At 36.6% G+C, this 72,089-nt stretch overlaps 2 protein-coding genes across 2 annotated transcripts; both read right to left on the reverse strand.

The window, feature by feature from the left end:
• Positions 1 to 5,128: 5,128 nt before the first annotated feature.
• Positions 5,129 to 12,144, reverse strand: LOC141658652 (heat shock cognate 70 kDa protein-like). The gene is made up of 4 exons (XM_074465551.1): positions 11,837 to 12,144; positions 10,672 to 11,655; positions 10,539 to 10,562; positions 5,129 to 5,939 (listed from the first exon to the last, which is right to left on the reverse strand). Exons 1-4 carry the CDS (start codon positions 12,051 to 12,053, stop codon positions 5,254 to 5,256), a joined length of 1,911 nt encoding a protein of 636 aa, XP_074321652.1. The 5' UTR covers positions 12,054 to 12,144; the 3' UTR covers positions 5,129 to 5,253.
• A 1,149-nt stretch (positions 12,145 to 13,293) lies between these two features.
• On the reverse strand, positions 13,294 to 27,963 carry LOC141587772 (protein neprosin-like). The gene is made up of 6 exons (XM_074409240.1): positions 27,874 to 27,963; positions 27,700 to 27,795; positions 27,494 to 27,598; positions 26,958 to 27,116; positions 26,820 to 26,873; positions 13,294 to 13,647 (listed from the first exon to the last, which is right to left on the reverse strand). The coding sequence occupies exons 1-6, from the start codon at positions 27,961 to 27,963 to the stop codon at positions 13,294 to 13,296; spliced, it is 858 nt and encodes a 285-aa protein (XP_074265341.1).
• Between the last annotated feature and the right edge of the window lie 44,126 nt (positions 27,964 to 72,089).

Here is a 72,089-nt window from a genome sequence, read left to right on the forward strand (position 1 = left end):
ATATATTATAATAATTAAAAAATATCCACTTTATTTTTTATATCATATTGTGGAGATATGATACAAACTTTTAAGGTCTCTTTGAGACAATACTTAAGAGACTTAAAAGATTTGGGTTAATACCTAAGTTTCAAGGATGTCTCTTTCGATGCGGGACAATTCTATTATTTATACGTAGTATATTCTCCATACCTACATTATTTTTCAATGTGGGACATATAATGTATTAAGAACTAAGAGGTACACTATCTTTAATATGTGCAAATGATTTAAAATTTAAACTCTAATGATAACATTTTTTATCACGAATCTAATTATATTATTTTCATAATTTTTTTAACAATACTTTGTTGTCAAATGAAATGGAAAAGTTTTTATATAAAAATTCGAAATATCACTTGAATATAATTTAGGAAATATATATATTATAATAATTAAAAGATTCTGCACTTTATTTTTTACATAAAAAAATATTATTTATGATACTTTCCTAAATTGATTTTTGATGATGTGGACGCTCTAGAATCGCTCGAAAAAAGCCTCTTTTATAAATATAGATAGATTTTCATATCCTTTTACGTCATTTTACCAAAATCAGCTACCTTTACAGCTAGTTTGTCAAACACATTTTTATATAATCAGTTACCTTATCAGTTCCTAATTTTCAGCTACCTTATCAGTTACCTTTTTAGGTTTCAGTTAGCTTTTCAGTTTTCAGCTACCTTTTTAGGTTTCAGCTACATTTTCAGGTAGTTTTGCCAAACAGAGCCTAAGGTTTTAAAATCAAAGTCCGGATTTATGTTATAAAAACTTAGAATTTAAATCGAGAATAAAGATTAAAACGATTTTGAAAACCGAAGTAAATTTAAGGGTTCGGAAAACCTTAAAAGTGAATCAAGTATTAATATATAAGAAAGTTGTAGGTAAAAAGTGTAATAAAACCGAAAAAAACAAATACATTTTTTAAAAATTAAATAAAAAAACATTAAATATTTCAAAAAACGTCAAATACTAAAAAACATGTATGATTTCCCTCCATTGTGCCCTCTCAGTCACCATTCCCTCATCAAGTCCGAGAAATCTCATATCGTGCTCTATCATGTCTGTTTTGGTCTCCTCTACCCCTAGCAACCTTTTTTATTCCACAAGTCTTCAGCCTCCTAACTGGTGCGTCCATAAGTCTCCTTCTAACATGGTCAAACCATCTTAGTTAGTTTTCCATCATCTTGTCCTCTATTGGCACCACTTTTACCCTTTTCCTAATCACCTCATTCCTTAATCGATCTTTCCTTGTATGGCCGCAGATTCACCTCAACATACGCATCTCCCCACACTCATCTTTTGAGAATGTGACAATGTGTGTGGTGGAGATACTTTCCGTGTCATAGCAGATAATTTACGTTTGCTTTTAGAACGATTATTTATCCCAGCAAAGTGGAGATGATGCTACATTATCGTCCTAATGGCAGTCTTTGCCTAACATTAAGCTCTTTGAATACGCTTCAAATTCTACCTGATTACTCAAAAATTCCTAGCGACCGCAATTGACAAGTAGCAATATTATAGAACTTTTTGCCATAAATAAAACAGTCGTCATCACCCTTGTTGATAGTAGGGGTTTGTCGCCTTCCCCCAATCAAACAATTTATTCTCAACTAATGTAGTAGGGTAGTCGAGGTCGAACCACAAGTAGATCATGTTTGAGTACTAGTTTTGTCTTAAATTATAAGTTAGGTACGCGAATCAAGAAGTTGATTAATATTAAACTAATTAATTAAACTAAACATAAATTAAACTAAGACTACTAAAATAAGTAAATAAGTAACGTAAATACCCAAGATGTGTGAGTCTAGTGGAATTCCAGGGTAACCTCAAAGCCTCCTAAGGAGGAATTGCGAGGTCCTGGGTTCGATTCCCTAGATGAACACTTTACTGGGGACCTGACGCCCAGTGAGGGAATAATCCCCGCGGGAAAGAATTTACATGGTACAGGCGCCTAGCAGGGTGGGGTCCTGTATCCGGGGAGGATCCAACCTCCTCGTCATCAAAAAAAAAAAAAAAGTAACGTAAATAGCAATGGTGGTCTAAACAATAAATAAAGGTCTAGGAGCCGATTTACTTGGTGTCCTAATTTTCATCAATGGAGATTTATTCGTCTCTTTTTAACACTTCAATTACAGTAATAAGGTTTCATCAATGGAGAATTATTCACATTTCCTCATGAATTGGGAATGCGCATTCTTAAGCCTACATCAGTTCAAACTTTGGGATAACTAAAAGTATACGAAACTGTGAAGAAACCCAAAGCACATGTGAGGGGGAGTGTTTCCGTTTGGGTGCGGCTTAGGCCTGTTGTTGAATTTAACAGAAATCAAGATTAACAGACTTGGTGATAAACACTTAGCCTCTATCGATAATAAAAAATCAAAAAAAAAATATAATTCAACAATAATTCTTGCCCTCATATATAACCCATTGATAATCTGTGCATAAAAGAAATTTCAAATAACCATTTTCAAAAAAAAAAAAAAAAAATATCAGGTTAACTCTTTTTATACCAATACCTAGGCCTCAATGGAACTCTAATGACAATTATCTTTGAACTATAATATGACATTTTGTTTTGTTCAATGACATTCAATTTGTTTTCTAATACAAGGAACTAAAGATAGATAATGGAGTATGAGCTTAAGAAGCACAAAAAGTATTATACATCCAGCTGTACCATAAGCATTGTACAACTAAGATATTGAATCCGAGCTTATATATATTTTTTCTGAGCTAATTCAAAGTTCATGTTTATGGTCATTGGACAACTAGATGGATTGACAAATGGCTTGAAATAGTCATTTAGAAACCTTAGGTATATTTTTCGAATCGTGTTGGTAATAGATGAAACAAGTCGTAATCTCCAATATCAGATGTTTTAAAAAGGATCTGAACATCTGATATTCATTTAAAAGCATAAAGGCCCGATATATTTGAATTCAGCAAAAAAATATTTCTGATTCGAAAGATCGTCAAAAACCGCTATTTTGAAGGTTTATATCCACGATTTTCAGGTCGACTGGGCCCAGAAAAAAAAGTATTGAAATTCGCACTACAATCCCTTTATGACATATAAAAATGATTCAGGTTAACCGAATTGGCACTACAATCCCTTTATGAAAAGGTATTGAAATTCGCACTAGAATAGATCTAGCCTCCTTATTTAGATAATCTCTCCTAGTTTAATTCCAATTAGTTTTGCTATAGACGGGTATATCCGTCTATTGCTATAGACGGATCAAATACAATGAAAATGGTAACATTTTTTGCCCCACCACCCCACTTGTTATTTGTTCTATTAGGAAAGTGGTATTGTATTTGACCCGTCTTTTATTATAGACGGATAGTGTCCGTCTATAATGAGAATTTGTGATCTAATTCTTATATTACTCTTTAGGGATTTCTTGGATTGAAGTTATAAGGAGGGGAATGAATATGGGATTAATAGGTAAGGTGCATTTTACATGTTTGACATGAGAGTAATTATTCACCTCCTAAATCTATTAACCTCATGAAAGGGTAATACATTACCCACCCTCCCCCCGGGTAATGATTAAGGGAGTACTCTTATGCCAAACCTATTATCAATGAACTCATTACTAAAGTAATTAAATTCTCCGGTAATTATCACCCAATTAAAATTTACCCTCGAATTATTTCATTGATTCCAGGCAAGCCCTTAATCTTTCTACAAATTAGATTAATCTTTTAATAATTAGTCTTTCAATTTAATTTTCAATAGTTTACATCTTGAATTTCTTTGGACGAATGGGTTGCCGCCTCCGGCTGCTGCTGCGATGCTTGCTGATTTAAGTTTAATGAATTAATACCCTTATGGGTTTCCTCAAAAAAAAAAAAGGAGGATTCTTAAATAAAGATGAAAACTTGTCACTTAATCTACAAATACATACCCACTTGTCTCATTTGTAACCCTACTTTTTAGGAAAACTCACTTGTATCCTCCAACTTCCTAGTGGAGAATCATGTACGGTGTCAAGCAAGCATGTTATCAAGGTGTCTTGCATAAGTTAGAAGCAAGACAAGTATTCAACAATTTAACCAACAAACAAGGATTATCCTTAATCTCATTCGTATAATAGGGTCACTATTCACTATTTATTGTGCTAAACATAACAACAACAACAACAACAAACAAGTAATCTAAACAAGACATAATGAATTAAAGCAAGCAATAACAAAGGATTAAAGGGAAATGAGAATGATACCAACTAGTGAAGCAAAGATGAACATAAACAAAAGGAGGATACAAATGAGTTTTTCCTAAAAAGTAGGGTTACAAATGAGATTAACTTATATAAGAGGGGTAAAAGTGAGAATTTTCCAAAAAAAACATTATGTGATTATGCTTCAATTAAAATTTCAAATTCATATATCCTCCCTTACGGAAAACCAATTAGGCCGAAAATTAGGACTAATATTTAGGAAAATATAATTTATAAATTATTGTACATTTTTATTAATGTAGTGTTTAATACTTATAAATTAAATTTTTTTAAAAAAAGGAAAAAAAAAACACATATCAACTACAAAAAAAACGAAAAATGACCAAACTAATTAATGAGTACATACTAAAATAACTATAATAATTAACAAACTAGTTTTATAAATGAAAAAAAATACTAATTAAGGAGAAAAAAATACTTTCTTAAATATAGTTAACTCGATTATGGTATTTTTTCTTAAATATAGTTGACTCGATTATGGTAACAAATTAACTACATTATGTAAAACTAGTATGGATCCGCGCAAATGCACAGTTTTTTAGACAAATATATTTGCGAATTTAACGATTTTACCATTGTAATAACTCCGTTTGAAATTTAATTATGAAATTTACTTTTTAGATAGAGATATTTGGAGTATGTTAGATAAACTATTCTACTATCGTAATTAAATTACTTTTAGATTCATTTATGATGACTGACTTAACACTAATCTAACAAACGCAAGTTAAAATACAACGGTTGTAGAGACGGTCTTACACAAGACTTTCTAACAAAAGAAGAAGTAAGCACAATTTCAGGATTGTCATTTTGTCAAAAACTTAATAGTGAACAAATAGTGTCACAAATGAACCGATTAACATGCGGCTTGTTGCAACTAATAAAATCGGAAGATTAACAACAACTAAATTTTAATATCCATAGATAAAGTGTTGGAAGAGTTGACCTGCATTAAGGAAATTCAGCGCAACTTAGAAATAAAAGCCTTGCATAATAATTCAATCTCTTCTAGCTTCTCCACATACTTTCCTGCATCAAACACTTGGTCAGAGTTCCAATCTAACCACTCAAATATCTGTTGTATTGCATCCATTATCGTCTTCTTGTCATTAGCTCCAATCTTCTTCCCACAATTGTTAAGCTTTTCCCACATGTCATTGGCATAGTCCTCTAATGTGTTCTTGGCTTTCACCATTTCCTCATGCTTTTTGTCTTGTGATCTGTACTCCTCCGCCTCATTCGTCATTCTATCCATCTCTGTCTTTGTAAGCCTACTACGGTTGGTGATCCTAATTTCACTCCTGTTGCCAGAGATGGTGTCCTCCGCTGATACGTTCAAAATCCCATTATCGTCGATCTCGAAACAAACATTAATCAAGCTAGAAGATCCATTATTAGACGGTGCAATGCCAGAAAGCTCAAAGACTCCCAGAAAATTGTTGTCTTGGGCTTTAAGTCTCTCACCCTCATAGACAGGGATTTCCAAAACAGATGCCCGACAGTCGTTATCAGTACCTCCATACATACGCTTCTTAGTATGCAAGGCTCCATAGATACGCTCTTGTCTCGTTGGAATAGTTGTATTTCTCGGGATAACGACAGACATGTTCCCGGAACCCACCTCAACACCAAGGGATAAGGGAGTAACTGAAAGAGGATAATCGTTGAGTATTATTGATTAGGTTAAGAGTAATATATACAACAGGCTAAGCTGTCAATTAGGAGATAACAGCTAACTAATTGCTACATACTAGGAATACAATAACGCTAATATAGCAACAAATAATTACGTAAAACATTACATATTTACTATTATTCTATCATACCCCCGCAGTCGAAACGGGAGGAACACGAACATTGAGACTGTCTCGGAAATCATCAAATAATACCAAAGGCAGGCCTTTAGTAAAAATATCTGCAATCTGGTGTCGAGACGGTATATGACGAACACGAACTTCCCCACGTTCCACTTTCTCACGGACGAAATGGATGTCCATTTCTATATGTTTTGTGCGTTGATGTTGAACCGGATTACCCGACAAGTAAATGGCACTTACATTGTCACAATAAACGAGCGTGGCTTTGGGCATAGGCACATGAAGTTCGACTAACAAATTTCGAAGCCAACATGACTCAGCTACTACATTAGCAACTCCACGGTACTCGGCTTCGGCACTTGAGCGAGAGAGTGTAGGTTGCCGTTTAGAGGCCCAAGAAATGAGGTTGTCTCCGAGAAAGACGCAGTACCCCGAGGTGGACCGACGCGTATCTGGACATCCTCCCCAGTCGGCGTCCGTATACGCAATCAGACGAGATGGAGGAGACTTGTGCAGCCAAAGACCATGATCAGCAGTTCCACGGATGAAACGAATCACTCGTTTGAGTGCATTCATATGAGCTTCCATAGGGTTGTGCATGAAAAGGCAGACTTGCTGTACGGCGTAGGAGATATCGGGTCGGGTAAATGTAAGATATTGTAGCGCCCCGGCTAAGCTACGATAGAGAGTCGGATCACTAAAGGGAGTCGACGTCGTAGTAGCGCTCAACTTTGGTTTAGTATCAACAGGCGTGGCAGCGGGTTTGCAAGAGGACATACCGGCTTTGTCAATGATCTCATTAGCATATTTCTTTTGGGATAGGAACATACTATTATCGTGCCTTTGGACTGATATGCCTAAGAAATAGCTTAGGGAGCCAAGGTCTTTCATAGCAAATTCCCGATGAAGATTACTCATAATGGATGCACGAAGAGCCTCGGACGAGCAAGTCAAGATTATATCGTCGACATATAATAGTAAATAAGCAATAGATGTACCTTGCCGATAAATAAATAATGAGTGATCGACCTTGCTATGGATGAATCCGATTTTAGCAATATAATCCGCAAACCGAGTGTACCATGCACGGGGTGCTTGTTTGAGACCGTAAAGAGACTTTCGGAGCAAGCAAACATGATCGGGCCGATTGTGATCCCGATAGCCAATTGGTTGATACATATACACCGTTTCATTGAGATTTCCATGTAGAAAAGCATTTTTGACGTCTAGTTGATTAATGGACCAAGACTTGGATAGAGCAAGACATAACACGGTTCTAATTGTAGACGGTTTTACAACCGGGCTAAATGTTTCACCGCAATCAACTCCAACCTGCTGAGTTTTGCCATCACCTACAAGACGCGCTTTATACCTTTCAAATGAACCATCAGAATTAAATTTGTGACGAAAAATCCACATGGAACGTATAACATTTACGTTCGCAGGACGAGGAACCAAGTCCCACGTCTTATTAGAAATAAGAGCATTATATTCATCGTCCATTGCCGATTTCCAATTAGGGTCACGAAGGGCTGTCACCGGGTCACGTGGAACAGGGGAAATGACAGTGGTGTGACTTAAATTCTGGTCGTCTTTGGTACGAAAATATTTGGGGTTTGGTTTGTATATGCCGTGGTCAGCACGGGTAGTAGGCTTGACCGTAGGCTGGACCGTAGTGGTCTGGGAAGCGGGTTGTACCACCGCGGCTGGATCATTGGGCGCAACAGTGGTACGGGGAGCTGGTTGGACCACAGTGGCTGGGGTATTTTGCACAGTAGGTACGGTTTCTGGAGGAGTAACAGTGGGAGGGACTGACACTGTTGCAGGAGAGACCGTGGGCTGGGCAGTGGGAGACGCGGGATGGGGTGTGTCTGTGGGTGGTTGGGTTGTAGCCAATTGTCGAAGGACATACGGAGACAACTCGTCATCAAAACAACTATAGGTATTTTTGTCAGGGCAGTGGACTTTAGCGAAAGGGAAGACCGTTTCATCAAAGACAACATGTCGACTAATGATAATTCTATTGGTGGTCATATCAAAACACTTATAGCCGCGATGATTAGAGGGATAACCAAGGAAGACACAAGGAAGAGTGCGTGGTTGAAGTTTATGAATTTTTGTTGACGGAACAAGCGGAAAACATAAACAACCAAAGACTCGAAGGTGACTATATAAAGGAACACGATTATATAGTATTTGAAGGGGAATTTTGTAAGCTAGAGGTTTACTTGGGAGTATGTTCAGAAGATAAGTTGCTATATCTAGAGCATGGTGCCAAAATGTGACCGGGATAGAAGCGTGAAACAGTATGGTACGAACAATATTGTTAACGGAGCGGATTTTTCTTTCGGCCTTGCCATTTTGTGAAGAAGTGTGTGGACAAGAGAGGCGAAATACCAGCCCTTGCTCGGCACAAAATTTTCGAAAAATATTATTGACAAATTCCGTTCCGTTATCACATTGTATTGACTTAATTTTACGCTCAAATTGTGTTTGTATTTGAGAATGAAATTGTATTAATGTGGAATTAACGTCATTTTTATGAGCAATAGGAAATGTCCACAAGTAATTGCAATAATCATCTAAAATCAACAAATAATATTTGTGACCCGACGAGCTAAGAACAGGAGACGTCCAAAGATCGCAATGTAATATATCAAATGGCATAAAAGTTCTAGTTTGAGAGGCAACAAAAGGGAGACGAACATGTTTTCCCAAAGGACACGACTGACATACAGAATCTCGATTGTTTGTAGGACAATCAATTAATTTATTTTGACGAATAGACGTAAAAACAGGAGCTCCAGGGTGACCGAGACGGTTGTGCCATAGAGAGGAAGCTAATGCAGCAAAATGAGACTTGGTATCGGCTGTCAGTGGATAAAGGTTGCCCCGACTATTACACCTCATGAGTCGAATTCCCGTCCGCATATCCTTCACACAAAAGCCAAAGGGATCAAATTCAACAGTGACCGAGTTATCGGTTGTAAATTTGCGTACGGAGACTAAATTTTTGACTAGTTGGGGGGAATATAGGACGTTTTTAAGGACTAAAGGGGGATGAGGGTTGGGCAGACTGGTATGACCGAAACCTTTAATTGGAATGGAATTTCCATTACCGACAATGATACCATTATTAATGCTCGTATTAACAAAAGACGTGAGTTTACCTTGATCCGACGTCATGTGAGACGTAGCCCCGGTGTCCATGACCCATGGGTCATTAGGATTGAGTCCCAAGGTTATCATGGCAGCTTCAATATCCGTTTGTGTTGGAGCATTACCATCAGCATTGTAAGCTTGAGCAGGTCGAGGTCCAAGAATACCGGGTTGAGCAGTGCGAGAGAAATTAGGCCGAACCCATGGACTCGATGGATATGGACATGGTGGGTAGCCCCAAGGAGAGGGAGGCCACTGCCACGGTCCGTAACCACCATTCCAGCCAGTCGCAGCAGGTACCGGTGTAGCAGCCGGAACAGCAGAACTCGGCTGAGCAGCAGCCTGATTTTTGTTCCCTTTCCCATTACCACCTTTACCCTGACCCTTCTTCTTGCCACCCTTGTTCCCTTTGCCGGACTGATTTCGAGAGCCTCCGGAGTCACTGTCACCATTACCACGAGCATAGAGAGCCGTGGAAGAACTCGAAGCAGCCTGTTTAGCAAAGCAGGCTTCCTCTAATGTTAACATCGATCGGGCACTATAGAATTCAGGCAAGGGATCACGTTGGCGTATCAGAGTACCTACGTGACGATACGCATCCGTAAGACCAGAGACAAGTTGTAGAACCAATCGGCTGTTAGAGACCGGTGATCCGACATTCTTTAATTGGTCCGCCAAGGATTTCAATCGTTGACAGTACGCCGACGCCGAGGAGAAATCGGCCATGTCTATATGCGAAAACTCCTGTTCGAGTGTCACGGCTCGAGAATTTTTGTTGTCCTGAAAAATATTAGCAAGACGATTCCACGCTTGCATAGCCGTGGATTCAGCCTCGATAATAGTTTCGAGGAGTTCAGTTGTGACGGTGGAGTAAATCCACTGAAGGACCGTCGCGTCTAGGGTTTCCCATAGTTCTTTTTCGTCATCTGTCGAAGGGGCTTTGGGTAAGCCTGATTTCGGTTCGATAATATGATGAAGCACGCGATTGGATTTCGCGTGATTCGTAAACAACGCCACCCACAAAGGATACTGATCGTTATCCATTCCGAGTTTGATTGGAATGTGGTTGGTGATGTTGTTGACGGCAAGAGCAGGATGAAAAGTGCTTTTTCCATCGGGAGCCATTTGGATTGACGTGAGGTCGGAATGAACGATTTGAGAGAAGAAGAAATTTGAGCGGAAGCAAGATCTAGATGGCTGATACCATGAAAGAGGATAATCGTTGAGTATTATTGATTAGGTTAAGAGTAATATATACAACAGGCTAAGCTGTCAATTAGGAGATAACAGCTAACTAATTGCTACATACTAGGAATACAATAACGCTAATATAGCAACAAATAATTACGTAAAACATTACATATTTACTATTATTCTATCAGTAACATCCACAAGAACCATACCTTTGCTGGTTGCACCACATAATATCCCGGCGTGGACTGCAGCTCCATATGCAACAGCCTCATCGGGATTGATGCTTCTTGAGAGCTCCTTTCCATCAAAGAAGTCTTGCAACAACTGCTGGACCTTGGGTATGCGAGTCGAACCACCAACAAGGACGATATCATGAACATCATTCCTGCTGATATCAGCATCACTCAAACATTGCTGAATGGGGTCAATGCACTTCTTAAACAGATCAACATTCAACTTATCAAAACGAGCACGAGTTACAATTGAGCTAAAATCAATTCCACCAGAAAGGCAATCGAGTTCAATAGTTGTTTGTGCTGTTGTTGAGAGGGCTCTTTTGGCTCTTTCACAAGCTGTCTTCAATCGTCCAAGAGCCCTAGGATTCTTACTCAAATCTATATTGTGCTTTCTCTGGAACTCTTCTACAAAGTGAGTAACCATTCTATTATCAAAATCATTACCGCCGAGGTGGGCATCCCCACCCACTGCCTTCACTTCAAAGATATTCTTTTGAATAGAGACCAAAGAGACATCAAAAGTCCCACCGCCAAGATCAAAAACCAACACGTTCTTTTTGGAATTGTCACTCTCTAATAATCCCTTCTTGTCTAGACCATAAGCAATGGCAGCTGCGGTGGGTTCATTAATGATGCGCACCACGTTGAGGGACGCAATGGCAGCAGCATCTTTTGTTGCTTGGCGCTGAGAGTCATTGAAGTAGGCAGGAACTGTAACAATAGCATTGTTAACTGGCATGCCTAGATACGCTTCGGCGGTATCCTTCATTTTCATGAGAATCATAGCAGATATCTCCTCAGCAGTGAATTGCTTCTCTTCTCCCATGTAGGTTACCATTACAAGTGGTTTCTTATCTTGACCATAATCAGGACCAGCAATGACCTTAAATGGCCACAACTTCATGTCCTTCTGTACCATTTCATCACTAAATCTCCTACCAATCAGCCGTTTTGCATCTGTTCCAATTATTTTATACAAACAACATCAAACACACAAGAACAACTTTCATAATGAAGGGGAATAAATAAATACCAAAAAATGTAAATCCATTAAATTAAACAAGAATAAATAAATAACAAAAGAGACATACAGTACTTATTAATTAAATTAAAGGAAATATAATAAAGGAAGACAAACCAAAGATGGTGTTAGTAGGGTTGATGCGGCCTTGATTCTCAGCGGCTTCACCAATAAGCCTCTCGGTTTTGGTGAATGCAACCCAAGACGGAGTGGTTCTGTTGCCTTGATCATTAGTGATTATCTCAACACGCTCATGCTGCCATATTCCAACGCATGAATACGTCGTCCCTAGATCGATTCCTATAACTGGCCATTCTTCATTATTGTTACCCATATAGATATATTAAACAAAAAAACGTTTGATGGAAGCAGAAGCAGTGGAGACCGAGTTTTATTTGGAGAAGTTGAGAGGACTGTGACTTGTGTCTTTTCGGAAGAGGGTTTTATAGCATTATCTCCAATTATTTTCAAACCGTCATAAATCGCAACACTTTGAAAATTGATTTCACTTTAAGGGCTTTTCAAGACTCGAGGTATTTTTATTTATTTATCTTTTAAAAATAATTCTAAAAAAATACACCTAACCCTAGTATCAATATTTGTCAAAAATAAGGGGAAACACAGATTATTGACATTAGGGATAAATAGACCAATAATTCTTAAAACAGTTTTACCCAAATGAATCGTACTTTACTTAATAACCCCTACTAGTTACCATGATTGGCTAATAAGTAATAACAGCATCAATACACTTTATTAATATTTTTACAATAATTCAACCAAAAATAAAAAATCCAAATTTAAACTTTTAAAAACAATTTATAACGATAAATCGTAAATAAAAGCTCTCAACTCGAATTAAATTCAAATCGAATGAAATAAATTACCTTTATTTCAAAAATCATTAAAACATAAATAAATTAAACAAACCTTTTATTTCATAAATTTCCAAACCAAAATGTAAAGAAACAAATAAACATTTATTTCAAAACATTCAAAATATCAAATTTAAATAACCATTTAAATTAACGGAAACCGTCGACGTAACCTTGTTTAACATCCATGTGACGTATCCGTATCACGAGTACGTCATTTTGGGAATACACGTGTCCTATCGTCATCGGATAGCTGACGGATTCTCTATAAATTTCAATATCGGCATACACGGGTATCTACAACACTATATCAAAATGGTACCAGAGATTCGTTTAATATCTTTATATGTAACGTTCGAATCCCGGATTTAAAAATTTCGTAAGAAAAGAAACGAAAAATCTAACAATTATATATAAGCTTGAGCTTGGCTCGAGCTCGAATTTAAGCTCTAAAACTTGACAATGAACACAATTTTTCCAAGCTCGAGTAATTCGAGATCGACTCGAGTTCGAGTTTTGCTTCATGAGTACATGCGGAGGAAAGCCAATGCAATTGTCTTTTCGGCGCGGCTCGTTATCACCCATTCTTCCATCTATGGCTCTATGTAATCATGACTATTCAGTATACACAAATGACAAGAGCAATTTATTTGCTTTCATAATTAAACTCAAAAAATATTATCGAGAAAATTGTTTTGTTTATTTATTTATGCCACCGTAGAGGATGACATGTCCAAATAATCCTGTATCTACTAACTTATTGATACCATAATGTGGATCATTTGTATATGGCTCGATTTGTGGATGATCTATTTTCATGTGATTTTCATCTACATACACCACGTCACTAAAAAATGCACTTAACTTCATGTTATTATCAACTGGATAATAACCATTTCCCATCGGAGGAAGGGGACGGTCAGTTGGGCCATACGCTTCACCCCCTACTCCAATGTAAGTTGCTGATTCTGACATTTTTGTGAATATTTGTTTCGGCCAAAATCCAATGTTTATGCCGCAGATATTCAACCACCAATTTCCACTTTCACCATCCTTTCATTTAAAAAAAAAAAAAAAAAACAGAAAACAGGTTATCATTAATATTCAAAAGCGATGATATTTTGTGAAATTAAAAAAATGCACAAATTAATAATAGAATTAATTTTGAAATCATATGAATTAAATGTTAGAAGAAGAATATTACGGTAATATTACCGTAATCGGAATAATATCAGTATTAGAATAATTAAATTATATTGCGATATTAGTTGATACGGTTTAGATCTCGGAGTACTAAAAATGTCGAGCCAATGTAATCATTCGAAAGACACACGAACATTTATCAATATAATAAAACATCAATTCTCTTTATGAACTCTTCCCCTCTCTATTTCTATTATGGTAATATAATATAATTATTCTAATACTAGTATTATTCCGATTAAGGTAATATTACCGTAATATTCTCCTAACATTAAATAAAGTTTTTAAATAAAAAATATCCTTCACTAATATTACACAAACAACAAGGATTGATTAGTTTTATATGCAGCTATAAAGGTTATGGGGATTCTTATATATAACTCAAGTTTTGTCTCAATTTCTAGACGCAACCTAAAATCTACATCTACATAGTATAAAAGCCAGGTTTTTTAAAGGCTTGTAATTGGTCGATAAAATTCAGAAAATTGGCTTTGTATGGGTCCCTCCATGTTTTGCATCTCATTTAATTAACCTATCTCCTCTCTAATAAATTCCTACTCCTATTCAGATTATTCAATTGTCAATTCTTAATTACTCAAATTCAATAATTAGTGATAATAATTGTAAACCAGTTATCACGCTCCAACCCACTTTAAATAATCTTTTGACTTTAATTTCAACAAGTCACTGGTTACATAAAAAAAAAAACAAATTCAAAGAAAAATATTTTCATGTTCAAAGAAAATGATGTTTAAAAAAGAAGTACGGAGTATAGTAAGGACGTGTTTGGTTGACATAAGGGAACTAAAGTTCCCTGGAACTTCAAGTTCACATGAATTTCCAATTCATGTGAATTCCCAAAAAGTGTTTGGTTTGCATGTGGGAAGTTAATTCATGTGGGAAGTTCCAATGACCAAGGGGAGGCTTGGTGAGTGACTTCCCACATAATGGAGGAAGTAGATTCATGTGGGAAGTTCTACTTCCCATGATTTTGGCAACCAAACAACATCATGGTTTTACACTTCCTATGAAGTTTAAAATCCTATGATTTTAATGGGCAACCAAACAAGCCCATAAATATAAATTCCTTTAAAAATAATATCTTAATAAAAAATACCAGCTATCTAAAAATATTATGTGTATAATTGTTTTGCGGAAATAAATCTTAATCATTGGGAATACATTTATCGACCTATTTAAAAAAATTAAATCACCATAATAATTATAATTATAATTATACTAATGAATCTTTTAAAAACTGTAGATTTGAAGGTTTTCGAAAAAAAATATTGATAAATATTTTAAAATGAAAAAAAATACGAGTAACAGTTAATGTAGAAGTGAAGATTTTTGGGGAAAAAAAGAAAAAAATAATATTTACGAATAATCCTTTAAAAGAAATATAAAAAAAACACCTTAATGAATATACTAAAATATAACAAATAAGAAATAGTCAAATAAGGAGTATATTAGATCTGAAAAAATCTTTGAAAAAATATATTGACAAAATTTTAAGAATCGAAAAAAAATATGCACTTTGAAATGGACCAAGCGAATAAAAGAACCCAGATAGTATAATTTTTGGATCATACTTACATGAATTTCTTCTACTTATGCTCTTTAATAAACTCCAATATTGACATTAAATTTATTAAATTTGTAACTAAAAGGCATTAAAGATTAAAGAATATGTATATTGATGTAAATTGTCGATGAGGCGGAAATTTAGAGGAAAATTTATCTTTATTTTTTCTATTAGGATGGAGACCTGATGGAGATCGGAATAAGAGATGAAAAGTGTGAGGGTGATACCTGAGAATGGGTAGGATCAAAAAAAGGAGAAAGCTGATGATGAACAAAGATTGGTTTAAAGGAGCTTAAAATATAAGAGGTGATTGATGAGGAGTGCGGCGGAACTTTAAGATAGGGTTAAAGAGCCATATGAAATGGGACGAGGGGGTAAAAATGTAAAATGAGTGAGGAGGTGGTTGGGTAGGGTTAATTACGTAAAACATACTTTTGGCTATGTATAATTTGTTTAGCTTTTAAGTTTTGGTGCGTTTATCCGTTTATATGTCAAAATCAGAATTTATAGGTAGGTAATACGGACTTACGGAGTACATAATAGTGAATAATATGGCGTATGATAGTAGTGAATAATATGGGATATGGTAGTTTTTGTGAAGCGGTTTTACCCGATAAGACGGTTTTATTGTCTAAAAATACAAATTATTTATTAGAATTAAATAAAAAGTTTTCTAATAAAAATAGACCGTTTTACAGTATGATGTCATACTATTCTATAATTTGTGTAAGGGGCATATTTGTCATTTTGTGTAAAGTTATTTACCTGATATGGAAATAGATAACGAATGAATAATATACTTAAAATAAAAATAGATAACAAATGATCCGGCTGGAGGTAGGGATGGCAATAGTGGCTCAATCCGAACCGAAATCGAACCGAACCGAAGGAAAAAGTTCGATCCAAATCCACCTTTGGAAAACCCATAACCGATCCACTATTTAAAAATCCATATCCAAACCCACCATTGAAAAACCCGAACCAAATCCAAACCCGATCCATTCATACCCGAACCCGATCCATTCAAATATTTTTGAAAATTTTGGGTTTATTAAGCTTGAAATTTCAAATTTGTTATATTAGACGAATTTTTTATATGGCTAAAGGAAGTTTTGGATCGGGTTTTGGATTATATGGTGGATCGGGTATGGATTTGGAGCAGATATGGATTTGAAAAAGGTATATTGGATTGGATATGGATTTCAAAATTTTGGATATGGATCGGGTTTGGATATGAATCGGTGATCCATTAAGTAAGTGGATCGGGTGTGGATCTCGCAAAACCCGATCCAACCCGATCCATTGCCATCCCTAGCTGGAGGGAATAATAGTTTTGGACTCCTATTTTAGTCTTATGTGCATTTAAAGAACTGAGAATACCGGCCCAATTACAATTTAGGCACACTAGGATTGTTTCCTTGTTAGTCTAAATATTGTAGGAGTATAATTTATAGATGTGCATTTATTTTAACATGTCGATATAATATATAGTTATTTTCACTCCCGTCGGTCCTCCATATAAGATTTTTCTTTGTTCTTTATATCAGTTTAAATGTATTAAATTCATGTTATATTCACTATATATTTTTAATCAATTTAATTGATCATGAATCTAAAATTCATTTTATAAACATATACTTATATATTTCTTTTATCTTTACCGCTGGCAAAAAAAAAAAAACTTAATATATTTTTGCTTGAATATATTCTCATTGCTGTTTGTTTTGCGATGTCAATAAACAAAGTCAAGGATAATCATATTCATTTAAGTGCTCTTATATACAATGATAAATTGATAACACATGTTATTAATTACGATCCTTGCATTTTCTGCACGGATTTAAAACTAGTGTATAGTGAGTCGTACATAGCTAAACCAAATGGTACAGGAGTCCTATATAAAACTTACTTGTCAATGTTGTATAGTTAACAGAAATAAAGAAAAGAAATTGTGAATTTTTAGTATCTTATAATTTTTTTTTTTTTTAATATAAATTCATGAGATTTTCAAAATCCCATGAACTTAAAAGGTAACCAAACAAGTCCTAAAGTGTGTTAAAAAAAATCCATTTGTTCGCTTTAGATAAATTAAACTTTTTTAACAATAACTTTCTTATACGGAGTATAGTATTCCGAACCATTAAGTTTTTCTTCTATTTTAAAAAATTGTTTTGATCTTTATTCTCGATTTAAATTCTAAGTTTTTATAAAAGAAATCCGGGGTTTCAATTTTAAAATCTTTAAGTTTACCTTAACTTTTATATTATATTTCACTCCTCATTTGTCTCACTTTTCTTTTTCTATATATTCGCATTCTGAGTGTGCGACAAGTTATGGACGGTTCTAAAGGATGATTCATGTGAGTCGACCCCAAATTATTTTGGGATGAAGGCTTTGATGCTGTTGTTGTTGTTGTTGTTGTATTTTTTGTTACTCCATTTATCACAATTTTATTGTTCCTTTTTTCGATTTTGAGATGGTTTAAGAGAAAGGAATGAAATATTTACTCTATTCCTTGAATTAAAAAGAACGAGGATAATGTTACTGGCGGTAGTCTTGTAGGGATGGTGTTAGAACATTTATGCGGGTCGGGCACACCCAAATGGAGGAGTGGACGAACCATTTGATAACATAAATGAAACTCCATCCTAAAATCAATTGGCTATAGAGAAGTAGCCCCCTTAGTTATAAAGTTGTACAATCTCTCTTTCCAATAATGTGGGACACACACATGTGGGTTTATTTTTCAACAAGCCCCCTCAAATATAAGGTCCCTTCGAAACCCTGGGCGAAACCATGGGAGCTCACCAGAGTGGGAATTAACGAATTCTCAAAGAGGCTCTCCACCAGTGGCATGTTTTGGGTCGAGATTAAATTAGAAACTCATGACGAAACCTTGGGCTCTGATACCATGTTTGAATATGGAAATGGGTCGGGCCATAAATGGTCCATCTCTCCTTCATTTGGGAGTGGTTCGACCCGTTTACATGATCTAACAGATGAAGACAGTCGGCTATTTAGGTGCAATAACGAATGTACACCCTTTTTCGTACTATCTTTAGAAAGGGATGATCAAATAATTTTGAGATAATAATGGGAGAACAGTACAAATGAGCAAATAAATCATATGATTTGAGGAGATTGCTATATCAATAGCTATATCTTTTCATAGTTGATAACTCAATATTTTACGTACTCTTAAGCCACATTTTATCTCTTATTTAGTTTAATTAATAACCCGAGTTAGCTTATTTACCAACTAGTTTTACACCCGTGCAAATAATGCACAAGTTACTTTTTAAAATTATTTTTGGCATAAATAAAAGTTCGAATAATTATATTACTATACATTTTTATCTTGAGAGATAATTTTTTTACTTTGGTAAATGTGATCATTTTTGCTAAGCCAACGAAATTTTGATTTATATTTTCCGTGGTCATGACGATTTGAAAATTTCATGTTTTATAGGAATTTTGGAATTACTAATTTAATAAAATAATGAATCAATCACTTATTTAATAAAAGAATGAAAGAATAGAATTAGAATAATTAGATTAAGAATATTAGAGTATAAATAAGGAGGAGAGAGAGAAATTAATTAGAGAAATGAAGGTGGGGAGGAGAGAGAGCAATTAATTTGATAGGAACTAGTATAGATCCCGCGCGAATGCGCGGTTTTTTAGATATGAATATTAAAGAAAATACGGAGTAGCAATAATTATAAAACCTGATATTTAATTGTAAAATTTATTATTATTATTAATGTTTTATATTAATCGGTGATAAGGGAACGTTTAGTATAATCCAGTTTAGATATAATATAATGAAAGTCCAATTACAAATATGATATAGTAAAAGCCCAATTACAGATATGATATAAAAGAAAGCCTAATAATAACCAAATTCATTTAGGCGGAAAAATTTGGAGATTTGTTATTCTTTTAGTATAAGGGGGATGAACGTAAGATCAATTAGTTTTTTCACTCCCTAAGCTCATGAGCCAATCAAAACACTCTAAATGTTTTGGCTTTTATAGTAAAGAGATTTTGTGAATAAAATAGAATATTTGTTATTGTAAGTTAATTAATGTCAATCTATATTGTACGTTGGGTTTCGGTATTGCTTTTTGCTTGTTTTATTTTATAGGTACCAGTTTGGATATAATGTGATGAAAATACAAGAAAGACGAGAAGAGTAGCTGGCACTTGGCAAACGAGAAGAGTAGCTGGCACTTGGCAAGAAGAATAATCGAGCACATATAATTTTCAGTCAGGCCGTTATCTAGACTCGAACCCGCAAGAAACTTGTTCAATATCATCTCACATTGGCTAAGTTGGAATCACGTGACCCCAAGTAGCAATATGCCTTTGGGCTGCCCAGGGCCGTTCTCTCAGTGGTCCGGACCAAAGACCAGACTGAATCGGATCATTTGGTCCAGACCAAATTGGACCGAATTTTGTTTGGTCTGGTCCACGGTCCACCTATTTACTCGACTTTGGTCTTCAGTCCGATCCTAGATCAAACCGAATAGACCGCGGACCAAACCATGGACCGAAGTTATGTAAGAAAAGAAGTTTTAAAATTGTAATATTATTGATTTTAGGGATATTCTACATGGTACCCCTTAATTTTTTGACTTTCTAGTGGTACCCCTACACTTTTTAAAACATACATGATACCCATAATTGTTGTCATTATCACTAAGTGCACCCCTAAATTTTATTTTCTGTCAATTAAACTCAGTTATAGGCGGTAAGTGATGGCTTGGGCGCGTAACCAAGCTTGTCATTTATTATCCCATGACATATGGACTCTATTAGGCTCAATATCCATCTCGATTCTAATATTTATTGATATATATGGGCTAAAAAATATTTGACGGAAAATTTATTGATCCCATGCCAAATTATCACGTCCAAAGATGGATATTGAGCCTAATAGAGTCCTTATGTCATGGGATGATAAATGACAAGCTTGGTTACGCGTCCAAGTAATCACTTAACGCCTAAAACTGAGTTTAGTTGGCGGAAAATAAAGTTTAGAGGTATACTTAGTGATAATGACAACAATTAGGAGTACCATGTATGTTTTAAAAAGTGTAGGGGTACCACCTAGAAAGTCGAAAAGTTGAGGGGTACCATGTAGAATATCCCTTGATTTTATTTTCTACTTTGTTTAGACGTATTATAAGATGTGTAATTATGTAGTTAAATCTAGTAAGAAAATAATGTTGTTTATTTTGATCGTTACGAACTTCTCGAGTTCTAGTTTTATATGCTAAAACATGTCAATGACAATAATATTTGGTCCACTTTGGTCCAGTTGGTCCGGTCCGGTCCACGCGTTTTTATGGTCCAGACCGAACTGGACCAATATTAATATGGTCCGGTCCTCGGTCCACCTCTTAACCCTTCTTTGGTCTTCGGTCCAGATAGTTTGGTCCGATCCGGTCCGATCCCGGACCAATGAACACCCCTAGCTGCCATAGTGGTGGGTTATGATTGGTCCATTTGAACTTCTGTTGGCATTTTTTAGACGGAACATAAAAAAAAGGCGGCGTAGACAGAAAAGGGAAGCCCTTCGTTTTCTAGTGGTCTCGTAACTAATCCTTTTTCCCTTTTAATTTATTTTAAGTTCTTATTTTACTTTATTTATACAATTATTTAGTTAAAGTTTCAATCTTTATTACTTTATTTTGTGTAATACCATATTTAAAAAAGTTATTTATATGTCTTATGTTGGATTAAGTTTGATTAGTGAGTAGTTTTTCACTACAGTTCGATTTAACTCCTACATGGGTAAGTTAATTGATTTTCCCATTTTAATTAGTTGTTGGAGTGTCGTAAAGGTTGACTAAGGGACTTGATTTGTCTTATTGGCTTAATTGTGGTAGTTCTTGACTCTTACTCTTGTTCGTTGGCGGGAGCTGATTAGATTGGGAATCGAGTTACCATATCTAAGGTTAATTGCCAACCTAGGTTGAGACCGAGAGGGAGAATCAAGGGAGGACACCTCTAGTCTTGTGTTTGAAATCAACCTTCGGGAGAAGGAGAGGGATGACCCGGAAACCGACGTGGGCCTAATGACCTTAGTCAATACTAGGCTACCTTGAGAATAATTACATGTGTTTTCGAGTAGTTGAGTATTAAACTTGGGATACCGACTTTCGAACCCGAGAGGGGGGTTAGTCGGGATAGCTAGTGTCCTATTATGAGCCCGGGAGGGAGATAGTAGACGAATTAGAGGCGTTTACCACTTTACACATCACCCTAATGACTAATTAACGGATTATGATAGTAAATGAACATGTCGGAGGTGAGATCGGATCCTAGGCTTTTTCTTTATTGTTTAAACCACCTTTGCATTACTTGTTTACTTAGTTTATTAGTCTTATTTAATTATTAGTTTAGTTTCTTAGTTTAATATTAATCAACTTCTTGATTTGCGTAGCTAAATTACAATTTAAGACAAAACTAGTATTCAATCTTTGATCTCCATGTGGTTCAACCTCGACTACCCTACTACATTAGTTGAGAAATTTGTTTGATTGGAGGAGTGCCACAAACCCCACTATCAATAGTTAATGGAATTACTAAATTTTACCTTATATGATTAATGGCACGAGTGTTGACACCGGGATGGTTATATATTTACGTCAACATAATAGAGAAAATTCACATTAGTAATCTTAAATTAGCTTTATCTTCTTAAAGTAGACCTAAGTTTGAATTATTCCACAATAATCCTAATTTTGATAATCATTTTCCGAAAATGGTCGCATATATACATCATTGTTTCTCCTATATATTTTTATATTTTCAATTACCTTATTTTTTTATATTTTTTCTTTAGTACTCAATTATAAATTATTAAGTTATATAAGTACACATTTTTGAATATAAATAATTGGGGTTGTATAAATTTTACTTTAACCTTTAAATTATAGATTATCTAAACCAATTAGGTTACAGATTGAAATGTTAAGAGAATTGATATCATTTAATCACATCTTACGTTATAAAATTAAATATTTAATAATCATAAAATAATAATACACCCTCCACTTCTCTATAATGTTCAACATTGCTTTAGGGGATAAGAAAATTTGTTGCCCAAGGGCCAAGTTCGAGCGGAGCTTTAATGACGATTTTTGTGCCAATGTAAAATCTATAAAAAAAAGTTACGTTACTTGTCCAATAGTATTGAAGAAAAATACAAATGTAATTTTTTTAGATAATGATGTCATAATGAGCTAGTTTTAACCCGTGCAAAATTGCACGGGTATGTTTTAAGGAACATCGATATAATGTTTAATATGAAAATAAATATTGATAATACACATGAATACTTTATACTCTATTTATTTTATAATATAATGATATAGTAGTTTTAAATCCGTGCAAAAATTATTTGCCCCTATTTTTTGAATTAAATAATTAGTGATACGTCCAATTTTGATATATTTTTGTTAAACTGAATTGTTTATCTTTAATACTTTTATTTATTAGTAAATTGATAGTTGTATTTGTATTACTTATTTAATAATGTTTATTAAAAAAAATGTGATTTTTATCCATTGTTGTAATATATATACTTTGACCAATTATTGTAATTTTTTGTAATTATATTTACTTTTGTCAATTATTGTAATTAAACTTCTTACTGTATATTATTTTGTACTGCATAATTTCAGAATCGTATTATTTACGTACAATATTTTATTTATAAAAACTGAGGTAAGCAAAAAATAAACAACATAAACCACACAAAAATTAATTCAGATGTAAAATAATGGATGGGGCCCACAATTGCTATTTGGAAAATAAAAATAAAAATTGCATTTGGTGACGTGGCTTCACAGAATTGCAGGAAATATTTTTGTATTTATATAGATAAGATAATAATAAATTCTCGGATCTGAAAACCGTAAAAGAATTTTTTCTAGGCCGTCATTAGCTACTTTAAAATTTGTATTTATATACTCAAAAGTATAATAATAAACGGAAAAATAAAAGTAGTTAAAGAAAATTTGACGCCTTTTCAATATTTCAATATTTCGGACTATTTTAAAAAGATGATCTCAGAACATAGAACATGGGATTATTAGAGAATAATTCAAAGTTAAAATGATTGGACCAAGTTTTTTTTTTTCATTCGCAAGAGTCAGGAACCGAACCCCTGACCACTTGTTTAAGATATGAGAGCCCTCATCACTCACACCAACCAACTTTGATAAACGGGTTAATTTACTACGAGTAGTTTGGAATGACTAATATTGCAAAGCAAATTTCAATAATACTTTAAATCCAAAGTTTTCTAATACCTGATAGACATGTAAGTTGAAAAAGTACGGGTCTTCTCCTCTTATTGATGGAGTGTCGAAGATATAATCAATAGGTACATTGTTTCGTACAATGACGAATCCAGGGCATAATGTGTTGAAGCAATGCGATTGACCTGCCTATAAAAGAATTTGTAGAATGCGATCAACTGATATAATTATAAAACTCTTTTGCTCCTCTTTATAATATCGGAGTATAATAAAGCTTTAATTAAAAGTAAACAATAATATCTACTCCTATCCTATTTGTGTTGTCCTTATTGTGTTGGAAAAACTCATCATCATAAGAAGAGTACACACTATTTAATAGGATTAACTCATGAGAATAATACATACTATTGCTCATCTTCTTAAAAAAATTCGAACTATGTTTTAACTCACAATAAACCAAATATAAGTACCCTCTTCTCAAAATAATCTAGGTAACCGGAAACATGCTAGTCAAGTAGGAGTATAATTTTTTTGTTTTTTTGTTTTTTTTTTTTTCTAATTCTCATAATTACATTACACATTCCCAAAGACACCCTCTTTATTTAATTCACCAACACCAAATCCACTCCACCCCATCTTCAATTTACAGTAACCCCAGATCCGACCACCACACTCCAGCGAAGCAGCAGCAATCACACACCCCTCAACACCACTAACGTTACATATCACTCCACCACCAACACCAGCTCCATCCTCTTAGCCCAACTCGTTCTTTTGGGTCGCAAGGTGGTGGGTGACAGGGTGAAGCGATGGAGAAGGAGGGAGGGTTAAGTGGGTGCGGATATGTGGTGGTCGTGATGTTTGATGGCCTGATTGCAGTATTTATAATGAGGGGTGATAGTGATTATTTGGTGGGAAAAAATTTATTATTATTTAATAATAATTAGTATAGATCCCGCGCGAATGCGCGGTTTTGTAAATGGGTATATTAGAAAAAATAATAATTATATTAAGATTTTGTTTGGAAATTTGGATTTGATTTCATATTTATGATTTCAATTGTAGAAATCAAAATGTTTGAATTCTATTCCAAAAGTCTGTTTGGGAAACCTATGGAATTGGAATTGGAATTGAAATTGGGCGGGAGGGTTATGGGTCGAGCTCATAGAAATTTTTTTGTTCAAAAAAATTAAGTATTGTATCGGAAAATATTTGCGATCGGAAAAAATATCATAAATAAAATATTGTCAAATAGTTTGCATAACAAGAAAAACGTAAATAGTGATGAAATTGAAATGACTACTTTAGAGTAGGAATTTGAAAGACTCAAATTTTAACTAGGTTGGAAACTTGGAATGGATAAGGAATTGAGTCCAATTCCAAATTCTAGTGGTTCCCAAACGCTTGAAATGTGTCCATTACGGAATTCAATTCCAATTCTTGGTTCCCAAACATGGCATAGTATTTAACTCCAATTGAAATTTAGTTATAAAATTTAAATTAGTATAGTAATGTTTTGTATTAAAAGGTAGAAAATAGTAGGTTCAACACTTTTAATCCATATAAGATTGTCGGTTTTACTCGAACTATTTTGTTAACTTTGTTTAAAAAAAATATTGTTATTATATTATATCCACTAAAGCCGTAATATAATCATTAAGTAATTATTGTAATCATCAAATTTAGTTTTAAAAATAATAATAGTAAACATTGCTTTCACATCATACCTATAATCAGTATAATTTTATTTATGTAACAAAATAAGAATATTCTATTAATATGTCTAATCAAATTGAAAAATATCATCCATTTTAAATGGCTTGAATTATATATTTATTACTCCGAAATTAAACAATATGACCCAATTTTAGACATGACATAATGAAACCTAATTATAGAGTAGTTTTCATTTAGAAGGGAAAAAATTGGCGATCTCTTATTCTTTTAGTATAAGGGGAATGTTATTTTTTTTGTTACTATTATTATTTAGTATTATAAGTGTCACTTCAGCAACACGTCATCGCCATGTCATATTTAACATGATACAACAGGTTAAAAATGAACCAAATATATTTTGAGAATATGTTATATAAAGTTGAGCTTATTGTAAGTTAAATTATTGTTCGGATTATTTTAAGAGGATTAACAATAGTATGTATTGTTCTCATGAGTTAATCCTATTTAATATGGAGTTTTCTAAAATATGTGCTGAGGGTACATGTTAATAATGACACTTAAAGAGAAAGTTTTATAGTCTTCAAAAAGAAATGACAAAACACTTTTTCAGATTCCATTATATTTATTGTAAAACATTCTATTTTAAATTCGCGAAAGTGGTAAACAACCATCTTAAGTTTACTTCTACGTGAGATTAAGCCCCTTAAGTTTGATCTGGAGTAAATATTCCCTTAACTTTGCCATAAAGTGAAATCAAGCCCTTTTTATTTTTCCGGTTAAAATCTCACAGGATTTCATATTCTCATCAATTTCTCATATCGGTGTACATACTAGATACAAATTTCTCTTGGATACGTTTACTTTTTCATTTGTGTGCTCCTGTCATCAAGAAGGGCGGTGATGATGATCCTCAAAAATTGTCGAGTTGTTTACCCGGTAATCTAAGAGCAAATCCATGGTTTGCCAAACTGGTCTTCCCCTCCAAAGTACAAATTAAATTGTTCAAGATGCAGCTATTATTCTTAGCATCATTCAAGGGTGTTGGTAGGGAAAAATATGTTGTACGACTATTGAGTGTGCACAATTACTGGAATTCATAATTATTCTTCATTCACGCATTTTAGTCGGCATTTTGATTGTTAATATCAAGAGTATGATCATGTGTTTCTTAAGACGCTATAAATATTGCGGTACATCTACATATATAAAGTAATAAGGAGTGAAATTTATACCTAATATGTACACCGATATGAGAAATTGGTGAGAAATTGAAAAATCCGGTGAGATTTTGGCCGGAAAAATAAAAGGGGCTTGATTTCACTTTATAGCAAACTTAAGGGGGTTGTTTACTCCAAATCAAACTTAAGGGGCTTAATCTCACGTTGAAGTAAACTTAAGGAGGTTGTTTACCACTTTAGCGATTTTAAATCTCTTAACATGCAAATTATTTTAGAAAATTGATTTAATATTCGTACAATCGTACTTACATCAGTGTACAGGAAAGCACGTACTTGGTTGTCGTCGTTCAATGTTGGATTGACCTGTATCCATATAAGTTGCGGTTATCACTACTAATCAAACAACTTATGATAAAATAAATCACTTAATAATGAATCAACACTAACCGTCCAACCAACTTTGATTCTGTCATCACCATTTTGAATCACAAATTCACCAGATGAATATTGTGATTGTTCAATCGGTAAATTGTAGACATTAAAGGCGCCTGTTACTCCAGAATATTTCACCTTACTTGGATCAGAATTAGTCTGCAAAACAGCAATCTAGAGAAACAAGTTGTAGCATATTATATTAGCAGCCATTTTTTTAAAAGAAATATAGGGAGTATATAACTATATAAGAACAATTATCTTTTCCTACGTCTTGATCATATTTTATTTGAAGAAAGTACTCCGTATATGTTTAATGTTGTGCATGTAAACGATATTAACCAAATTGTAACTCAATACGCTAACTTCAGAGATAGAATATAGATCAAGAAATAGCACTAGGCAAGTAATACCTAGACAATGGAAGTATGTATATAAACAAGCATATTAGAAGTTGAGAAGCTTACATGTGTTCCAGATGTTGGTTGAATGCTAGATTTTGCATAGTCGTGTGTAAAATTATATATTTTGTAAAATTGATCTCTGCTCACCCTTCTAATAGGAACTGTTCCGAAAGGGCAACTACCCTCTTTTAACATCATATAGTCTTTGCGATGGCATTGCATATTGTTGATAGGAGGAGATGTTGGTCGCATCTACACTCAAAAAAAAAGTTTGACAACATAACAAAATGCATTAATTATTTTGGTATAGTCTTTCACTACAAAAATATTAACAAGATATAATTTTCACAAACCTCGGGATAGAATGATGTATAGTTTTTGAGTTGTGGATGATCAAATGCAGGTTGTTTATAAAAATCCACACAATCATATACGTCTCCATACTCATTCTGCCAAATATAATTATTGAGAAGGTTATGTCACATGCAAACTGGATAGCTTGAAAACCAACTTGGTACAACACAAACATAGGCTCCACTAGAGTCGAACAAACTAGAACAAATGACGGATCCAGGCCATGCTAACACAAACATAAGCTTCACATTACCGTAGTTCATTTTCCTAATTTTATGTGGTACTCGATGTATTGTTTTGATATGTATGATGCGATGTTGGTCGTTAGGGGTGAGCAAAACCATAAACTCGATACGGTTTTGAAAACCGTATCGGGTATACGGCTTTAAAAATCGCAAAAATCACTATATGGATCCGATACGGTTTAACCGATAAATGATTTTCGGGTACCCGGAAAAACTGTATATACGGAATCCGTATATACGGATACGATTTGGCGACAAATGCCCAATTAAACATTGTAATTATTTAAGAGCTAATAATTACATATAACATGACCAACTCTTATGAAGAGCTGATTTTTGTTTATTGAGATAAGTTAGTAAAAAAAGTCATAAAATAGATTAGAAGAGTGGAGTTGAAAGAAGAAATTTGCATTTTTTAACTTTTTTTATACAAAAACTTAAAACTGTATCAGAAACCGTAATCTACGGTTTCGTTTTTGCCCGACCTGGATACGGTACGGTTTTTAAAAAGCCGTATCGTATATACGGATTTTCGTATCGTATATACATAAATTCGTATAACTCAAACCGTATATCATATCGTATCCGTATTATAAAACCTTATCCTATATTTTTGCTCACTCCCATTAGTCGTATACTCGTATGTGTAGTATATTTCGGGGTAATTAGGTGAGAAAGAGATATTATCATCTTTTGAAGCATATACTGATCTACCATATGCTAGACAGGAGTACAACAATATTAATTTTAATGAAAAAGAGTTAAAATACAGTGACAAAAGGAACTTTTAATTTTACACAACCTCTTATGCAAGGTGGCCTTATAAAAGAAAATTATGTATAGATAAAGAGTACAGCAAAAATTTGAAAATTATCCAAAGAAAAAAAAGGAGAGAAAATCAAGAGTATTTTACTATAAAGTAAAGAAGAATTACTGATGATAATAACCTGTATCATCTTAATGCTTGGCTTTTGAAGAAGTCGGTATTGTTTGACAAAATCCATTTCCTCCTCTTTAGATAACTTGTTTCCTTTTGTTTCATGGATGATTAGTGATGAACATAAAAGTCCTAGGAGTAGCAAGTTCTCAATCAACGTTTTTTGTGGTGAAAACATTATTTAACTGGTGAATAATTCGTTTTGGAGTACAAAACATTGTATGAACATCCACTTTATATATCAATTATTTTTTTTCACGATCCCTTATCTTATTAATCACCATAAACATTAGTAACACATTCAATTTACTTCATTTTCTTACAAATTAATTTCCTTAACTATATTAGCACTAATAGAAATTTTGGATCTTATACCTAAGAAAGAAAAGCCACTTATTATGAGTAAAATATGAAAATGAATTAGGAGAGTTTATTTCTATTTATTTACTCTATGATTATTTGTCGACTCTAAATAATTTTTGGTTTTGTTGAAAATAATGAGGGGAGATAAATTATAGAAAGGAGGTGGAGAGAAAAATAAGGGAGACCGAACTAGTCTTATTCCATTATAAGGGTAAATATATATACATAAACTAGATTAATAGTTTCCATAAAACACTATTAATCTAAAATTTTCTAAAATATGGACATCTATATTGAGCATTATGTCACGAGCAATAAGTTGTTCTATTGGCTTAGTTTATTCAACATTATGTCATCCATCCTCAGCCTTGAAGAATTTCGTAGATGCACGCCAGGGCGACAGACACAGCACTATATGGTGATTGAAACTTTGAAAGCGCACCAGAATGATTAAGAGCATGTTTGGCGTCAATTCTAAAAAATGAGTTTTTGTTTTTCAAGCTATATTTTTTAAAAATGTTTTTCAAAAGCAGAAGCAACAAATTGATGTTTCTATTTTTTTATGGGCACCTGTGATATGAAAGGATTTGTTGAAAGAGGTGAAGCCTACTTGACGGAGCATGGTAGCCTTGATAACAACGATTTACCGGATATTGAGGGTGACTTGGTGCGGAGTGGACACCCGGTGTATGTGACTGGGGGTTTTGGGTCATGTAGCTCAGTGCGGGTTATGGTTGATGCGAGTTGGGAAAAAACATGGGAGGCTGCTTGGGGATGGGTGGCTTATGACGAACAGGGGAATGTGATTTTTAAAGGAGGGGAGAAGGGGCGTGCTGAATCACCATTACAAGCAGAAGCTTTGGGGGTCCTGAAGGCCATACAGTGGGCTCTTGGTAACAACTTCCTTCATGTGGAGCTCTCGTCCGACTGCCTTCAATTTGTGTTTCAATGTGCAGGTTTAGGAACAAAGCACTTCCAGACTAAAGGAGTTCTAGAAGATATTCTCTGTCTAACGCCAAGTTTTCATTGTCTCTGTTTTAGCTATGTATGTAGGAAAAATAATGTGGAGGCTCACCTCCTAGCGAGACGGGCCATGACTATGGCGTAGGAATCTCTCTTGCCAGTTGCCAAAAAAAGAAAAAAAGAAAAACAAATTTTTTATGGGCACAAATTTGGATTTTTAGCTTTTGGGAATTTATTTGTTGTTTGACTTTTAAAAAAGTGATGTGTTTGACTAAAAAGTGTTTTTGAGTCCAAAAACCCTTTTACAAGCTAGGTCAAACACACACTAATAAAGGTAATTTGCTTTTAAAGGGCTCTATTAGGAATCTTAGGATAATCTGAAATTCGTATTAGAATTACATTTCAACTAAAATGTTATAGCAGCAAACTCATTCAATATCTTGTTTTTAAAAGAGCAATTATCCATCACAGCGCACATCTATTGTCTGTGTTTCTCATCCCGACCTTTAATTTCGTTGTCATTCAAATGAGACCTCCATTAAAACATCCTTCTTATTCAACGATATTTGATCCATTTGAAGAAATGACATAATCAGGAAATTCAATTTATCAAGAACACACACTAGCGCAGTCTTTCATCATAGCGACAGTTTGGAAGCAAAGTCTCCGCAAATGATTTTCAGATCACCCAATCTCTCATTGAAGTCTGAAGCCTCACAAGTGTCACAGATCTCTTCTAGCCATTCCAATGTCTCACTAACGGCGTCCGTCAGCTTCTTTTTCACAAATGCGCTGATCTCCAGCTTTCCGTTATTATGCAGTGCATCCCACATTGTGTTTGCATAATTCTCCAAAGCGATCTTAGCATTGACCATCTTCTTATACTTCTCATCTTGAGTCTTGTACATTTCAGCTTCTTCTATCATCTTCTATCATTCTCCAAAGCATTTGTCAGTCTTCTAAGGGCTTTCGGATTCTTGATAATATCCTGTTTGTGCTTCGTCTTAAACTCCCTAACAAACTCCGTCACCATTCTGTTGTCAAAGTCTACGCCACCAAGGTGGGTGTCTTCGCTTACAGCTTTAACTTTTATCTCACCCTTCTCTATTTTTTTTTTTGGTGTTGACCAGGAGTATCCCCTACCGACAGTTGGGTCAATCTCCTTCGGGGTACTGAAGGCAATTTAATGTACCCCCTCCAAGGTCAAACTGCAACACTTTCTTTCTATCATCATTGTTTTGATTAATCTCCGTGTCCAACCAGGGGCGTCTTAAACCAAATGGAGGTCCAGTGCAGCACAAAAAAATGAGGCCCTAAATATGAATAAACAAGTGTAATATATTTCGAGGTTTGTATTGAATTTCGTCATTAAATCAGGTGACCAAAATCAGAGGCCTGGTTCCCGCACCCGTGATTGCCCGGGGTCTTAGACGCCCCTATAAATCTTAAGGTGATGGTTGAAGTCCAACTATTATATTCATGTCTATTACGCTCCCTCATGCGAGTGTCCATTGGGCTCGGAGAGTGGTTAGTGCACAGGCCCCCTCATACCATGTGCTGAATTTCCACTTCGTGCATGTGCTGAATTTCCACTTCGTGAGTTATTGGAGGCTGTCAGGATTTGAACCCATGACCTCTTGGTCCTTCTGGACCTGATACCATGATAGATGAACCATCTCAACCAAAATCTTAAGGCGATGGTTGAGACCCAACTATTATATTTTTGCCTATCACTGGCCACTTTCCACCTTTTTCTGCCATCCTTTGTTTTACCAACCTCTAAAATACATTAAAAAAAAGTAGGTAATAGAGATGAAAAAACAGTTTGATGACTGTAGAGTATATGCGCCCAGTTTATTATTGTTATAAAGAAAGTGCAGTAACGATGAAAAGATAATTAAGGAAATCAGAAAAACGTGAGGACAAACTATTAATTAACTCATCTCTTTCCATATTGAACATCTCATACTGTTGCATGAGAAGATCAATACGGTACTTTGACGTTCCCCCATAAGCGAGGTTAAGGGTGTCCCAAATCTCTTTGGCCGAAGCACATCCGGATATTCGATTAATCTCTTGGTCACCGATCCCATATTGAAGAATGGACATGGCCTTAGAGTTTTTCTTGATTTTCCTATAATCGGCCTCAACATATTTGTCCTCACACACTTTTTAAGGTACTAGTGCCATCAACATTAGTCACTTCGATTTTGAGGGGACCCTTTTGAATAATCAACCAACATTCATAGTCCGCACTTTTGACATAGTGCTCCATGCGATGTTTCCACCAAGCATAGTTTTCTCCCTTGAAGATGGAATACTTAGTGTGTTTTGAATCATCCATAACTATAGGATCAACTTTTTGGTTTTAACCAATATCAAGAGCACGAGGCTCTGATACCAATTGAAGAGTTAGGAACGATAAGCACCTAAAAGGGAGAGGGGGTTATAAATTAGGTGTACTTTTTAAAAATTTGTTCTTAACTTAGTTAATTGATAATTTAAGTAAAGAGCCTTAAAGCACAAATCTTGAGAAACTTAATAGAATATAAGTTCATAAGATTGTACAACCATTTTATGTCACAATATAGCTGACTGTGACACATAACTTGATTAGATATAAACGACAGATAGCAAAGTAAAAGAACGTAAAAGTAAATGAACAAACAAACGATATTTAAAAAATTGGTACCTCTACTGCGAGGCCTACGTCCAACCGCTATTTTATTGTTTCTTTAGAAATTTACTCAAACTTACTAAACCCTTTACAATAAAAATAACTCGCCAACCTACTCCGGTTGCACTCAAACTTAAAGCTACTCCGCTTCAAGAGTTTATGTGTTCTATCTCAAGGTGTACAAAATCTTTGAATCTCAAGAGTTCACTTGATGAACATGAAGATTACAATTAAGACTTAACACGAGAATCATGGAACAAACTCATTATGTCATAGTACAGCGAACTGATACTTGGAGGTTTACAGCTTTTCGAAAACAAATGAAGACTTTAAAATCTGAAAAACGTTTTGCAAATACTTGAAGAACAAAGCTTTAAATGCACAAATGATTTGCAAGGTTTTACAGTAAATGCTTTAGAAAATCTTAAGAAACAAATGAGACTAAGACACTCTATTTATAGTGGATTTGATCATCGGGTTGCATTGTCAAACAGAGTCTTAGACTCCGTTTGGAAAGGCATTTCAGGTACCTCATTTGGTCAAATTAGCTTATTTGACCAAAATTTCAGGTAACATATTTTTTTGTAAGTGTTTGGCAAGCAGCTTATTTAACCAAATAAGCTACTTGAAATGAAATGCTACCTAGAGTAGCATTTGAGATTTCAGGTACCTGATTTAATTTGATTTTCCGTTTTTACCCCTTAAATTTATACTATTAAATAATTACCTTTTACGTCATTTCATCAAAATCAGTTATCTTTTCAGTTAGTTTGTCAAACACTTTTTTATATAATCAACTATCTTATCAGTTCATAATTTTCAACTACCTTATCAGTTACTTTTTCAGGTTTTAGTTAGTTTTTCAATTTTCAGCTATCTTTTGAGTTAGTTTCACCAAACATAGCGGTAAAAGAGAACATTTGGTAAGTTATTCAGAAAGTTACTCTTTTTGTTTCTAAAATACATTTTCAATCAACTAGGATCGTTTCCATTTGTTTTAGAAAATGGAAAACCCATTTCATTTCTCAAACTCTATTATATCTTTGTATATATGCATAAATTTAAAACTGTTAGATATTACCAAAAATTGATCTAAACAGTTAAAAAATAAACTTACTACCCTTTTTTTTAAGGAAATGAAAGAATCTGAACCCATTTTCAATATCCCACTTAAGTTTCATCTCAACTACATAGTCAAAAATGACCAGCACTAATCTGATTCAAACTCGGATAACTATAACTAGATCAATTTAGTTGGTAATAAATGGTACGGGATTATAACTTGAAAATCAAAAGGCTTTTTGTCGTATCCAATTGTTTCCAAACAAAGTTACCGTAGGGTATCGTAATTTCCTTGATGATTACGTATCCCTTTTACATTAGGATTAGTAATAACTACACACGTTTTCCACTTAAGTTCAATTTTTAGGGAACTTTTACCCTTATATCAACTTGATATATATATCTACCAATCTACCATTACTCCAGCAAGTCTCTTCCAACAAATTTCATCTTACAAAAAAACCCTAAAATCTACTTTTACAAACTACAACAATAATGTCAGGAATTAAGAGGTGCCATGGAGTTCAAGAACATGAAAAACAAGAGATGGCGAAGAAGTTGAAGATTGTCGAAGATCCAAAGGAATTACGTATAAGAATTAAAGATTGTAGGGTTAACTGTATTGTATTACAATGAAAATATGTGAGGTATTTATAGGATTACAAGGAGGACTAATATGCTATATACAAAGATATGCAAATATAAGATTGCCTAATTTACAATATATACTAGATCAAATCCCTTTGTTTATAGATAAAGAATGATTTGGAGATATATTGTTTGCTTGTGTGGTACGTTGGTTGATACGCCCCCGCAAGATGGACGTCCTGTGGGTAAGACCAATTTTGTTGCGTAAGTCCAAATGATGATCCTTGTGAAGGGGCTTGGTGAGAATATCAGCTAGTTGGTCCTTGCTTGCGATATGTTGAATTCGAATGTGACCTTTTTGGAGTTGTTCCTTGACAAAGTGGAATGATAGCGCCATATGTTTCATCCGGGAGTGAAAGACGGGGTTTTTGGCATAAAGGGTAGCAGAAATGTTGTCACAGAAGATAGCCGGAGGTTTGGTGGCAGTGATGTGAAGTTCATCGAGGAGATTTCGAAGCCATAAGGTCTCGGTCATGAATGATGGCGATGGCGCGAAATTCAGCTTCCGTGGTTGAAAGGGCGAGTCCATGCTGTTTTTTGGAAGACCAGGAGATTGGATTTCGACCGAGATAAACAATGTAGCCTGACGTTGAGAGGTAATTATCTTTGTCGCCCGCGTGATCTGCATCGCAATAAACATGAAGGTAAGAGGGTGAGTTGCGATACAATTGAATACCAATGGTTTGAGTGCCTTGCAAGTAGCGCAATAGACGTTTTAAGGCAGTCCAATGCGTGGCTGTTGGATGATGAAGGAATTGGGCAAGTCGATTTATAGCGAAGGCAATGTCTGGTCTTGTGAGGGATAGATATTGTAAGCTCCCTACGAGAGCTCGATATGTAGCGTGATCTTGAATTGGGTTGTGGTCTTCACGAGTGAGTGAGGGTGAGGTAGCCATAGGTGCAGTGTTCGGTTTAGCTTCAATCATTTTGTATTTGGTTAAAAGGTCGTAAATGTATTTGGATTGGTTGAGATGTAAACCAAGGACATTCGGTGTGACTTCGATGCCCAAAAAATATGATAAAGGTCCAAGGTCTTTTAGCGAGAAGCGTTTTGATAATTGAGAAATAAAATGATGAAGTTGTGTGGGATGTGGTCCGGTAATGATAATGTCATCGACATAAATAAGCATATAAATGTAGGTTATTTTAGTACGCAAAATAAATAAAGATGAGTCAGAAATGGATTGGGTAAAACCATAAGTGATAAGATAGGTTTTTAGTTCAGTGTACCAAGCTCGAGGAGCTTGTTTTAAGCCATATATCGCTTTGTTGAGTTTACAAACATAGTCTGGTTTCATTTGTTCAACGAAGCCGGGTGGTTGAGTCATAAATACATCGTCATTGAGGGTGCCTTGTAGGAAGGCATTGTTGACGTCTAATTGTCTTATTGACCATGACTGAGTGACGGCCAAGGATAGAATGAGTCGAACTGTTGTAGGTTTTATGACGGGACTAAAGGTTTCATTATAGTCAATGCCGGGTCTTTGATGGAAGCCCTTCGCAACAAGGCGAGCCTTGTGTTGTTTGAGAGTGCCATCCGGGTTATATTTATTGCGAAAAACCCACTTGCAGCCGATAATATTTTGGGCTGAAGTGCGTGGGACAAGAGTCCATGTCGAGTTACGTGCCAGGGCATCAAACTCGTCCTGCATAGCTTGTCGCCAATGAGGAATAATGAGTGCTTGTTTGACGGTGTTGGGAAGGTTGTCAATAGACAAGGAGGTGTGGGCAAGGTTAGCATAGCGAGGATTGGGTTTGCGAATATTGTTATCTAGTCTTATAGTTATAGTTTTATTAGGTGGTGGGTTGCTTGTGCGAGATGTACGTATGATAGGTGGAGGGGTGGGTGTAGCAGCGGAAGAGACGTGATCAGGGGATGGAGTAGACATGGAGGATGGTGGATCAGTAGGCGGTAAGTTAGAGGAGGGAGGTTCGATGGAGGGTGGGGGCAAGGTAGAGGAAGAAGGTTCGATGGAGGGTGGTGGCTGAATCGAAGGGCGCCTGGAGTATACGATAGTGATGGGTTTTGTGACGCGAGGTGAAGGAGTGGTGTTGGGTTGTGGTGAAGTGGTCTCTGGATAAGGAAGAAGGGGTATATTAAGGGAGCACCAATCGTCGAAATGGGTGTGAGACGAGGAGTGCTTGTTGGATTGTCGAAAGGGATATTCGTCATCAATAAATTTAACATGTCTTGAAGTATAAATTTTATGGGTTTTGGGATCAAGACAATGGTAAGCACTTTGAGTGGTTGAATATCCAACGAAAATACAAGCAATTGAGCGATTTTCTAATTTATGTTTTGTATATGGTCTAAGCCACGGATAACAGAGGTAGCCGAAATTATGGAATTTATCATAGTCGGGTTTGCTATTATGTAATCTCAAGTACGGTGAGTCACCATTTAAGGTCTTAGTGGGTACTCGATTGATAAGGTAGGTTGCGGTACTAAATGCGAATGGCCAATAGGAGGTGGGTAGACCCGCATGATTTAATAATGCGAGTCCGGTTTCTACAATGTGACGATGTCTACGTTCGGCGTAGCCATTATGTTATGGAGTATGGGGTGGAGTAGTGAGATGCGAAATCCCATCGTTGAGTATGGATTGGTTTAGTTTAATGTATTCTCCACCATTGTCGGAGAAAAAACGTCGTATTGGTTTTTGAAAATATTTTTCGACAAGGTTTTTAAATTGATTAAATACTTGGGTGATTTCGGACTTGCGTTTTAACGGATATAGCCAAGTATATTTAGTATAGTGATCGACGAATATAACGTAGTACTTTTAATTATCGCAAGATGCTACTAGGCTAGTCCATAGGTCCGAAAATAAAAGATCTAAGGGTGCATTTGAACGTAATGAAGAATTGTGAAATGGTAGCTTTGTGCTCTTAGAAACGCAGCAAGCAGGACAGTAACCAAAATTCTGAAATTTTTTAAAGTTTTAGTACATCATACGTAGGATGACCAAACTTGTGGTGCCACGAAATCGGCGTGGTTCCTTTTTCTTTGACGGCTGCGAGAGTGACGGGTTTGGGTGGACTCCACTCATATATCCCCTTGGTTGCTCGGCCCTGGAGGAGCGTTTTCCCGGTTTTGATTTCCTTTACAAAAAACGAATCAGATGAGAAAATGACATAGGCATTATTATCGATACATAGCTGCGAAATTGATATGATGTTGCGAGAAATTTTTGGCACATGGAGTACATTATTGAATTTTAACTGTTGTATTGTAAACGAACCTGTATTATCAATGGAGAGTGCAGAGCCATCACCAATAATTAAGTCATCGAAGCCGTCATATGGTGAGTGAAATGCGAGGGTGTCAAGGTCGTGGGTTAAGTGATGCGACGCACCACTGTCGAGAAGGAAATTTGGGTTGGGTTGAGCGGCACCATGATTGGCGAGATGGGCCTGGGGTTGTCCATGGTGTTGACGGTAATTCGGTTCGGAAAATATGATGTTCGGGAAGAGTTTCCGGAACAAGGGACAATTTGCTATGACATGACCTGTCTCCCGACACCACTGGCAGCGTCCTTTGAAGGGACGAGGGTTAGCATTGGTGTAGGTGTTTTGGTTGGTATTGGTGTAGTTATTTTGGTGAGGAGGTTGCACGTAGGCAGGAGGGTTTGGGTTGCGAGAAAACCCGCGATTGTGGTGCTGTTGGTGACGGTAAACGGCATTAGCCGAAGGTGAGAAGTGATTCGTGGTGGTGGTGGTGTCATGGTTGATGAGAAGTTCATGCTGTAACAACTTTTCATGAAGGGCCTCGAAGGTTATTGGTGTATCTCTAGCCCGAACTGTGGTTATAACTGGTTTGTATGTCTCATAGTCGAGACCTTTTAAAACTTGTGCTATTATGTCCTCGGGATCGAGAATTTTACCCATAAGGGCGAGTTGGTCAACACAAACTTTTATGGAGTTCATGTAGTCAGAAATTGTTTGATCCGTCGTTTTCACAATCGAATCGAATTTTTGTTTGAGTTGAAGAATATGTGCCCTAGAGGGGTTGGCGTAGGTATTGGCAAGGATGTCCCATGCCTCTTTTGCGGTTTTCGCCCGTACTATGAGTGGTTGTAGGGCAGTGGTTAAGGTACCCATAAGGGCTCCAAGGATTAACCCGTCTTGTTTGAGTCAAGACAAGTAAGCCGGGTTGGGGGTTTCTTTTTTGGTTTCGTCGGTGATTGTTTGTGGTGATGGGGTCTCGGTGCCATGGACGAAGCCAAGGAGGCTAAAACCAAACAGAATGTTGGTCAATTGGAACCGCCAAGCAGTGTAATTGAGCGGGTTCAATTTGACGCAATTGTTGAGGTTGAGCGATGTGAGGGGTTTGGCAGTTTCATGGGGGTTTGGGATCATTGTTTCGGTGGTGTTAGTGGCCATGGGACACGGGCGAGAAGGGTTGCGTGGAAGGCGTTTGAATGTGGGACGTTTGGGACGAAGGAGGTTGGATCGTTGGGGTCTCGTTGATACCATATAAGAATTAAAGATTGTAGGGTTAACTGTATTGTATTACAATGAAAACATGTGAGGTATTTATAGGATTACAAGGAGGACTAATATGCTATATACAAAGATATGCAAATATAAGATTGCCTAATTTACAATATATACTAGATCAAATCCCTTTGTTTATAGATAAAGAATGATTTGGAGATATATTGTTTCCTTGTGTGGTACGTTGGTTGATATTACCTGCCTCAATGTTGAGAGCTCGATATGCAAAGATCATCGCTAAGTCATGTGAAGTGATGAAAAAGAGTGAAGAGAAAGCAAGAACTAAAGAATTGTTAGAGAACCAAAGGCGGCGACAGGAAGAGAGACAGGCAGCTCGCCATGCCTTAGAGAAGGTAAAGAAATCGGTTGAATTTGACGACAACTATGGAGTTACAAAGGCGCTGGAGGTATTAGCGGGATGCTCTATGTATCGTTTAGGTTATGTTGGCAGAAGACGGATGGAGAAGCTTGGTTTGTTCTTTAAAGATGATTTTGCTCAGTTTGTTTGCTAGAAAGTAGAAACAACCATCCTATCCGTATATGGGTTATTAAATATTAGGTGATGAATCAAATTGTTTGCTTAATTTTTGAAGCTAATTAAGATTAGGTAGTAATTGTAATTAGACGAGTATATTGCAGTAAATTGGAATTTGTTGAAAGCATGATGAGATATTTGTTGTAGAAAGCGTTGTTACATCAATCTATGCTTCTAAATACCATACAAGAAGCCAACAGATGATAAACTAACTTCCTATGTTGGGGAAACAATTATGGTGATTTTTAATTTCACCACACTCTCTGAGTCCTTGGTGTCTAAAGCTACAGAAGGCACGGTACTACCTCGATAATAGGTTGATAATGGAGAACAATTGATTGCGAGACAAATAGGGGCGGAGGGGAATCATACAGTAAGTCTTGACATATGTCTTCATTATTTTGAACAAAACAGTAATGCTAAACAAGCACATAATATAATCAAAAGATTGGGCATCCAACATCCTATATTCTTATCATAGTTTATAACCTCGCAAATCATTTACAAGTGTGATCAACAGTAGGAACATACAAAATCAAAAGAAGAGGCATAACAAATACAAGGTATCACAAACTGCAGAACTACGGATATTATACACATTAAATCAGATGGAGAACATTGTTTATCGGCATCATTTGTTGACAGAGAGAAGAAGATCAGCAACTGATATCCACATCGAAAGTTTCCAGGGAATTAAAATCAATAGGAGCAACAATATTGTAGAAACTGAAATAATAGTCAAAATTAACAGAAACTTAATATTTTAGAAACTGAAATAATACTAGCAATCTAGCATATCTATTGTTTACCAAATCATTCAGATGAGATAGTAGCATTCTCTTGTTGTTGAGCAAGGGACTGTAGATCTTCAGCTCCGTAACCATTGCACAACATCATGCCCTCCATATACATTTGCATATCCACATAACGAGACATTGATTTTCCAAGCTCGTGCACTTGACAGCTACCAATCTTATATGACTTCTTCCCGTAAACAAAATAGCTACCATCATCACTCTCAAAGTAGAATAGCAGCAAGCGCGGGCCAGAACAGAACAACATAAAACCGTCAGAACTAGGAAGTCCTGAAAAACGTTGGGTCCACTCCCCCTTCCCGCTGTCCCCTTCCAGCGCCCATATGCTGGATTTTACAGAAGAAATACTGAAGACTGCTAGAGACTCTCTAAGTAGAAAAGGAAATCTTATGGCTCTCCTATCGTCTGAACCAAAAGGCAGTTCCAAGTAGGTAAATATTTCAGAATCAAAGTCAAGAGACACTAAATGTGTTGAAGAATCAGCAGGGTTACCATCTCCATTTGGGTCATCACTAATCCAATATGCTGCTCCTTGAAAGCTAAAACCCGTTTTGGGACTACCAGGTTGCCAAAACAAACGCCAAAAGTAAGAAAATGACATATTGAGGCCATCGTTTCTGAGAGACCATTGTTGATCACTGAGCGTATAAACTGCAACACACATATTCATAACATCTGTACCCTGACTCCGTCGAAATGTCATAGCTATGACTTTATAATCATTACTGTTGGGTTCCTTATGTTGATGATAACATGCCCATTTGATTTGTGTTATCTTAGTTTACCTTTTCAGGATTAATGATGTAATCAAGCTTGGATTAAGAAGTGTTGAAGTTGTTATTAATCCCATTGTATTTAGTCGAGTGTCATCTAATGTACAAGCAAGAAAGTAGAGTATACTAGAGTAATAGAAACAGTCCAGACGACTGTTGCTTTCACACGCACCAAGATGTTGGTATGATAGATTGTCTAAATTTCTTATTGAAAATGGTTTTAAAAGAGGCTCCGTTGACAAAACATTGTTCTTGAAGCAACAGTCCAGTGAACTGTTGGTTGTACAAGTATATGTTGATGACATTATATTTGGTGCAACAAATGAACTCCTTTACTTATATTTTTCGGAACTAATGAAATCGGAGTTTGAAATGAGCATGATGGGTGAGCTAGGATTCTTCCTTGGGCTCCAAATTAAGCAATCAAAGGATGGAATCATGATCCATCAACAAAAGTATATCAAGGAAATGCTTAAGAAATTTGGGATGACTAATGGTAAGCCTCATGATACACCCATGGTAGCCGGGTCCAAATTGGACAAAGATGAACTCGGTAAGAATGTTAGTGATAAGGTATATAGAGGTATGATAGGCTCACTTCTTTACTTGACCGCAAGTCGTCCCGATATTCTCTTTAGTGTTTGTTTATGTGCTAGGTTCCAAGCAAATCCGAAAGAATCACATTTCAAAGCCGTTAAACGAATTCTTCGGTATTTGATTGGAACACAAAATCTTTACCTATGGTACCCTTTACATTGTCCTTTTGATCTTATAGGCTTTTCGGACGCGGACTATGCGGGGTGCACGGTGGATAGAAAGAGTACCTCCGGAATTGCAACGTTCTTGGGTCCTTGCTTGACTTCTTGGGCCTCAAAGAAACAAAACACGGTAGCTCTTTCTACGGCCGAAAGTGAGTACGTTAGTGCGGCACATTGTTGTTCTCAACTCCTTTGGGTAAAACAACAACTCTTGGATTTTGGTATTATTTTTGACTCCATTCCCTTAATGTGTGATAATACGAGTGCAATAAATATTTCCAAAAATCCTATTCAACACTCTAAAACCAAACATATTGATATTCGTCACCATTTTATTCGTGATCATGTGGAAAAAGGACATATTAAACTTATCTTTTGCAAGACCGAAAATCAAATTGCCGATATTTTTACTAAGCCACTTGCAAGAGAACATTTTGAGAAATTTAGACTAGAAATTGGGTTAATTAATAGCTTGTGATTTTTAGTGTGAGTTTTACAAAATTCCTTAATTGATTAAATTAAAATTGGATATATGTTATTAAGTGTTCTAAGTGCATTGACATCATGTTTAGACCAAAAATTGACACCGTATTTGTGAGTCGGTAATCACTCAACCTCATATCTAAATTTACGTTTATTATATGCTACCTTGCGTTTTTATTTCGAGTGATTAAATTTGTCTAGTTGGGCCAACTACCTCACTTACCTCATTAAATGGGCCATTAACTCCCCAACACACCTTCCACTCCTACCCGTCCAAACTCCTACCCAAAGTCCATCTCTTCATCTCCCTAAACTCACCATATCACCTACCCTAACCCACCATGGTAAAAAAATCATTTAACACACCCATACCCATTAAACCCACAAAAGTTACCTCACCACCTGTCACATCAAATCCACCGACATCAACAACTCCAACCATGACTCCAGTCAAAACATCCTACGCATTCCCACCTCAAACCTCAAACTCGACCCCTTCAACAAACCCAGATCCACCAAACCCTCAACCATCACCGAACCCCACTGATCCACCTTCATCAGACGACATTCCCATCTCCACAATGGTAGGACGGCGCACACGTGGTGGTCGGAAGAAAAGCTCCACTGTTCTGAGCTCCTCCTCTGAACCGGTTACAGTATTGGTTGAAGATGTTGAAGATGAAACCGAATTTGATTTAAATGAAAATCCGTCGAAGTCCGGCGAGTCTGACCCGACTCCGGCGAAAAAGAACAACAAAAGAAAGGAAAAAGCCTCCTCATCCCAATTACCCCCAATTTCAGAAACTATCGAGCAAAGTAATGTTGATAACCCGATTGTTGATACCCCAATTGAAAATCCTAGTGAACCTCCCCAGAAAAAATCAAAACTTTCAAAGAAAAAGCTTGTATATCTTTCTCCCTCTGATCCGGTCTCCCTAACCCCAAAATGGGATTTGGCCATCGTTTGGGATCACCTTGAGAATATTGACCTCCCTACTTCCATTTATAAAAATTGTGAGCGGTTAATGAACATCAAAGCAATTCACTCCCCTCGGGTTTACAATCAAACTTGGTTTGAACCGCCTGCATTTCACTCAGTCCGTGATATGGTATTAGCTCAAGGTTGGGAAAAGCTATTGGAAATGCGTGAACTAGTGTTTGTGAGCGAGGTGATTCAGTTCTTTGCAACTGTTCGGGTTGATAAGTCGGGTGAAACTCTTACGGCTAAGGTGAACGGTAAGCCCCTTAAACTATCTCAATCTGATTTCGCTACCGCCCTTGATATTCCAGTTGGAGGTTTTGACAAACTCCCCTCCGAAACTTGGGTTGCTTTACCTTATGCCTCACCTCTTAGTATTGCTCAAACCGTTTGTCCCAAAACTGTTTCTCCTGGACCCGTGAGCAACACCCAAATCCCACCTCCTCTTCGAATTATTTTCAACATGTTGTGTAGGTCTATTTACCCCTCGGGTGATAGGGGAAAACTCACCATAGCCCAACAATACTTAATCTATCATATTGCTACCCATAAGAAGGTGAACCTAGTCGGGTTAATGTTTAAACGTTTTCACCTTATTTCGACCAAGCTTCGTCGACCTTCTTCTAGTATGATTCACCTACCCTATGGCATGTGGTTATCGGTTGTGCTCAAGGCACAAGGGGTGTTAGTGAACACTAGCTTGGGTTCGTTGGATATGTGTGATGTTATGAGTGATGGGCAAATGGGGAAGATGCTTATCAAGATTGAAAATGATGAATTAATTTCGGTAAAAATTAAGAAGGACCCGGAAGTTGGGTCATCAAGTCAAGTGAATACGGGTGGTATGCGGGAAGTGCTCAATGCCGTGGCTGAGTTGGGTGCGTGGCTTAAAGAAGATGCTCGTCAAAAGGACTTGGCAATCTCGGCCCTTGCCTCTACAATGGACCTCATCCGTGGAGAGGTGGATATCATTTCCACCCTTGTGTCAACAAAAGAAGTCGGTGATGATCATGTGGATGATGACCCGTTGGGTAGTGGCTCGGATGGTGAACAAGCCTCCTCTCCCTAGCCTTTCCCTTTCCTCTCGGCCTATTAACCTTTTACCCGTATCCCTTCATCTTGTTCCACCTTAGTTGTGCCCTTCTAAAACAATATTTTCTTTGCTTGTTATTTTGACAATTGGTGGTGTATTTTAAACTTTGTTTAGCTATGTTGAACTTTGGTTAGCTTATGCTTAATCCTTGTTTATGTTGACTTTGTTACCTTGTCACACTTCCATGTGTCTTTTTGTGTTTTCTTATGAAATATCTGCACTCTAATGCTTGTGACATCCCTATCCGTTTGATGATGTTAAGAGGGGGAAAAGGTAAACTCATGCTTTAAATCTCTTTGCTTATTGATTAAACTAATGGCTTGTTTAACCTTCTTAGCTTGATTCTTGTTTGGGGCAATGTAAAATTGTCATGATAGTTTGATTCTAGCTTTTGCCCTTGGTAAGGTAATATTGTCCCTTCTCTATCATTTGATCTTGCTTGCTTAAAAATCTTGAATCAAGGTGTTTACATTGCTTATACATTCGTTTGGGGCTTGTCATCATCAAAGGGGGAATTTGTTGGGTTCCTTATGTTGATGATAACATGCCCATTTGATTTGTGTTATCTTAGTTTACCTTTTCAGGATTAATGATGTAATCAAGCTTGGATTAAGAAGTGTTGAAATTGTTATTAATCCCATTGTATTTAGTCGAGTGTCATCTAATGTACAAGCAAGAAAGTAGAGTATACTAGAGTAATAGAAACAGTCCAGACGACTGTTGCTTTCACACGCAAACAGCTGTTTGGATTATGCCACAACTCGTAAAAACTTGAAGCTCCCTTTTTATCTTTCAAAAGCATCTCACGTGACCCATATCTTTCAAAGATAAAAATCAGATTTTTATTAAAGAGGTGGTCTTCATTAAAGAGTGGTTTGAATTATTATTTTCAAAATGTTTCCTCTTTATGCAAATTCAATCCTTTGGTCTTTAAGAAAACAAGAAATGCTTTTTGCCATATTTGTGTTTACTTGTCATCATGTGACTTCTCTCACATCCTTTGTTTTCTGATTTTGCATGAGCATTTAAGGTTATCTTTCAAACCTTCTTTCTCTATTCTTACCTTTGCAAAAGACCCCTTTTTGGTGCAAGTTTTGGGTGGTTGCTATTACCCTTCACATGTGAGGTCTTTGACCCTTCAAAACCCTAGCAACCCCTTCACTCACCTCCTCTATATAAACCGTGTCCCTCTTCATTAAATCTCAAGACTTTTCTGAAATAATTCTTCCATCTTTGCAAATTAATTTTAAGAGCTTAAAATCGTGTTTTATTTGCAAAATCCTTTAAAAGTCTTCAAGTGTCTTCAAGTTTCTACACTCGTGGCTACTGTTGCTTTTCTATACTAAACTCTCTTGCTTATGAATTGTTGATCTTGTAAAAGTTGTCCACCTCTATTCTTTGTTAAGAATGTGTTAGTGGAAACTTGATCCTATAACATTCTAAGTGTGTTAGTAGAGTTTAGGACGGAGTAGTCTTTAACTCTTGACAACCGGAGTAGGTTGTGAGTTGGCAACCGGAGTAGGTTGCGAGTTAGCTTGTCATAAGAACGGAGTAGTTCTTGTACTAGCTTTACAACCGGAGTAGGTTGGTGTCTTTTATTACAAGGGTCTTTTAGTTTTCGGAGTAGATCACTAAAGGAAAGTAATAAAAAGGTAGATTGGACGTAGGCACTTGAGTATTTGCCGAACCAATTCAAAAATCTTGTGTTCATTGTTCTTTACTTTATTTCCGCTGCAATTTACTTTGTTTGTTTGTTTTTGCTTTGCTTAACCTTAGAAGTGTGATTCATCATCTTTATCGCATTTGGTCTGTGATAATACTCCACAAACCGAGACAAATAGATACGATCGAACGATTGTTGCTTTCATACTTCAGCAAACATTCATAGTGATACTTGTTCAATCTTTCAATATTATTCAAAGTATCCTCTCATCTCTTTTGTTCTCGTAACTCACTTTAATTCAATAAAGTTGAAGTTATAAATTTTTAAAATAGTACCTAATTCACCCCCTCCCCCTCTTAGGTACTTGAATCCATAAACTCAACAATTGGTATCAGAGCCTCGTGCTCTTGATCGAGGCTAACCGCCTTAGAGTTTGATTCGTGGGTAATGGATTCCGAGAAACACTCCAAGATTCCGGTCTTTACCGGTTCGAATTTTGGATGGTGGAAACTCAAAATGGAACATTACATCTAAAGTATTGATTATCAATGTTGGAACATCATCCAAAATGGACCTCTTGCCATTGAGGAAACCGATATTCTTAACGGTTTCACCAAGACAAAAGAGGAAAGAAATTACAATGAGAACGACTTCAAGCTTGCCGAAAAGAATTCCAAAGCAATGTCGATTCTTCAACGTTGTGTTGGTGAGGGGGAAGTTAGTCGAATCTCCGGGTGTCCTACGGCAAAATCTATTTGGGATTCCCTTGTACTTGCATATGAAGGGACGTCCCAAGTAAGAAAACACCGTATTGACCTTCTCATGCAACAATATGAGATGTTTAGAATGTCAAAGGACGAGTCTTTAAATAGTTTCTCTTCACGTTTTTCTTGTATTATTAATGAGCTTCAAAGTCTAGGGAGGAATTTCGAGTCCGAGGACATCATTCGAAAAATCCTTCGTAGTCTAACCCCTAAATGGCAACCTAAAGTCACCGCCATAGAGGAAGCTAAAGACTTGTCAACCCTATCTCTTCATGAACTAATGGGATCACTAATGGCTCACGAGTTTAACCTCGATAAGCATTCTAGTGAGTCATCAAAGGGAAAGAGTCTCGCTCTCACATCTTCTCCAAGTGATGAAGAAGATGAGGAGGAAGACGAGTTTGCTATGTTCACAAGGAACTTAGCCGGGTTGGTCAATGGACAAGGTAACAAAAGGTTCACTAATAATTACTCGAAAAAACGCTTTCCTAAGAAACGACCTACCTCCACCGTGGGATGCTTTAAATGTGGTGATAAAACTCATCAAATTAAAGAATGTCCCAAGTGGGAAGAAATCAAATCTAAGGAAAGAAGAGAAAAGGTTAAAAAGGACTATAAACATAAAGTCATGAGTGCTATATGGGGAATGTCCGACTCCGAGGAAGATGAGGAACTCATCGAGGAGGAACTTGAGGCTAAAATGTGTCTTGCAAATCATGGTAAAGAAAAAGTCTCAAAAAACCCAAAACTTGAACACTTAAGATGTCTCATGGCTAACCCCGACGATTCCGACTCCGATTCCGACAACGAGGTAAATCATCTAAAGGCCAAGGCTAGAACTTACTCCAAAGAGAAAGTATGTAAGCTTCTTGACCAACTTTTTGATAAATGTCGGTCTCAAACTAATAAGCTTGATATAATGCAAAATGAGATTGAGGAAATTGCTCAAGAGAACTTTAATCTGAAAAATGAACTAAAAGCAACAGACTGCGTCACTGTCACTTCTGAGGCATATAATGAAGTCAAAAGAGTCAACAAGTTAAACAAACATTTGACTAAAGAACTAGAGCGTCTTAGGTTGACCCCCACGGACGTCTCTGACCTTGAAAATGTCAACACTACTTTGGTGATGCAAGTTTCCCAACTAACCAAGGAACGTGATGACATTTTGAAGGACAAAGATGCTCTTGAAAATGAGATCTATGACCTTGTAGTTGAAGTTGTAGACCTAAGAGAAACAGTTTCTAAGACTGTTGCTTCTGACCATGATTTAGACAAGTTTAAAAGAAAAAGTGAATGGTTGGAAAATGAAAATGAGTGTCTTAAAAGTGAGGTTGTTTGTCTCAAGAATGAAATAGAAGATCTCCATGATAGGCTTACTTTCTTTCAAAAAGGTATGCCCGAATGTAGCACTTCTAGGTCTTCTCCTCACCATAGATCCGATGAAGTCGTTGATCTAAGCAAGAGACTTGACGAGATGACATCTAAATATGAAGAGTCCAAAGAAAGAATCATTTATCTCGTGTCTAAACTCAACAATCACACCCATGACTTCATTGTTGAGAAAAGATTGTCCATAGAAAGTGCTAACAATGATGAACTTAAGAGAGAAAAGGAAAAGAATTTGCATCTTCTCTCACGTGTCAATGACTTGACCAATGAACTTGTTAATGCTAAAAACATCACTGAAAAATGGGAAGGAAGTCAAACCGTGTTAAACTTCCTCACGAATCAAACCGAGAAATGTGAGAAATCTCTTTGGTTTGGGGTTCAAATGGAACAGTCGGGATCGATTGTTGCATCCAGAAGCCTAAAAATGATTTTAGAGGAAGGAAGTATGTAGGTCTTCCTGAATACATCATTTGCAATTATTGTGGTGACAATGGTCATGTTTTTAATGGATGTACAAAACGATTTGATGACATTGATAAGAACTCCAAAACATTAAAAGAAATGAACATTAAGAAAGACACCACAAGTTATGTTGATCACAAAAAGGGACCCAAATTCATTTGGGTTCCTAAACTCAAAAACTAATCTTGTGTAGGGCTTGGTGAGAGGCGGCCGCAATTGGTACTTGGATAGTGGATGCTCTCGTCACATGACGGGTGATAGAAGCTAATTCCTTTCACTTAAAGCGTATGATGGTGGCACGGTAAGGTTTGGTGACAACAAGAAAGGTGAAGTAATTGGTATTGGAAAGGTTGGTAAGTCATCCTTACTTTGTGTCGACAATGTGCGGCTTGTCAAAGGTTTGAAGCATAATCTCCTTAGCATTTCTCAACTTTGTGATAAGGGTAATGTTGTTGAATTTCGTGCCAATATGTGTCGAATTTTTGATGCCACTACTAATGAACTAATACTCGAAGGAAGACGTGTCAAAGATGTTTACTTAACTAATTTGAACTCTCTATCCGGTCACACCATGTCTTGCATGAGTGTAATGAACAATGATCCTTGGTTATGGCATAAAAGGTTTGGTCATGTTAGTACAAAAACTCTTAATACCCTTAAAAGACTTGACTTAGTTGAAGGCATTCCTAATATAAAATTTGATTTTGATAAAGTATGTGATGAATGTGCTAGAGGTAAACATGTTAAAAGTTCCTTTAAATCCAAAAGAATTATGAGTACATCTCAACCATTGCAACTTTTACATATCGACTTATATGGTCCAATGAGAACTAAAAGTAGAGGTGGTAGTCGTTATGTGTGTGTCATTGTTGATGATTACTCTAGGTTCGTTTGGGCACTCTTCATAAGCTCTAAGGATGAGACATTTGATGAGTTTCTAATTTGGTTAAATAAGATTCAAAATAAACTTGGTTTAAAACTTGTTTCAATGAGAACCGATCATGGAACCGAATTCGAAAACTCATCATTTGGTGCTTATTGTGATGACAATGGTGTAGACCATAACTTCTCGGCTCCTAGAACCCCACAACAAAATGGTGTGGTTGAAAGGATGAATAGAACCCTTGAAGGAATGGCTAGAACAATGTTATTAACTAGTAAGTTGCCTAAGAACTTTTGGGCCGAAGCGGTAAATACCGCTTGCTACATTCATAATCGTGTCATGATAAGGAGTATTTTAAATAAAACTCCCTATGAATCATTACGTGGAAGAAAACCCAATATTTCATATTTTAGATGTTTTGGAAGCAAATGTTTTGTTCACAACAATGGTAAAAACAACTTGGGTAAGTTCGATCCACGTAGTGATGAAGGTGTATTTATTGGATACTCCGATCATAGCAAGGCCTATAAAGTTTATAATAAACGAACCTTGTTAATTGAAGAAAGCATCCATGTCATTTTTGATGAATCTAGTGTGCTTGGACAGGTACAAAACATGGATGATGATGATGAGGACGAGGATGATGAGTTTGAGATTGGTCTTGTTCGAAAAGACTTCGTGTTCACGGATGAAGAAGCTCCCAAAGATCAATTGCAACAGACACGAGACTGTCACCTTCAAAGGAGAGCAAAGCAACTCGGGGGAACACGTAGTACTTCGATTCCTCTCTGGAAGCAAATGACCCAACGATGTTGCATCCACCTCGTAATCGAAGTAACCCAAAACAGTGAGGATGAAGAACCTTCCAGGCCAATAGAAACAGTCACTGTGGATCGATCTTTGTTGAGGGGGAACAAGAAACCATTGTTCCAAAGAAGTGGAAACATCAAAGCTCTCATCCACTCACTAACCTCACAAGTGATCTCAACTCGGGAATTCGAACAAGATCATCCGTCAATAATCTCGCTCATCTCAATGAGTATTGTGCCCACAATGCCTTCCTATCTCAAATTGAGCCTTCAAATGTAACAGTCGCCTTGACTGATGCAGATTGGGTGCTTGCCATGCAAGATGAGCTCAATCAATTCAAAAGAAATGAGGTATGGCACTTAGTCTCTAGAACGCCTAATCGTACCGTCATTGGTACTGGGTGGGTCTTTCGCAACAAGCTTGATGACTCGGGAGAAATCGTAAGGGACAAGGCTAGACTAGTGGTGCAAGGTTATAACCAACAAGAGGGTATTGATTACGATGAAACCTATGCACCGGTAGCTAGACTTGAGGCCATACGATTACTTATAGCTTTTGCGGCTCACAAAGGCATTAAACTCTTCCAAATGGATGTCAAAACCGCTTTCTTAAATGGATATTTGGAAGAAGATGTCTTTGTTGAGCAACCACCGGGTTTTGAGAACAATGATTTGCCTAACCATGTTTTCAAATTAGACAAAGCTCTTTATGGTTTAAAACAAGCACCAAGATGTTGGTATGATAGATTGTCTAAATTTCTTATTGAAAATGGTTTTAAAAGAGGCTCCGTTGACAAAACATTGTTCTTGAAGCAATGATCCAGTGAACTGTTGGTTGTACAAGTATATGTTGATGACATTATATTTGGTGCAACAAATAAACTCCTTTACTTATATTTTTCGGAACTAATGAAATCGGAGTTTGAAATGAGCATGATGGGTGAGCTAGGATTCTTCCTTGGGCTCCAAATTAAGCAATCAAAGGATGGAATCATGATCCATCAACAAAAGTATATCAAGGAAATGCTTAAGAAATTTGGGATGACTAATGGTAAGCCTCATGATACACCCATGGTAGCCGGGTCCAAATTGGACAAAGATGAACTCGGTAAGAATGTTAGTGATAAGGTATATAGAGGTATGATAGGCTCACTTCTTTACTTGACCGCAAGTCGTCCCGATATTCTCTTTAGTGTTTGTTTATGTGCTAGGTTCCAAGCAAATCCGAAAGAATCACATTTCAAAGCCGTTAAACGAATTCTTCGGTATTTGATTGGAACACAAAATCTTTACCTATGGTACCCTTTACATTGTCCTTTTGATCTTATAGGCTTTTCGGACGCGGACTATGCGGGGTGCACGGTGGATAGAAAGAGTACCTCCGGAATTGCAACGTTCTTGGGTCCTTGCTTGACTTCTTGGGCCTCAAAGAAACAAAACACGGTAGCTCTTTCTACGGCCGAAAGTGAGTACGTTAGTGCGGCACATTGTTGTTCTCAACTCCTTTGGGTAAAACAACAACTCTTGGATTTTGGTATTATTTTTGACTCCATTCCCTTAATGTGTGATAATACGAGTGCAATAAATATTTCCAAAAATCCTATTCAACACTCTAAAACCAAACATATTGATATTCGTCACCATTTTATTCGTGATCATGTGGAAAAAGGACATATTAAACTTATCTTTTGCAAGACCGAAAATCAAATTGCCGATATTTTTACTAAGCCACTTGCAAGAGAACATTTTGAGAAATTTAGACTAGAAATTGGGTTAATTAATAGCTTGTGATTTTTAGTGTGAGTTTTACAAAATTCCTTAATTGATTAAATTAAAATTGGATATATGTTATTAAGTGTTCTAAGTGCATTGACATCATGTTTAGACCAAAAATTGACACCGTATTTGTGAGTCGGTAATCACTCAACCTCATATCTAAATTTACGTTTATTATATGCTACCTTGCGTTTTTATTTCGAGTGATTAAATTTGTCTAGTTGGGCCAACTACCTCACTTACCTCATTAAATGGGCCATTAACTCCCCAACACACCTTCCACTCCTACCCGTCCAAACTCCTACCCAAAGTCCATCTCTTCATCTCCCTAAACTCACCATATCACCTACCCTAACCCACCATGGTAAAAAAATCATTTAACACACCCATACCCATTAAACCCACAAAAGTTACCTCACAACCTGTCACATCAAATCCACCGACATCAACAACTCCAACCATGACTCCAGTCAAAACATCCTACGCATTCCCACCTCAAACCTCAAACTCGACCCCTTCAACAAACCCAGATCCACCAAACCCTCAACCATCACCGAACCCCACTAATCCACCTTCATCCGACGACATTCCCATCTCCACAATGGTAGGACGGCGCACACGTGGTGGTCGGAAGAAAAGCTCCACTGTTCTGAGCTCCTCCTCTGAACCGGTTACAGTATTGGTTGAAGATGTTGAAGATGAAACCGAATTTGATTTAAATGAAAATCCGTCGAAGTCCGGCGAGTCTGACCCGACTCCGGCGAAAAAGAACAACAAAAGAAAGGAAAAAGCCTCCTCATCCCAATTACCCCCAATTTCAGAAACTATCGAGCAAAGTAATGTTGATAACCCGATTGTTGATACCCCAATTGAAAATCCTAGTGAACCTCCCCAGAAAAAATCAAAACTTTCAAAGAAAAAGCTTGTATATCTTTCTCCCTCTGATCCGGTCTCCCTAACCCCAAAATGGGATTTGGCCATCGTTTGGGATCACCTTGAGAATATTGACCTCCCTACTTCCATTTATAAAAATTGTGAGCGGTTAATGAACATCAAAGCAATTCACTCCCCTCGGGTTTACAATCAAACTTGGTTTGAACCGCCTGCATTTCACTCAGTCCGTGATATGGTATTAGCTCAAGGTTGGGAAAAGCTATTGGAAATGCGTGAACCAGTGTTTGTGAGCGAGGTGATTCAGTTCTTTGCAACTGTTCGGGTTGATAAGTCGGGTGAAACTCTTACGGCTAAGGTGAACGGTAAGCCCCTTAAACTATCTCAATCTGATTTCGCTACCGCCCTTGATATTCCAGTTGGAGGTTTTGACAAACTCCCCTCCGAAACTTGGGTTGCTTTACCTTATGCCTCACCTCTTAGTATTGCTCAAACCGTTTGTCCCAAAACTGTTTCTCCTGGACCCGTGAGCAACACCCAAATCCCACCTCCTCTTCGAATTATTTTCAACATGTTGTGTAGGTCTATTTACCCCTCGGGTGATAGGGGAAAACTCACCATAGCCCAACAATACTTAATCTATCATATTGCTACCCATAAGAAGGTGAACCTAGTCGGGTTAATGTTTAAACGTTTTCACCTTATTTCGACCAAGCTTCGTCGACCTTCTTCTAGTATGATTCACCTACCCTATGGCATGTGGTTATCGGTTGTGCTCAAGGCACAAGGGGTGTTAGTGAACACTAGCTTGGGTTCGTTGGATATGTGTGATGTTATGAGTGATGGGCAAATGGGGAAGATGCTTATCAAGATTGAAAATGATGAATTAATTTCGGTAAAAATTAAGAAGGACCCGGAAGTTGGGTCATCAAGTCAAGTGAATACGGGTGGTATGCGGGAAGTGCTCAATGCCGTGGCTGAGTTGGGTGCGTGGCTTAAAGAAGATGCTCGTCAAAAGGACTTGGCAATCTCGGCCCTTGCCTCTACAATGGACCTCATCCGTGGAGAGGTGGATATCATTTCCACCCTTGTGTCAACAAAAGAAGTCGGTGATGATCATGTGGATGATGACCCGTTGGGTAGTGGCTCGGATGGTGAACAAGCCTCCTCTCCCTAGCCTTTCCCTTTCCTCTCGGCCTATTAACCTTTTACCCGTATCCCTTCATCTTGTTCCACCTTAGTTGTGCCCTTCTAAAACAATATTTTCTTTGCTTGTTATTTTGACAATTGGTGGTGTATTTTAAACTTTGTTTAGCTATGTTGAACTTTGGTTAGCTTATGCTTAATCCTTGTTTATGTTGACTTTGTTACCTTGTCACACTTCCATGTGTCTTTTTGTGTTTTCTTATGAAATATCTGCACTCTAATGCTTGTGACATCCCTATCCGTTTGATGATGTTAAGAGGGGGAAAAGGTAAACTCATGCTTTAAATCTCTTTGCTTATTGATTAAACTAATGGCTTGTTTAACCTTCTTAGCTTGATTCTTGTTTGGGGCAATGTAAAATTGTCATGATAGTTTGATTCTAGCTTTTGCCCTTGGTAAGGTAATATTGTCCCTTCTCTATCATTTGATCTTGCTTGCTTAAAAATCTTGAATCAAGGTGTTTACATTGCTTATACATTCGTTTGGGGCTTGTCATCATCAAAGGGGGAATTTGTTGGGTTCCTTATGTTGATGATAACATGCCCATTTGATTTGTGTTATCTTAGTTTACCTTTTCAGGATTAATGATGTAATCAAGCTTGGATTAAGAAGTGTTGAAATTGTTATTAATCCCATTGTATTTAGTCGAGTGTCATCTAATGTACAAGCAAGAAAGTAGAGTATACTAGAGTAATAGAAACAGATCCAGACGATGTTGCTTTCACACGCATAAACAATTTGTTTGGATTATGCCACAACTCGTAAAAACTTGAAGCTCCCTTTTTATCTTTCAAAAGCATCTCACGTGACCCATATCTTTCAAAGATAAAAATCAGATTTTTATTAAAGAGGTGGTCTTCATTAAAGAGTGGTTTGAATTATTATTTTCAAAATGTTTCCTCTTTATGCAAATTCAATCCTTTGGTCTTTAAGAAAACAAGAAATGCTTTTTGCCATATTTGTGTTTACTTGTCATCATGTGACTTCTCTCACATCCTTTGTTTTCTGATTTTGCATGAGCATTTAAGGTTATCTTTCAAACCTTCTTTCTCTATTCTTACCTTTGCAAAAGACCCCTTTTTGGTGCAAGTTTTGGGTGGTTGCTATTACCCTTCACATGTGAGGTCTTTGACCCTTCAAAACCCTAGCAACCCCTTCACTCACCTCCTCTATATAAACCGTGTCCCTCTTCATTAAATCTCAAGACTTTTCTGAAATAATTCTTCCATCTTTGCAAATTAATTTTAAGAGCTTAAAATCGTGTTTTATTTGCAAAATCCTTTAAAAGTCTTCAAGTGTCTTCAAGTTTCTACACTCGTGGCTACTTTGTTGCTTTTCTATACTAAACTCTCTTGCTTATGAATTGTTGATCTTGTAAAAGTTGTCCACCTCTATTCTTTGTTAAGAATGTGTTAGTGGAAACTTGATCCTATAACATTCTAAGTGTGTTAGTAGAGTTTAGGACGGAGTAGTCTTTAACTCTTGACAACCGGAGTAGGTTGTGAGTTGGCAACCGGAGTAGGTTGCGAGTTAGCTTGTCATAAGAACGGAGTAGTTCTTGTACTAGCTTTACAACCGGAGTAGGTTGGTGTCTTTTATTACAAGGGTCTTTTAGTTTTCGGAGTAGATCACTAAAGGAAAGTAATAAAAAGGTAGATTGGACGTAGGCACTTGAGTATTTGCCGAACCAATTCAAAAATCTTGTGTTCATTGTTCTTTACTTTATTTCCATTTGCAATTTACTTTGTTTGTTTGTTTTTGCTTTGCTTAACCTTAGAAGTGTGATTCATCATCTTTGTCGCATTTGGTCTGCAGTAATACTCCACAAACTGAGACAAATAGATACAGTCCGAACGATTGTTGCTTTCATACTTCAGCAAACATTCATAGTGATACTTGTTCAATCTTTCAATATTATTCAAAGTATCCTCTCATCTCTTTTGTTCTCGTAACTCACTTTAATTCAATAAAGTTGAAGTTATAAATTTTTAAAATAGTACCTAATTCACCCCCTCCCCCTCTTAGGTACTTGAATCCATAAACTCAACAATTACTGCAACGCGCAAACCCAAATGTATACACGACTGACCCAAAGGAGGACAATGGAGAAAGGGGAATTCGCAACGACCTTCTAATACAAGGGTTCCACAGCATCAACGGTTCTTTACCGGGACTCATTAAGGCACGAATTAACAGCAACTCATTACAGCTCCCCATTAGAAAATACCTTTGCGAACTCTTAAAAATGTGAAGGGTTTTTCGAAGAGCGTCAGCGTGACGAACTGTCACCAAGCATCCTTTTTCCCCATTCCGACCAGACCCCTCGAGGGCTAGTAATAGTTTACTACTGACGGAATTGATTTTGCAAAGATTTCGATACTGGGTAACGAAATCAGGATTATCAATGATAGCGCACCAAGATTTACATACGCACCTGAATCTTACCACGGTTTTGGCTGGTAAATGTGCGAGAATTTGGGTACAAAGTTCAGGAGGTAGGTACTTTAATTCGGATATACGGGTCGAATCTGATGAAGATTTCGTCTTCTTTTTTCTCTTCATTTTCTGCATTTCTTGGAGAATCAAAGTGTTTGATTCTTCACAAGGGAAATTAAAAAGTTCAAGAAGGCATGTGTCGGTTCACTACCAATTTTATTACTCCGATCTTTACTCCCTCCATTCCCTAATATAAGTCATTTTAGCATATTGCACATCAATTCAGAAAGACTTTGAAAATGTTAAAATGTAAATTTATGTATATTTGTGCTTTAAAATAGGATAAAGACTTTTACGTACACCAATTAAATCAATGAGAATGCCTAGTTATCATATATTGAATGCACTTCATAAATTATTTTCTTCCCATAACGCATAGGAAAATGCAAAACGATTAAAATGAAATTTTTACTTTTTTCTAAAATGATTTATATTAGGTGACGGAGGGATTATTATTTTTTTATTAAACAATTCCTTAACTATTTTCTCTTGTCGATAAAAAAGGACATTAATTTATAGAGATCTTATATTTAGCTAGACCTGTCAAATAGATCAGGTCGTGTCGTGTTTGTGTTCGTGTCAATATTAAACGGGTCACCGCTACCCCAACCCTAAACCGACCCAATTACATAAACGGGTCATTTGTCTCAACCCTAACCCGGCCTATTTAATTTTTCTATAACCCGACCCGACCTGTTTAACCCATTTATCTTTAGGCAGGTCATTTTTAACTCAGTTAACCCGTTTAACCCAACAAACTACGTTTTATAACTCTAACATCACAAAAATGATGAATGAAAATGTTTATTTTTAAGTTGTTTTATTGAATTATTTACTCAAACCAAATATATTATGACAATTTTAAATAAATTGGCTATTCGTGTCAGGTTCGTGTCAAAAGATCTCAACCCTAACCCGACCCATTTAAGTTTCGTGTCGTGTCGTGTCAACTCAATTACTTAAATGGGTCACAACATCTTGACCCTAACCCGCTAATTTCGTGTCGGATTCGTGTCGTGTTTTCGGACCGTGTCAATGATTGCCGCCTCTATATTTAGCGATTGGAAAATGAGATAGTGTCATCGGGGTGGTACCTAGTTTTAGAAATTTATGTAAATTAGACGATGTTTTTATCATTTTCAAAGATTTAGTCAAATCACTTATTTGAGGGAAAAAGTCAAAAACTACGCTCAGATTAATTTACGAGAAATAGAAACATACATCGGATGACTATCTCAAACTTTATTAGTTGTTGAGCTTATGTGTATTTTTCTGAGTTTATTAGAGTTTATAAGTTACATTTTAATTTAACTGAGCTTATATGTAGACCTGGCAAATCGGGTCAACGGGTCAGGTTCAGGTTGGGCCGATTCAGATCGGATCATTTCGGGTTTCTCAAATTTTCGGGTTAGTTTAGGCCGGGTCGGGTCATTTTGGGTTTGCGGGTGTGTTTCGGGTTTGTGGTCGGGTCTGTTTCGAGTCAAGCGTGTCGTGTTACTTCGGGTCGAGTCATTTTCGGGTCAATGATTAAGAGAGAAAAAGACATTTCAAGTCTTTTGGTATCAATTAGTTATGTTTTGTCGGAGTCATTTTCGGGTTGAATAGTTTCAGGTCGGATCATTTTGGGTCGGGTCTGTTACGGGTCTATGAAAGCTCAGGTAATTTTTGGGTTCGGTCGGGTCAAATTGGATTTCGAGTTTCGTTCGGGTGTTTCGATTGGGGTCGATTTCAGGGAAAGTTACAACAACGGGTTTTAAACTAAGAACCGTTGTTACTACAAATTTCAACGGGTATGTATCATATACCCGTTGTTAAAAGTCTTCACAATTTTGGAGGGAAAGTTACAACAACGGTTATACATATGACAACCGTTGTTATATTATTCCCACCAAATTTTTGAAACACTTTCCACAACGGCTTACACGCAACAACAACGGCTTTTAACCGTAGTGAATACTTTCGACAACGGTTTAAGTAAATAACCTAACCGTTGTAAATACCTTTTACAACGACCGCTTTAACAACGTCCGTTTTTTGTTTTTACAACGGTTTTTACCCGTTGTTATAGCCTGTATCTGTAGTAGTGAATTGACATTAGACCCGGTAAAACTGACTAGATCCAAACCCGAATTGTTCGATAAGAATTTTTATTATTGCATACTCAGCAGCATATTAATACATGTCGCGTTTGTGTTCGTGTCATATGTAAACGGGTCATGATCCTTTAGCCTAACCCAACCCAATCCAAATAAATTTCGTATCGTTTGCATATTAACTCAATTACATAAATAGGTTATTAGGCTTGATATGAAAAAAATTTACCCAACTCGAATAACACTCAACCTGAAACTCAAATATGATCTGAACTTGAATACACCCGACCTTATGATGCTACCCAAATGTTTATTGTTGCTAATCTTATATATATATATATATATATATATATATATATATATATATATATATATATATATATATATATATATATATATATATATATATATATAATGGGTTGAAACGCGTGGATGCGCCACGTGTCAACCTGACATTAAATACAAGTATTAATTACAAATTTGAACATTAAATATAAACATAATAAATGCTTTGTATAAATCTAAAGCAAAATATATTATAATTTAATAAATTTTATTATAAAATTAAATTAAATAATTATGGTGATTTGATACTAAATTTATTAAAAAATTATTTTGATATAAATTTTAAAACGTGAATAATTACGTTTATTGCGAAAAATGCTTCAAATTGAGTATAATTTTCATTATATTTTTTTTGGTGCGCATTTTCTTTATATTTATTGAAATATTTTTATTTGTAGAGAGATGATTAAAGTGATTGTCTCATAATGTTTTATGTTTACGTAAAAAGACATTTTGAGAAAGTTATAAAACTTAAACCATTAAATCCTAAGAAAAATATATTTAGAAGAGTCATTGTATTTCTTAAAAAAACTACTAAAAGATACTCCCTCATATTCTTTATGTTCTTCCACAATTGTTTTTAGGTAGAATTTAGTGGGGTATGATATGTGGATGTAAATGAAAGTAAGAGAGAGAATATGGGGTCATAAGATATTGTAACCACAAAAGATAGACAAATAAGGAAAGTGGAAGATCTTAGTGAATTTATGAAAGTGTGAATTCGACACGTGGCATATAGAAAAATTTATTTTTTAAAAAAATACATCATAAATATCAAAAGTATGTTCATACAAGTATACGATGTATGTCCAGATGCACCAAATTTTTCATAGGTAGTAAAATGACTAAGGGAGGAGTACGATATTGATAAGATGTGGATTATAATTCCAATAACTTTAGACGTCGAATTTAGTCAATTAGCCAGTTCTATGAGATAGTAAATGGAGCATTATAGATTCAAATGGGCAATTTAGAACGAATGTGCTACATGTTCAAAATTCAATAAATGCCTCAACTTCCAACGAAATTTTTCGTTGACCTCCTTCCTACATATGTAGCCATACACAAGTATAAATATTTAGAGGGGTGCTATAGACCTTCTCCCTCCAACATTTTCTTCTACCTTCTTCCTTTCCCTCTCACAATTGATTAAATTTAGTATATATCGTGTGGGGTCGAAAAGCAAGTAGATGAAGCAAAAGAAACGATATTTTAATCGGTTGTGAGAGGAGAAGGTAGAAGAGAAGGTAGAAAAGAGAAGGTAGATATAAATTCTCAAATATTTATAAAAAGTATACTACTACAGATACAGGCTATAACAACGGTCAAAAACCGTTGTTATATAAAAAAGCGGACGTTGTTAAAGCGTCCGTTGTAGAAGGTTTTAACAACGGTTGGTTTACTTAAGGAAACCGTTGTTAAAACTATTAACCACGGTTTTATGTATAAAAACCCGTTGTGGAAAGTGTGACTCAATTTTGGGGGGAAAGTTATAACAACGGGTTGTAATATACAAAACCGTTGTTATAACTAAAGACAACGGGTTGTTTTAAAATAACCGTTGTTGTTTGTTCTTAAAAAAAAAAAAAAAAAAAATTAAATATTACTAGATGCATGCATAATTACGGCCTGTTAGAATTCCAATGCATGCATTATTACTGACATTCACTGTACATATGAACGGATAATATGGAATGAGAAGGGTTAGTAATAGGATTTGAAGCAGCATTATTGAGAGAGATGATGATGATTATGGCACAACTTCCTAACATATATATTAATTAAAAAGCAATTAACTCAACCCACACATTGCTTAGTATAAATACATTGCATATCTCAACTAACATTTCCATTATCTCATATATTCATCTCCAAACTCTAACTGTTAAAACAAACTCTACTTAATCTTTCAAATCAAACTCAAAAAACTCTAAGAAAATGAATGATTTCATCCTAAAGACTCTTACCATGATCGAGAACAACAACAACTTCATCCGCCGGTTCCTCCATATTGAGGAAAGTTTCAGGAGCTACCTTGCGGAAGCTCGATCCGCACTGAAGCACGCCAAAGAAGATGGCTTGACGGAGCAGCAGCAGTTGCAGCTATATGACGATATAGCAACTGCTGAACGGAACCTCCAAATAGCCAAGGAGGAGAGGATGGATACGATAGAGCACAATAAGATCCTCCATGAAAATATAAGAATTGCATTTTTACATATGTAATTTTTTTTTTTTAATTTATGTATTTATAAATATATATATATATATATATATATTAATTATGTTTATCTTACTTCTTCATCTTGCTTCTTCATTGTTTTAGTAACTAATTATGCGAACAATACTTAAACAAATAACATAATGGTCGATAAAAACACATATATGCAAAAGAAATAAATAGAAAAAGAAAATAATGACGATGACAGTGACGGCGAGATTTACCTGATAAATACAGAACGTAATAGACGATGAAATCACAATGACGGCGAGAAGATAAAGCGACGATGAGAAAGAGAGAAATAGAGAAAGAGAGAAAGAGAGTGTGTATGTGTTTTGTGTTTGTTTGTCTCTTTGTGTTTGTGTTTGTGTATTAAGGGTTTTGTTTTTGGGCTGCAGCAGACTTACATTTGTGTGGTTTATAGTATGGAAGGTATTGACAACGGTTATTAAACAACAACCGTTGTGAAATATGTTTTAACAACGGTTGTAAAAAACACCCGTTGTCAAATATGTTTTAACAACGGGTTTCAAAAGTAACCGTTGTGATTACTTTTCACTAACTTTGCGCCAATTTTGCGCCAAATTATTAACAACGGTTCCGCATGTGTGACCCGTTGTTAAAAATAATAACAACGGTTTTTATAACTATACCCGTTGTAATTGATTTTAGTAAAATTCGCGCCATACATTCTACAACGTCTATTGTGATTTTCGTGAATAATCGTTGTTAAAGGGGCGTTGTAGTTGCCTAAATTTGTAGTAGTGGTAGTTCTTTCATCTTAGTGTTAGAGTTCTTCTATCTTTTTCCTCCTCTCATATTTTAAAAAATATTTGCCTAGATGTTAAGCTTTTAAAGTACATAATTATCAGTACCTTATCTTTCTCGATTTTATTTAGCTGCTTCGGAATTGCATCGCTAAAAGGATTTAAAATAATGTGGAGTTGAATGGAAACTTTTATCAGTATAATTTTTGTGCACCTGAAATGTTATCTACAAAAAGTGTGTAATAGAAACTTTGCTAAGGTACCAACCTCATACTAAAATTATTTCTTTAATTGTTTGTATTAAACTTATTTAATCATAACGGTTAAATGGCCAGTGATAATGAAGGAAACGGGCTCGGATTTGTACAAGTGTTAATCAACATCAAAGTATATTCTTAATGCATTGAGTTTAATGTAGTTAGCCTGCCATTTTTATTATAGTTTAAGAGAAATGTATTTGATTGCCATGTTCCCATGTATTTCGTATTATGCCTCTGATGATTATCATATTTCATATATAATCTGCAATTAAAGTACTTTGTGATAAGAGAAAATTTTTATTCCTTGCTTTGCAAGTTAAGTTGATAAAATAAAATCTGACCATTCAATACTGCCCAAGATAACTAATTAATAATATTTTCATCAAATTGTCATAACTCTCTTTAATTTAAAGGGTAGCATAAGTTGTTCATAGTTTGTGTTTCTTTAAATAATCTTCCCAATATACTAAAGAGGACGATAATAGTAAAAAAAGAAATGAGAGAGTAAAATGGAATATATAGAGGGATATGAGTATTTACAAATTTAGGGTACTTTAAGTTTCAATTTTGCTATGTAAGTATGTACTTTTTCCAGTTTTAAAACTATATCCCTCTTTCTCAACCAATTATTTATCTTTTTATAAAGATATTATGAACAAGCAAACAATTCACTGTGTATATATACAAAAAAATCACTAAGTTGCTAAAGAACCATAGGCTAATTCACCAACATATACAATATTTAGGAATGATTTCATATACTACCTGGCCTCTACTTTACATTTAGCATTACAATAACTAAATATAAAGCTGGATATGTTCATTGTAGGCTTAATTTGTCATGTCACATATCCAATCTGATCATTAGTATTTAGTAAAACATAAGCATAAGTTATAAACTTAACTAAAAATACAAAACAATACATAGAACACATTGACCATAGAGTACTAATTATAAGTCGAGAATTAAAGTCAATGTTAGTTGTATAATCTTGAGGATGTTTTAATTAAAAGATATATTAATTGAATAAGTACATATATACATACACAATATATTTTTTCAAGAAATACATCATTACTTTCAATAGTTAAGATTGTGAAACATTTATATCTTACAATCATTTGAATAAGTGCATTTGAATAATCAAAACAAAAGTAATGATTATTAAGTAATATAGTATTATAAACGACATGAAAAAGTAGAAAACACGTTACATTTTTCTTTAATATCTTTAATTAAATATGTATAAGTCAAATATAAAATATTGATTATGACTAACCAAATACTCTGTATTACTTTTAGTTAAATATTTTATATGTTATCTTTTAAATACTTTGAAGTTAAACATCAAAAAATAATATTTGAGAAAGTTCAACCTTTTATATTTACAGGTAATAAACTCTTAAACATCATTATATATAATTGTTTAAAAAAACAAAATGTGCAAATTTCTCATAGATATGTTTGACACATATCACATGCAAGACACAGTCAAAACATTTGAATAAGTTGAGTTTGAAATCTATATGTTTGATAGATAAATGTCACATGTTATACATAAAAAATTAAAAATTACATAAAATTATGTTCACATCATTTTGAATAAATATTAATTGTTTTGAGACATAAAGTATCGTGAAATGATATAATTTGAGAACTTATTGTTGATTGTTGTATTATTCGAATAAATTTTATTTTGATTAATATGATATTTCACCAGTCACAAATTTATTTATAAAACGTTGATCATGCAGAATTAATTATCACTTATTAGTTTTAATTAAAACTCTTATGTATTTTATTTTAAAACCTTGAAGTTAAACCTAAAAATATTAAATTTGGGAAAAAAAAATTATAAGAGAAAATATTGAAGGTCATATATGAATTATATAATTTTTCTTCAATTATAATCATAAAATATTAAAACAGACCGCGCGAAGCGCGGGATACTACCTAGTAGATCACTATTCCTTAATAATTTTAAAATAATAACCCAAAAATTACTCGAACCTGAAATGACCCTACCTGGCACAAAATCTTGCAATCCCGAATCGACCTCACCCGTACGTCTAGGCTCACCCTACGGCCCATAATTTCTTGTCCGGTCTTCATGTCATTTCAATGTTTGGAAACTGAAAGTGTAAATATATTTATGTGACAAAAGATTAAAATAATTTAATAAATAAGTTATTTATTTCGGTTTCGTGTTTAGAGAGTTTAACACAAATACAAACACAAACCCAAACCAACTAAATTATTTGTTAGCACTAATTTATTTAAATGAGAAGGCATTTAAGGCACGAAACTTCTCCGCAAGACCGGAGTAATTGATTCGGAAAGCAAAGATGACGAGCACGTATCTGATTCAAAATCGAGTATCCTAATTTCCTAGATGTCTCAATTGAATCTCATTGAGTTCTTTGTTAAGCCATCAATCAATGCTTTTAATTACCATACAACAAGTCAACAGAAGATATACTAATTTCCTAATTAATAATGCTAAATGTTTGAGACCTTTAATTTCACGTCACTACTGAAGGCGAGATACAAGCTCGATAATAGGTTGTTGGAGGCGTCTATTGGTTACCATCCATCGTTTGTCTGACGGTGCTAAATAGAGGCTAAATGGGTGCTGAAGAAAGGTTGTAAGTAGATAATGTGCTATGTATTCCTATTAGCATCAGCGGTGGGGATGACAAATTAATATGGCATTACGAGAAAAACCGGGAATTAATGGGACATGAAGCTTCAGCCTTGAGGAAGTATAGGCAAGGCTGGATTACTGTGCTAGAAGCTATGGGGTTAACATCCAAAAAATAGTCCAGGACAGAGATCCGACTTACTGTAGGTGCAAAATGGCTATTGAGGATGAGTGACATGCTTATTGAACAGGCAATTCCGATAAAGCCTATTGAGGCGGGTGTTGTAGCCCGGGCAGTGGCACAGATGCGACATTGTTGGGCTTTGGAGTTGGTGGAAACAAAAGCAGCCTTTTTCAGGTTAAAGGTGGCGAGACAAACCGGAGTTGAGGGGGTAATCATACATTCATACAGTAAGTCATCACAAATTGAAACAAAACAGTAATCCTAAGCAAGCACATAATCAAAAAATTGGGGATGAAACATCCTTTAATTCCCGATCACACCAATATTCACCCACCATCTTCTAAAAGGATTTGGTCAGATATATTTTTGGAAGATCTAAAATGAAACAATAAATGCATTTCCAATTGCATTGCTTTGGTTGCTAATTCACATTATAAGGTAAACAAACAATTTCGTGAACCATTTTATTTTATGAATCATAACGAAAGCTAAATAAAGAAACTTTGGTCCATCATAGTTATACAGTATATCGGAACAAACAAAATCAAAAGAAAAGGCAGAACACTACTACACACGTATCCACAAACAGCAGAGCCACATTTAAGAGCAATCCATCAGATCAGTATTAACAAGATTGAGAACACGTAATATTTCAAGTATAAACATTTACCAGGATCGATTCAGAATGTTAAGAATCAAGAAGAGCAGCAACTTCCCAAACTCAGCGATAAAAGACAGTAGCATTCTCTTGTTCATGAGCATGTCCCAAGATCTTCAGCTCCGCAACCTTTGCACAACACCAAGCCCTCCATATACATTCGCAAATCCACATAATGCTTCATAGATTTTCCAAGCTCGTGTATTTGACAGCTAGAAATGTTATATGAGTCCTTCCCGTAAACAAAACGGCCACCATCATCACTTTCATAGTAGAATAGCCGCAAAAATGGGCCGTTCCTGAACAAATCAAAACCATCAGAACTTGAAAGTCCTGAGAACCTTTGGGTCCACACCCCGTTTCTGCTGTCCCCTTCCAGTGCCCAAATGCTCGATTTCACAGAAGAAATACAGAAAACCGCTAGTGACTCCCTTAGACGAAAAAGAAGTCTTACGGCTCCCTTATCGTCTGAAGCAAATGGCAGTTCCAAGTAGTTGAATTTTTCCAAATCAAAGTCAAGAATAACGAGATGAGTTGAATTATCAGCAGGGTTATCATTCCGATTTGGGTCATTACTAATCCAATATAGTGCTCCTTGAAAGTTAAAACCCGTTTGGGGACAACGATATTGCTGTAACACTACGGATTTCCTTTGGAGCCTACTCGACCGAGTAGAGCCTACTCGGCCGAGTAGTGCTCTTTGTGTGAGTTATTTCGGTTCTGCCGAGGAACACTCGGCCGAGTATAGTGAATACTCGACCGAGTGTAGGCCACTCGGCCGAGTGTCGTCACACTCGACCGAGTATCCGGTTTGGCGAAGTTATATTTCGACGGTTTGATTAAGGAATGATTAGGGTATTTTATAATTCCGCGTCAGTTTCTAATATCACTTTTCACAGCGTTAACATTTCTACGTACCCTAATCCTAACCAAATCATTCCCTAATCATCCCTTTGAGCATTTCGTAGCATCCGTGTGTCGATAATTTGCGGTGATTCTTCCGTATAAACTCTTGTTGCATTGTTGGTAAGTTCTATCTTTGTAATTATTGTATCTTTTGGGTTACTGTACATTTATATGGGAAGGGAATGTCGGGAATTGTACAAAGTGTAATTGTGTTGTGTGATCATTGTATAGGAGAAGACTTCGTAGAGGAGCCTTTTTGATTGTCCGTGCTTGCATACTGCTGTGATTGCTAAGGTAGGGTTTCCCTACTCGATTCTTTGTGCTTTACATGACATATTGTTGTATTTATCGTTGTCTATTGATCATCGTAATATGGAGATTGTTGTGACAGTGTTGGTGTGAGGGGATTGAGATGATGTGATAATGTCATGTGATTGTGATTGTGGTGGAGTCACTTGCGGGAGTGACTTCACACCCTAGTTCGCCCTCCGTGGAACCCGCCACGGGAGGGGATGTGCACATTAAGGGATAGGGATTATTGTCGCTCGTTGAGGAGCTGGACTAGGTGGGATCGGCTGCGGTCACCCACTGGCGGCGAGGATTACCTGTTGCGATGGGTAATCTGGCAGGGCTACACACTTTAGTGTGTAGTCGGTTACTATGTGAGACAGGGTGATTGGGAGTTGACGATGATCAGGCGAGTATTGCATTGGTTTGTCTTGTTGTTGCATAATACTGACCCCGTTGTTGTTTGTGTAATCTGCGGTGATCCATTCGGGGATGGTGAGCAGGCTTGACAGGTTTTGCTAGTGAGAGCTTGGGGATTTCATTGGGAGAATTGCCACCACGAGTCATAGCTTCACTGTCTGAGTCTTAGCGAGTTTTCTTTTATTAGTAAGACTTTGGAGTTGTATTTCATTAGACAGTATTTGATTTCGGATATTGTAAACCTTGCATTTTACATTACTTTAATAAATGTGCTCAGTTCAGACGCTTTTGATATGTACTAACCTCGGGTAACCGAGATGGTAACGCACCTTCATGGTAGGGTGGTCCTAGTAAGGCACCTTGGTATGAGGGGGTGTTACAAAGTGGTATCAGAGCCGAAGATTCCGGCACCTAAACAAAATGAATTAATGAACCTAGGGAGTCTAAATAAAATGAACCCGGGGAGAGTTGTCTGGAGCTACCGCAAAGACTCGGGAGACGTCCCGGAGTCGCAACTTGGCCCTCACTAACTCAAACCGGTAACATGGGGAAAAGTGGTGAGAGTAGGTTTTGCATGTACATGTATGTGATGATGAAGGCTAGTAAAAGTTGATAGTTGAATATATATATGTGTTAAAGTTGTGAAGGTGATGAAGGGAGAAATGATGGAAGAAATGGATTGTAAATGATTGTTATGTTAGAAATCGAATAAGCATGAATAGTATGCTGATATGTTTACAATGTGGCATTAAAATTTGATATATGCACTGCATGTTGATGTATTTATAACATGGCTTTTGCTTTCTTACGTATTGTTATGAGAATACTGAGCATGATAGAGGGATCGTAAAGTGTTAACCTGTAAATAGTGTTACTCGGCCGAGCATGATAGGCACTCGACCGAGTATTGAGTACTCGGCCGAGCATACGGGAACTCGACCGAGTGTTGTTTGAAGGAAAGTAGCAATCGCTACTGTTTATAGTAACTCGACCGAGTATGGTCCACTCGGCCGAGTGTTGCTATACTCGACCGAGTGCTTCTTTTTGTGTTTTGATGTTTGTCTCTGGAGTCGATACTCGACCGAGTATCTGAGAGGATACTCGACCGAGTATGATTTATACTCGGCCGAGTGTTCTTATGGCGGAGGGATGTTATATTTTGAGCATGTGTTTACGTTTCTTTCATTCTTACCAGCTCAAAATGCCGCCCAAAAGAACTCCCGCGCAGATCCAAGCTTCGGAGATGTCTGTTGATGAGGTTGCTCGCATGATTGAGCAACAAGAGGCTCTCCTTGAAGCTCTCAAAAATGTGGGAAAAGGAAACGAGAGAAATGTGGATGCAACCCAGCTTAGCATCAACATCGCTCGTTTCCACCCTCCCACGTATGACGGGGTAGGCGAACCAAAGCTGCTCGAGAAGTGGCACCGTGAGATTGAAGCTCTCATGGAAATGGGTAAGTGCCCCGAGGATATGATTGTTGAACAGGTTGTATACTACCTAAGAGGAGAAGCTGCAGTTTGGTGGCAGAACGTCAAGGATGATGCTAGAGCTTACTACCAGGAGGAAGGGGCTATTCCGTGGTCTGGGTTGAAGAGTGCTATGAGGGAACAGTTTGTGCCGGAGCATATCCGACACAAGATGAGATCTGACTTTGAATCTTTCACAATGTCTGAGGAGATGACGGTCACTGATTACTATCATCGGTTTATGGAGCTTTCTCGTTATGTGGAAGATTTGCAGCTCGGACAGAGAGGTTTGGCTCTCCGATTTGAGAGGGGTTTGTCTGCTAAGATCGTGAGTCGTATGCCGGCTGGGGTTGCTGCGACCTCAAGGAAGTGTATCCGAGAGCGGGTCAAGCCGAGAGAATGGTGGATCTCTCAAGGGAGATTGAGGAGAGGATCGCTACCGAAAAGAGGAAGGTGATAGTGGGAATAACAATCGCCCAACCAACAAGAAAGGGAATTTCAATCATGCTAAAGCTTTCTCTAGTGGAGCTGGTTTCTCTGGAGGTTCTCGTGGTGGGGAAAGAATGGAGGTCGGGTCTGTAAGTGACAACACCAACCTTACGTGCTTCAACTGTGGTGGTATAAGCCACAAAAGGCGGGAATGCACGAGCTACAAGCCCGGCAATGGTTCAGGAGCTCGATCGGGAAATTTCTCTCGGGGCCGACTCGAGTTTTGCGAGTAGCCGACCGGGAGGTTCATGGGCAACAGAGGTGGACGGGGGTAAACAGGCGGTTACAACCGCGGTAGTGGTGGATCTTATCAGCGCCAGAATAACAGTGTCACCCAGGATTCGGCAGCTAAGCCAAGTACCTCCAATGCTTCAGTTCAGGGTGGAGGACAGAAGAATAGTGGGAAGCTCTTCATGATGGATAAGCAGGAAGCACAGGATGATGCTCATGTAGTTACCGGTACCTTCCTTGTTAATAATGTACCGTCTTTTGTTTTGTTTGATTCCGGGGCTACACATTCTTTTGTGTCTAAGAGTCATGCAGTGTCTATGGGTTTGGGCAAGTTTGAGGTTGTAAAAGATGATGTGTTCATACCTTGGGGAGTCGTGTCGTGTCTCAAGTTATATAAGGGTATATCTATGGTGATTGGAGGGGTAGATTTACCAAGAAACCCGTTAGAGTTTCCTAAGGATGGGTTTGAGGTGATTGTCGGGATGGACTGGGCCGGGTAGGTATGATGCCGGGATAGATTGTAGACAGAAGAGAGTGTCTTTAAAGAGTCCCAAGGGTGTTAAAGTGTCCTATAGAGGGTTTGTGGTAAAGCCTAAGTGTAGGTTTATAGCAGTTATGACTTTAAAGTCATGTTTAAGGAAGAAGTGTCCCTTAATCCTTTGTCATGTGAGAGATCATCGAGTAGAGCCGCCGACAACTTCTGAGATTTCCGTGGTGAAGGAATTTGAAGATGTATTTCCTGAGGAGATACCGAGTTTGCCTCCCAAGAGGGATGTCGATTTCAGCGTGGAGCTTAAGCCGGGAACAGGTCCTATATCTAAAGCACCTTATCGTATGGCACCTAAAGAGTTGGCTGAGTTGAAGAAGCAGTTACATGAGTTGTTAGACAAGGGTTACATCAGGCCTAGCGTGTCACCGTGGGGAGCTCCAGTTCTTTTCGTAAAGAAGAAAGATGGGAGTATGAGATTGTGCATTGACTACAGAGAGCTCAATCGGGTTACAGTGAAGAACAAGTATCCGTTGCCGAGGATTGATGATTTGTTCGATCAGCTTAGTGGAGCTGGTGTGTTCTCTAAGATTGATCTGAGGTCGGGGTATCATCAGCTGAGGATAGCAGACGAAGATATTCCTAAAACAGCGTTCCGATCTCGCTATGGTCACTACGAGTATGTAGTGATGCCTTTTGGGTTGACCAATGCGCCCAGCTTTTTATGGATTTGATGAACCGGACCTTCACACCGTTTTTGGATAAGTTTGTGGTTGTTTTCATCGACGATATCCTAGTATATTCCAAGACTAAAGAAGAGCACGAAGAGCACTTGAGGATAGTTTTGCAGACTTTGAGGGAAAATCAGCTCTATGCCAAGTTATCCAAGTGTGAGTTCTGGTTAGAGGAAGTGGCTTTTCTAGGCCATGTAATATCCAAGAAGGGGGTATCTGTGGATCCTAGTAAGATTGAGGCCGTTACCAAGTGGGAATCGCCGAAGAATGTTGCTGAGATTCGGAGTTTCTTAGGTCTTGCCGGCTACTACAGGAGATTTGTGAAAGATTTCTCTACCATAGCACGGCCTATGACATCCTTGATGAGGAAAGAAGTCAGATTTGTTTGGGATGAGAGTTGTGAAACGGCGTTTCAGACCCTAAAAGAACGCTTGACCACAGCTCCTATCCTAGCCTTGCCAGAGGGTTGTGAGAACTTTGAGGTCTATACCGACGCTTCAAAGAACGGTCTTGGTTGTGTCTTGATGCAGGGAGGGAGAGTAATAGCTTATGCTTCGAGGCAGCTGAAGCAATATGAGGAAAACTACCCTACTCATGATTTGGAGCTGGGTGCAGTTGTGTTCGCACTTAAGATTTGGAGGCACTACCTTTACGGCGCAACTTTTAAGGTGTTCTCTGATCATAAGAGTCTAAAGTATATCTACACTCAGAAGGAGCTTAACATGCGACAGAGGCGGTGGATGGAGCTGATTGGAGATTATGATATGGAGATCATCTATCACGAGGGTAAAGCTAATGTTGTCGCAGATGCTTTGAGTAGGAAGAGCGTTCATTCGCTATGCACAGCTATGTCCTTGCTGAAGTTGAGAGATGAGATGTCTAGATTGGGGATCTTTATGATTCGAGAGGGGAATACCATCGGGGATTTGACGATCGAGCCAGAGTTGTATGAAAACATCAAAGGTAAGCAAGAGCTTGATCCTAAAATCCAGGAGTGGAAGTCAACGGTAGAGAGCGGAGCAAAGAT

The sequence above is a fragment of the Silene latifolia genome, chromosome 6 (assembly GCF_048544455.1).
Source record: "Silene latifolia isolate original U9 population chromosome 6, ASM4854445v1, whole genome shotgun sequence".
Classification (NCBI taxonomy): domain Eukaryota; kingdom Viridiplantae; phylum Streptophyta; class Magnoliopsida; order Caryophyllales; family Caryophyllaceae; genus Silene; species Silene latifolia.

Excerpts from the sequence above, each read along its gene's own strand:
- LOC141658652 (XM_074465551.1), bottom strand. The coding sequence starts at position 12,053 with ATGGGTAACAATAATGAAGAATGGCCAGTTATAGGAATCGATCTAGGG. Across the intron at positions 11,656-11,836 it reads CCCTACTAACACCATCTTTG|ATGCAAAACGGCTGATTGGT; the intron begins GTTTGTCTTCCT and ends TAATTGGAACAG. Across the intron at positions 5,940-10,538 it reads CTGTTATCTCCTAATTGACA|TTACTCCCTTATCCCTTGGT; the intron begins GCTTAGCCTGTT and ends ATCCTCTTTCAG.
- LOC141587772 (XM_074409240.1), bottom strand. The coding sequence starts at position 27,963 with ATGAACTACGGTAATGTGAAGCTTATGTTTGTGTTAGCATGGCCTGGA. Across the intron at positions 27,117-27,493 it reads GAACAGTTCCTATTAGAAGG|ATTGCTGTTTTGCAGACTAA; the intron begins GTGAGCAGAGAT and ends TTGTTTCTCTAG. Across the intron at positions 13,648-26,819 it reads GTGCTTTCCTGTACACTGAT|GATGGTGAAAGTGGAAATTG; the intron begins GTAAGTACGATT and ends TTTAAATGAAAG.